This window comes from Peromyscus californicus, unplaced genomic scaffold, assembly GCF_007827085.1.
Source record: "Peromyscus californicus insignis strain IS unplaced genomic scaffold, ASM782708v3 Scaffold_4__1_contigs__length_199733344, whole genome shotgun sequence".
In the NCBI taxonomy this organism is placed as follows: domain Eukaryota; kingdom Metazoa; phylum Chordata; class Mammalia; order Rodentia; family Cricetidae; genus Peromyscus; species Peromyscus californicus.
The window spans coordinates 190,940,799-191,012,887 of record NW_026294562.1 but is presented as its reverse complement, the minus strand read 5'-3'; the positions used below and the strand labels follow the sequence as shown (position 1 = coordinate 191,012,887).

Sequence of the window (72,089 nt, the reverse complement as noted above, 5' to 3'; positions counted from 1 at the left end):
GTTTGGTTTCATTCCACATAAACATAATAAAGGAGTATTGTGAAATGGAAATATTGCTATGCAGCAATATACTTCAATTACATCCTCAGCAACAAATGCAGATATTGCAATATTTCTTCAACATAGCTAATTGACCCGTCCTCCCAGTAAAAATGCTAAAGCTGCACTAATCATACTTTACTTTCTCCATCACATGTGAATAAATATGTGTGGTGTCCAGAAGACCAGTATGCCAAAAGAGAGCAGAGCCAGTGCATTCATAAAGCTGTGATCTTTCTAAACTATGAAGGCCTGTAGCTTGAGTTTTCCTGCCTGGCCCACAGTCAGGACAAATCTCTTTCACCTGCCAGTCCCACAGCCACTGAGACCCAACCAAGTAAACACAGAGACTTATATTGGTTACAAACTGTATGGTCGTGGCAGGCTTCTTGCTAACTGTTCTTACAGCTTAATTTAATTAATTAAATCCATTTCTTGCCACATGACTCGTGGCTTACCGGCATCTTCACATGCTGTTTGTCATCTTGGTGGCTGGCAGTGTCTCTCTGACTCAGCCTTCTACTTCCCAGCTTTATTCTCCTCCTTGTCCCGCCTATGCTTCCTGCCTAGCCAATGGCCAATCAGTGACTTATTTATTGACCAATCAGCAACACACTTGACATACAGACCATCCCTCAGCACTTCCCCTTTTCTTTTTTTTTTCCAAAAAGGATGGTTTTAACCTTAACAAAGTAAAATTACATATAATTTGGGAATTTGGGTGTAGCTTCTCTTATATACTCTATACTTCCTGCTGGAGGGGGGTGCTGTATCTTATGGGGACACAAAGAACATTTTAGGATTACGGAATAGTCCATGAGGCTGTATTGTCTGAGCCAGTTGCCTTCAAACCATTCTGGATGTTGGATCATCTGGGCCATGGTGTCATTGGAGATCTTTCAGGGGGTCTTGGCTGGTCAAACCTGATGTATCTTAATCTGGAACAAATCCATAGCCTCTGGCTTTCTGTGGGAACAAAAGCAGTCTCCTTTCCAAAACAACACATCCTTACATCCAAATTTTGAAGTCAAGGTATCTTTAAAATATGCATATTGGTTTATCTCAACATCTTTTATGATCAAATGTTTTTTTGCAGTTAAAAATCCCAAAGACAATACAATCCAGATTCTCTGTGTAATATTCATCTTCACATGGCTTATTTTTGATATTAATTTTACTGTCTCTTTAAAGACTTTATTTTTTAAAACTATGTATTTGTTTCTATAACTGTATATATCACCTTTTTTGGTCTCTTTCAAGCCTACGTATATTTTACACACATTGTAAACTATTATATCTGAATCTGTCTTATTGTGAATCTATTGCTTTAAACTGCAGCAGTTGTGGCTACTGTTTGCCCACCTCAGCTTCCTAACATGGTAGTGGTACATTTTCCACCAGCTCTGGGAGCTATTGAGGGTCTCTATGCTTTTATCCAAGCAGCGTGTAGCCCAGAAAACTCTTTTTTTTGTTTTGTACTAGCAAAGGCTAAATTCACCATGCAGCTTAATGTGCCACTTGCAGAGTCCTCATTCCCGCCATACTGCAGATCGAGCATGCACAATAGGAACCCACCAGTAGCTCAAACCAGCAGCTGCCACTCATTTGAGAGAGACAATTAGGAAGCTGTTTTTAGCTCTGTTTTAGAATCTTTTCTCAGGTTTTAGGTGGAAACTCTTGCCAACACCTTGGGCGCCATTTGTAGATGGAGTTTTCCTGCCTGGCCCACAGTCAGGACAAATCTCTATCACCTGCCAGTCCCACAGACGCTCAGACCCAACCAAGTAAACACAGAGACTTATATTGGTTACAAACTGTATGGTCGTGGCAGGCTTCTTGCTAACTGTCCTTACAGCTTAAATTAATCCATTCCTATAAATCTATACCTTGCCATGTGGCTCATGGATTGCCGGCATCTTCACATGCTGTTTGTCATCTTGGTGGCTGGCAGTGTCTCTCTGACTCAGCCTTCCACTTCCCAGTTTTATTCTCCTCCTTGTCCCACCTACATTTCCTGCCTAGCCACTGGCCAATCAGTGATTTATTTATTGACTAATCAGCAACACACTTGACATACAGACCATCCTACAGCAAAGGCCCCTTGGGGATGGCTCTTGTCTTAATGGCCTTGTGGTTTTCTGCATTCATACCTGTGGTTCTAGGGATCTTTGTGAAGAATTATGACACTGTCATTGTAAAGGCCAACAACCAGAATCTCAATTAAATCTTGCTTATCTCATTCGTCTTTTGTTTCCTTAGTCCCTTACTCAGCTGCCTGCATCCTGCATCAAATCACATTTGGAGTTGTATTCACTGTGGCTGTTTCCACTGTGCTTGCCAAAACAATAATTGTACTTCTGGATTTCGCAATCACAGCCCTTGAAAGAAGGGTAAGGTACTTTTTGGTTTCAGGGGTACCCAACTACATCATTATCATATGTACCCTCATCCAAATTATTCTATGCGCAATCTAACTAGAAGTTTCTCCTCCATCTATTGACATTGACACATATGATGAGCATAGTCATATCATGATCTTTTCCATCAAAGCTCAGTTACTGCATTCTACTGTGTCTTGGGATACCATGGCTCCCTTGCCTTAGGGAGTTTCATTGTGGCTTTCTTGGCCAGGAACCTCCCTGACACATTCAATGAAGCCAAGTTGCTGATCTTCAGCATGTTGTTGTTCTGCAGAGTGTGGGTCACCTTTCTCCCTGTCTACCATAGCACCAGGGCAAGGTCATGGTGTCTCTGGAGATCTTGGCCAGTGCAGGTCTGCTGGGATACATCTTTTTTTCCCCCAAGTGCTACATAATTTTGTTAATACCAGAGAGAAATTCTTTTCAAATGTTAAAGAAAAAATGTCTTCCTGGACTAACATTTCATAAATTGTAACTGAAAACTCTAATGTTGTTAAAGATCCACCTATTAAGATACAATGCAAGATGGATGCATTAGCTAATGACTCTAATGTTTTTTTTTCTAATAATTATGTCAAGTTGTGTCATATATACTTATTTTCTGTACATTTTCTCCTAAAATCTTCTACTCAGCCACTTATTTTAAAAGACCTATCTATTAGACATTTTCTAGAGTGGAAGATCTCTTCTATTTGCAATGTATAATAAGATGTGAAATAAACTCAAAGTCCTCCCATTGATGTCTGAGTGAATGTGTGACTTTGACAGCAGTTGAGTGTTGAGACTAAATAAAGTGTTTTCATACCCACACCCCTTACCTATCCTCTCTTCCAGATCCATTTTGCCTCCATTTTCCTTCAAAAAGATCAGGACTCCAAGAGACACCAAACAAAGAAGACAGAACAATATGCAGTAATACAAGACAAAAGAACATTTCTTTTAAGTATTTCTCAGCAATTTGACTTTCCATTTTAGATAATTCTTTGTTTGGATCTGCATTCCATCTTTAAATTGAATTATTTGATACCTAGCTCCTTGAGTTCTTTTTATATTTTAGATATTAGTCTTCTATTAGGTATGGAGTTGGTAAAAACCTTTTCCTGTTCCATAGGCTGTTCATTTGTCTTAATGACAGTATCCTTTGCCTTAGAGGAGTTTTTCAGTATCATGAGGCCACATTTACTAACTGTTGGTCTTAGTGTGTGCATTAATGGTATACTTTTTAGAAATGAGTTGAAGGTTATTTTTCACTTCCTTTTCTACCAGTGTATCTGGTTTTATGTTGAAGTGTTTAGTACATTTGAATTTAAGTTTTGTGCACAGTGATCAGTATGGATCTACTTGGTTTTGTAGCTTAAGTTTTCCTGCCTGGCCCACAGTCAGGACAAATCTCTTTCACCTGCCAGTCCCACAGCCGCTCAAACCTGACCAAGTAAACACAGAGACTTATGTTGGTTACAAACTGTATGGCCGTGGCAGGCTTCTTGCTAACTGTTTTTACAGCTTAAATTAATCCATTTTCATTAATCTATACCTTGCCACATGGCTCGTGGCTTACCGGCATCTTCACATGCTGTTTGTCATTGTGGCGGCTGGCAGTGTCTCTCTGACTCAGCCTTCCACTTCCCAGCTTTATTCTCCTCCTTGTCCCTCCTACACTTCCTGCCTAGCCAATGGCCAATCAGCGTTTTATTTATTGACTAATTAGCAACACATTTGCCATACAGAACATCCCACAGCTTAAACTTTGTTAAGATATAAATGGTCATATAGAGTACTAACTAATTCTAAAAAGTCGCATATATAGTCTCTGTGTTCGAGTCTCTTATCAGTTTTTTGCAGGAAATCACGGTCAGGCCTAACATCAACTGAAGTCTCCAGGAAGAAGTTGGGGCCCCACAACAACAACAATTCCACGTGGACAATAATAACATCACTAAGCTGACAAACATCATCTACAGATCAGCTTTGAACTACAAAGTGCTCAGAGCAATTTTGAGAGAGCTAGCTGAGATGATCCACTCTCAAAGACTACTTGAATAAGGATTTGAGATAAACCCTGAATTTTGGCATTATACACAGACTGGATAATGAAGGATATATTTACCTTTCCTAGAATTTGACAATTAACCTAAAATTTTTCTTTCAGGATAAAGATACCTTCGCCATACCCAGCAGGAAGCAATTTCAAGAATACGACACCCACATTCCCAAAGAGGTGGTGTGGGGCGGTTGGTTTTTTTGGTCTTTTAATGGGTTTTGGGTCTGGGATAATTTTCATTGATTAGGGGTTTGGTTACAAGTTGTTGTCAAGGGTTAGGAAAAAGGCTAAGCAAAGGAGATTAGATTTAAGGTTCTCATTAAAAAAAAAGAAAGAAAAGAAAAATGTAAATACTTTACATTGGATTGGATTGTTTTATATTGTATACAAATTATATATATTGAAATTGATATTGTTAGAAAATGTTATATGTATATTTCTAATTGTACCATTCATCTAACAATGTAATGCAATTTTCTGATCCTTGAATGTTATTACCAACTATTAGGATATAAAGAAATGAAAGTTAGTAGTTAGACATTATAATAGAACTTGTAGTTATATTAGGTATGTTTTCAAGATTGAGTAGATATATTTTAGATAGACAGGTTATCTTCAAACCCTTCAGAGATCTACAGAATATGGCATTTAAAATGTTTTAATAACTTAGAAAATTTTTCTTTTTTGTTATGACTATGAGACATGTCGGCTCCTGGCAGTACCAATCTACTTCAGAGAAAATATGGGCATTGAAGAAACTGCATATGGTGTTAACTTTCATTGTGGCAAAAGTTAGCCACTGGACAACAAAGTATCCTCGAATCAACAGGACAAAATGGGCAGACAGGACATAAAACAAAGGACTACTGATTCTTGCCAAAACAAGTGTGGTTATGGCTTTATCAAAAGGCATCTTCAGAGGCCAGGACAATATGGCACCATCCCTGAAGTGGCCTTCGCAATTCGAAAAAGGTACAGTGCCCTTTTCTTTGAAGGCAGCTGAACAGGCAGTGGGCCGATGGCCTCTGATGTGCAATGGAACAGCAGCTGAAACAGTTATTCTTGAAGAGTAACTAAGCTCACGCCTCTCAATAGTAGACTGGCATTTGATAGAGGGATGTGGAGAAGAATGGGATGCTGAGATGAAGCCATATATACACATCCAAGAAGAATGGACAGCTGAATTAAAAAACCATCAACAATTTCCAGAATTTAAAATCCTGAATCATGACATGACACTAGTGGAATTCAGGTGTTTCTGGTACATGGACTACTCTCACTCAATGTGAGGTTGAACTGTTGACCTTGTGTACATCCTACTTCACAAATGCGTCTGTCAGATATGCTAAGCCTATAGATTGAAGATGATGCCCCAGCACTGCGGAGAAATCTCAGGTGACTGTCCAGACAGCTGGCTGTTTCTGTCAACTCACAAAATTTTTGGAAGTTGCTTGCATGCACTTCCTGTTTTTATTTTTGTTAGCTAATATTATTTCCTTCTTGGGTCTCTGAGAGAGTTGAAGATTAGTTAATTATAGCTGAAGATTAGTTAGTTATAGTTGAAGGTTTGTTAGTTATAGTTGAAGATTAATTAAGATACATTTTGGACTTACCAAAATAGGATAGATAATGAAATTATTTTCTCTGAATTTGTCAAATACAAATGGACTAGACATTGTTTAGGTATTTATTACTTGTATATATTGTATACAGTTATTGTACTTTTATATATAGTTTTTCTTATATTAGTTATAAGCTTTTTCTTTTTTTCCCTTTTTATTAAAATAGAAAAGGGGAAATATGGTGATATTTTATTTGTATTAAAATGTTATTTGTATGTTAATAAATAAAGTTGCCCGGGGGTCAGAGCTATTAGCAAGCCATAGGAAAGCAGGGCAGTGGTGGTGTACGCTTGTAATTCCAGCACTTGGTAGGCAGAGCTGGGTAAGTCTCTGTGTGTTCAGGGATACAGCCATTATTGGATACACATGCCTTTAATCTTAATACCAATCATGGAAAACCTGGAGGCCTATACAGACAGGCCATGAGGAGGCGGTCATGTGGTTGTGTTTACAACCAATGAGAAGGCAGGACAGGAACTCTATATAAAGACTTTAACACAGGGGTAGCTCTGGTTTGGAGAGGTAGGACCACCGCAGTAGGAAGGGTAAAGCTTTAGCTCTTAGCTCTGACCTCTTGGCTTTCTTCTTTGCATTGGTTCTGTGTTTCTTATTTAATAAGAAGGTTGGATACATCTACATGATTTCTTCTATATGCCAACACCCAGGTAAGCCAGCACCATTTGTTGAAGATGCCCTAATTTTTCTACTATGTATTTCTCTCTTCTTTATCAAAATCAGGTGTCTATAAGTATGTGAAGTTACATCTGTCCCTCGTAATCCCACCCATACCCACACCTAGACCATCCACAAAATCTCTTCTATCTGCCCTTTCCAAGACAAATCATATACCCCCTTGAGCCCTCCTTGTTAGCTAGTATCTCTTGGTCTGTTGATTATAGGATGGTTATCCATTACTTTTGAGATAATATTCATGTTTTATTTAGTACATATAGAAGGTGATAGAAGGAAAATGCCAATCAAAGGAGGTGCATTACATCCATGAAATCAGAGGGGATTAAATGATCTCAGAATACCAAATGAAATATGGGAAGCACACACACACACACACACACACACACACACACACACACACACACACACACACAGACAGACACTCATACACACACATAGAAAGAGAGAGAACCAACACCACCTAAATGACAGAAATCAACTATCATTCATCATTGACATCTCTCAATAGCTGTGTACTCAATTCCCCAATTAAAAAAATGCAGATAATCAGAATGAATTTCAAAATAAGACCTGTCATTCTGCTGCATCCTAAAACACACCTAAATTTTAAGGCAGATGTGGAGGTCCACAAGTGTTTCCTGGTGTGATCTGAGCTTGCTTTACCCAGCAGTCCTGCATTAGAAGATTATTTGACCACGTGTGTGGTTACAAGGTGATTGGAAAGAGTCTGTACTTGGCTGTGCTGGGGGGGATGTAATTTGCTCCACCACTTGGCATTCCTATAAATAGCACTTTATAAGAGACAGAAAGAGCTGTTGGGTAAGGATCCAGGCCCCCACCTCAAGGCTATCCTGTGTTTCTATCTCTCTTCCTTCTATATTTCTATCTAAATCTCTTATTCCTCATTCCTCAACAGTACCCTGTGGTAAAATGTGGGAGCTGGTCTCCCAGCTGGCCTCCCACAAATGGTGCCCAAACAGGGACCAAGGGACTTGGCCAAAGAGGTGTCATGGGTCATCACTGGTATAGGGCATGCTGATAAGTAGTTGAAAAATGTGACTGTATTTTATTCTCCAGAATGAAAGTTAGGTGGTAGAAGGCCAATTTGAAAAGTGAGGCTGCAGTGTAGATTTCTTTATATCTAGGTCTCTCTCTCTCTCTCTCTCTCTCTCTCTCTCTCTCTCTCAATTTCTATCTGTAAAAATTAAAAAAAATATAAGGTAGAATATAGAAATATAGGGTTAGTAATATAGCTTAAAAATTTAGGATAAGTTAAGCAACAAGACGGATAAGCTATGCCCTTGATTTCCAACTATGGGTTTATGAATACAAACTCTTGGGGATGAATCAGAAAAATCTATCAAAGATGAGAAAAATGGTCAGAAAAAGTTTCCCGTGGAAGCTTTTGGTCTGTAGACAGTGTAATTCTAAGTTCTGAGTGGCAGAGGAAAGAATTTTCCTTGAGGTGGATGCGGAAGAAAGAAAACTTTCAGCTCTATCAGCAGACACCATTACAACACTGAACCATCAAGATTACTTTCCATTTGACCATGAAGCCAAAGGTTAGAGAACAAAAGTCTTGGGGGAAAGTTAGCAATATCTCTGTAAAGAAATGGAATGCTTTTCAGACCTTTCCTTCGCAGATTTTTTTTTTCTCTTTCTGCAAGGCAAAAATTTAACTTACAATGAAAACAACTTCTATTAATATGGGAAAATTGCCTGTAATTGCTCTAAGAAAAACAAAAAAACCTCTTGGAATATGACAAATCCTTTTTGCTAGTCTTATCTCTCCTTCAAGCCAGTAAAAACAGCAGGCAGAATTCCCTGTATTCAGAGCCTACACCCAACTGCAGACCATGCAGAACTGAAGCAGAGGTGGTGTGGGACCTGGTAGCTACTGGCACGAGAAAAGCAGTAAAAATGAGCCTTTGCTAAGCCATTAGGGACTCTACATCTTGGGGGCGGAGACAAGTGGGGACAATCAGAGTCTCTATTCAGGGAAAAAATTCTTACTGAAAAAGTTATTTCAACAACTTTTATCTTTGCTCACTGATCCAGTAAGCAGGGGAGAAAGACCCGAGGGATTTTCACTTCTGGCAATAAGCAACTGTCTGAGTACATGTGGATAGGCATGATCCAATCTGGGGACAGTGTTAGGTGAAAAATCTAATGAGAGAGGTACACCTGTCAAACAGTAGTGCAGGCATCCTAATGCCTGTTCAGGGAGAAGAGAAACCTCCCATGGCAAAAACGCTTACTTGATCTTGATTTTCAGTATGAAAACAAACCATGTAAATGGAAGCCCTGAAAGGCAACCTGTGAAATGTAGTTACACAGAAAGGCAGCATGAGAACCGTAGTCCATAAAGTAAGAGAGTGATGCTATAGAGAAAGGCAGCTTGGGTAAAGCTTGCTAGCTGTATAAGTTTGGTGAGGTGTGTGCAACAAAGTAATGTCAGCTCTAATAATACCATAGCTACTGACATTCCTCCAGAAAGGCTGGCATGAAATGGAACCTGGAGCCACAGTGTCCTGTTTCAATGCAGGCTCCTTTAAGAATAGCTGTGCAGGAAGTTATTTCTAAGAGCTTTACAACAGCCCAATATGGTAATCCCATTCTTGCCCTGAGGCAAGACCACTTAGGAATGATAACTGAAAGTGCAGCTGTAGTAGTGAGTAAAGTTTCAGCCAAGTTTCTTTGAATCATGGCACTGTTGTGAGTCTGGGTAAAGGAACAGCCCCTAGCTAAAAAATGTCTGCTGCTGAGTACATTTCTGCTGGTTCTGGAACAGCTGAGAGAGCCTGGTGGGAAAGGTGACTTTGGGGGAATAGCATTGTCCCGAATGTTACAGCCCACTAGCACCTAGTGTTACAGCCACTAGTAGCATATGTTACAGCCCAGTAGCACCTAGTGTTACAGCCACCAGTAGCATTACAGCCTTCTAGCAATGACATTCACTTAATTCTAGGGTCTAAAGAAGCTGGAGCCACTGAAAAATTAGGCTCTGACTTCAAACTGTCAGGAAAACTTTCAGAATGATATTAAAGTTGACCATGAACTCTGAGCTTTCAGAAATAAAGCAGTGTTGAGTTCACTTATATTTTTTACTATGGTAACTCATGATTTGCATACTCTCTATCTTGTTGAAAGCAAATGAGTTAGTTGTATTAAGAGATTCTTTTTAGATGTTTGCTATAGAATTTGCTTTTGAATGTAAGTTAGTTTTGTTAAGAGATCTCTTCTTGATATGTACTAAAAGAGTTCTATAGAGTTTCCTTTGAATTAAGCATGTAAGAATTGTAAATATTGAATGTAAAAAGTGTAAATATTGGATGTAAAAAGTGTAAATATTGAATGTAAAAAGTGTAAATATTGAATGTAAAAAGTGTAAATGTTGAATGTAAGTAAATTTGCAAAAAGTGTATAGAGAAGTTGATACTAGAATTATTTTTACTATTCCATCAGTATCTGTTTAGTCTGAACAAATTCAGTAACATTAATTTTTAAAGGATAAACCAAATCAATCACATTAGAAGCATCTTGAAGTTTTTATTACTCTTTTACTTTCAGATATATTTGAATATTTTTTTTTTGCAATAACGTGTTCTGGTTTGTCTTTTGCTTTTTTATTCACTATAAATCTCTCCCTGCATTCTTTTTTTTTAATTTTTTTATTTTTATTTTGCAATACAATTCAGTTCTACATATCAGCCACAGATTCCCTTGTTCTCCCCCCTCCTGCCCCCCTCACCTTCCCCCCAGCCCACCCCCAATTCCCACCTCTTCCAGGGCAAAGCCTCCCCCGAGGACTGAGATCAACCTGGTAGACTCAGTCCAGGTAGGTCCAGTCTCCTCCTCCCAGGCTGAGCCAAGCGATCCTGCATAGGCCCCAGGTTTCAAACAGCCAACTCATGCAATGAGCACAGGACCCGGTCCCACTGCCTGGATGCCTCCCAAACAGATCAAGCCAATCAACTGTCTCACCCATTCAGAGGGCCTGATCCAGTTGGGGACCCCTCAGCCATTGGTTCATAGTTCATGTGTTTCCATTCGTTTGGCTATTTGTACCTGTGCTTTATCCAACCTTGGTCTCAACAATTCTCGCTCATATAAACCCTCCTCATTCTCTCTAATTGGACTCCCAGAGATCCACCTGGGGCCTAGCCATGGATCTCTCCATGACATTAATTTGCACACCTATGAACATATAATTTTTGACAAAGAAGCCAAAAGTGCACAATGGAAAAAGGAAAGCATCTTCAACAAATGGTGCTGGCATAACTGGATATCAACATGTAGAAGGCTGCAAATAGATCCATATCTATCACCGTGCACAAAACTTAAGTGCAGGTGGATCAAGGACCTCAACTTAAATCCAGCTACTCTGAACCTGATAGAAGAGAAAGTAGGAAGTAGTCTTGAACACATTGGCATAGGAGATCACTTCCTAAATAGAACACCAGTAGCAAAGACACTGAGAGAAACAATCAATCAATGGGACCTCTTGAAACTGAGAAGCTTTTGTACAACAAAGGATATGGTCAACAAGGCAAAGCGACAGCTTACAGAATGGGAAAAGATCTTCACCAACCCCACATCTGACAGAAGACTGATATCCAGAATATATAAGGAACTCAAGAAATTAGACATCAAAATGCCCAACAGTCCAATTAAGAAATGGGCTATAGAACTAAACAGAGAATTCTCAACAGAGGAAACTGAAATGGCTGAAAGACATTTAAGGAATTGCTCAACATCCCTAATCATCAGGGAAATGCAAATCAGAACAACTCTGAGATACCACCTTATGCCTGTCAGAATGGCTAAGATCAAAAACATTGAAGACACCTTATGCTGGAGAGGATGTGGAGCGAGGGGAACTCTCCTCCACTGCTGGTGGGAATGCAAGCTTGTACAACCACTTTGGAAATCAATATGGCACTTTCTTAGAAAATTGGGAATCCATCTCCCCCAAGATTCAGCTATATCACTCTTGGGCATATACCCAAGGAATGCTCAACCACACCACAGGAGCACTTGCTCAGCTATGTTCATGTCAGCATTGTTTGTAATAGCCAGAACATGGAAGCAACCTAGATGCCCTTCAATTGAAGAATGGATAAACAAAATGTGGTTCATATACACAATGAATATTTTTTATGATAGCTTAAAATATAATTTTATAATTTCATTGTCGCCTAGAAAACTTAGGTGAAGGTGTCATTATTAGGGGAACTTTTCTGTCTTCTTCCTAGAAGTTTCTACTCTTTTTGTTTTTGTTTAGAAAGTGTAAGCTTCCCATAAAGGGATAAGCCTCCCACAATCGAGTTAGTTTGTACAAGTTTTTTTTCTTTTATAATTAGCTTGGGTTTATGTTTACTTGAGTGGATACTTTAAAGTGTTTTCAAATGACTTTTTTTCTTGGGAATCAAAATAATCTCTTGAAAATTTTACTGAACATCTGTTAGGAGAGAGTTTTGATCCAGAAAAAGGGCTTGGTGCAGCTAAAAATGCTGTGATCACCTAGACACATTCTAATAAGGATATTCCATCTTTATTATTCTCTACCCCTTAACTGAGAGGTGGGGACAGTTATAAGATAGCTGTGGATGTTTCCAAGCTCATAGTGAGGAACCACTTCAGAGCCAGGTTAAGCTCTGCACTCCCTCTTGTCAGAGGCTGATTGCTAAAGAAGACAGGCATAGTGTATCTGAGGGACCTGGGTGGAATTTTATACCAAGAAGGGGGAAATGTGGATGCGACAAAGTCTTCCAATAAGTTCTGAGCTTGCTTTACCCAGAATTCTTATAAATAGCCCCTTAGAAGAGGCAAAAGGGGCTGGAGGATAAGGATCTGGGCCTTCCCAATGCTGTTCTGTGTTTCTATCTGTTTCTCTCCCCACTATATTTCTATCTAAATCTCTTATCTCTCACTCCTCAAAAGTACCCTGGGGTAAAATGTGGAAGCCAGTGTCCCAGTTGGCCTCTCACAGGTGGGACACTACCTTAGAGTAAAGAACTGGAAAAAGATATTTCAAAAAAATGTACCCAAGAAGCAAGCTTGTGTGGCATTTTTAAAATGTGACACAATAGAGTTCAAACCACAACTAATCAAAATGGTTAGGAAAGGACACTACATACTCATCAACGGAAAAATCTACCAAGATAGTATTTCAATTCTTATCATCTCTGTCCCAAGACAAGGTCACCCAAGTTTGTAAAAGAAACATGAGTACTTATTAAATCATATATTGACCCCCACACATTGATATTAGGAGACATCAATACTCCACTCTCACCAATGGCCAGGTAATGCAGACAAAAACTAAAAAGATGTTGTAAATCAAATGGACGTAGCAGATATAAACTGAACATTTTTCCCCAACACCAAAGAATATGCCTTTTTCTCTGTACCTCATGGTAGTTTCTCCAAAATTGACCAGATTCTCAGAAGCAAAGCAGTTCTCAACAGGTACATGAAAACTGAAATATCTTCCTGCATTGTGTCAGGCCATTACGAATTAAAGCTAGATACAAACAACAACAACAAAATCTTACAAACTCATGGAAACTGGACAACTCTCTAGGGAATGAAAAATAGGCCAAGACAGAAATAAAGAAGAAATTAATGACATCCTAGTATTCTATGGTAACGAATAAACTGTTTTCCCAAACTTGTGGGACACAAAGAAAAGTAGCTTCAAGAGACAAGTATATATCACTAATTGCTGACCAAAAATACTGAAGAGATCTCACACTAACAACATGATAGCAATCATGCAAGCTCTAGGATGATAACAAAATGAAATAGTGTCACCCAAGAGTAGACAAAAAGACAATCAATGTGAGGGCTGAAATCAATAAAAGAGAAACCAAGTGAATAATACAAAGAATCAAAGTGCTGTTTCTTGGGGAAAATAGACAAGAAAACTAAGTCCCTGTCCACACTAACTAATAGACACAGAAACATTATCCAGATTAAATAAAATAAGAAATGAAAAGTAGCAATCAACAGACACTGAGGAATTACAGAGAACCTTAAGAACATGCTTTTGAAAACTATGCTCAACCATTTTGGAAAATCTAAAATAAAGAGGCATTTTTCTCAATAGGCATCATCTACCACAGTTAACTCAATATCATATGCACAATTTAAATAGACCTATAACTCCTAGTGAAATAGAAGCAGTCAGTAAGTCTGTCAACCAAAAAAACAGAGCCCAGGGTCATATGATTTTAGTGCAGAAATCTATAAGACTTCTGAAGAATAATTAACACCAATACTTAACCAATTATTCCACAAAAACAGACATAGAAGGCATATTGCTCAATTCACTTCATGAAGCATTTACTCTGATATGCAAATCTCCTAAGCATTCAACACAAAAGGAGAATTAAGACCAATTTCCCTTATGAAATTACATGGAAAAACCTCAGTAAAATACTTGAAAATCAAATCTGATAATGTGTCAAAAATATCCACCATGATCAAGTCAGCCTAATCCCAGAGTTGCAGGGATGGTTGAATATATGAAACTCAATTAATGTAATCTACCACATATACAAACTGAAAAAAGAAATAACACATGATCACCTAATGAAATGAAGAAAAGTCTTTGAAAGTATCCAACACCATTTAGCCACAAAGGTCCTGGAGACAATAGGGATAAATAGAACATACCTCAGCGTGATTAATGCAGTTTTAAGGTATTCCATGGCCAACATTAAAATATTAATAATGATGACTTCTTTATAAACAGGATTGGATTTTATCTTCCATTTTTTCAAAACCTGAAAGACAACATGAGTATAAAAGTACAGTCAGTTGCTTTGGCTATAAAAGTGGAAAGCCATAGTTAAGATAGGATTGCCCAATAATGGTGATAATGGATAGTTAAAATATGACCAAATAAATTAATCAGCACTTAGGAGTTGTGGGAATAAACATGAATGTTTCTAGGGTGAGTATAAGCTGAGGACTCCATTGTGATAAGTACATACAGCTACTTCTGCCAGTAAATATAAAAATATCTTATGGTCCATTCATACCCCTCAGGGAACCTTCTGAAAGTACATTAGTCAGGATAGCAAATAAATAGTTGTCTCATCATGTTTATTTCATTAACATTCAGAATATACTAGATATGAATCAATCTTCATGCCTCTCAAAAATGATGAAGTAAAATATTTCAGCTAAAATTTTATTTTTATTTTTATATGTATAAAAATTCATTATTGTAAATGCAATGCATTCTTAGAATGTTGATATTTTAATCTATAAATTACTATACTTAGATATATAAACAGTGATTTTTAACCAAGCCATATACATGGATTTTAGTGAAGTTTATGTAAATAGATTTTATGTAATTCATAAATGCTTGGAACCAAAGATAAATTAAACAAATAAGATTACTGAGTCCAGAATTGTGTTAGACATATTAACATTCAGAAGAATGACTCACAGGATTTTATTTACACACAATGGACTTTTCCTCAGCCTGGAAATATTAAATGGTGTCATTAGCAAGAACTGGGGCAGAATTAGGAGGTCTCCATGTTACCTAAGCAGACAGACTCTGGAAATTCAGTCTTTTCACAGACTCTAGATATAATTTTATGTGACAATCTGTGTGTTTGTGTGTATGTGATTGTGAGTTTATGTGTGCATGTGTGTGTTTCAGTGTATGTGCACATATATGCAAATATTTTACACAAAAATTTAGGAGAGGTAGTATTTGAGAATTGAAGGTCTTAAGGAACTAGGGATAGGGTACCACGTGAAAACAATAGAAGGAAAATATCATACTTGTTTTGTATAGAAATATAGGATAAATAGAATATTTTCTTTAATTTGCCAAAATATAAATAGACTAGATATAATAACTGTAATTCTTGCTTGATAACTGTTTGTTATATGGAATTTTACTATGTTAAAGTTAAAACCTTCCTATTTGAAAAAAAAAGAAAAGGGGAAGTTCTGTGGATATTGCTCTGCATGCTGTGAATATGTTGCTCGGATTGGTTGATAAATAAAATGCTTATTGGCCAGTAGCCAGGCAGGAAGTATAGGTGGAATAAGCAAGCAAGGAGAATTGTGGGAAGTGGAAGCCTGAGTCAGGAGATGCCAGCCCACCGTCCAGGGTGCAGCAGGTAACAGCACACAGGTAAAGCCATGGACAACATGGCAACATATAGGTTAATAAAAATGGGCTGTGTTTAATTGTAGGAGCTAGTCAGTTGCAGGCCTGAGCTAATGGCCAAGCAGTTTTAATGCTCTGTGTGTCTATTTGGGCCTGAGCGGCTGCAGGACCACAAGGATGTGGGAGCCGGGTGGGCACAGGAAAACTTTCAGGTATATTGTGTCATTAATTCAATATGCACACATACAAACATACACACATCATAAAATCAGAAGGAAACTAAAGAGCCTGAGGAAGGAAATGAGTAGTAAAATGAGCAACAGATGTGAGTGAGAGAAGGGAAAATATCAAAAAAAGGACATGCTACATGTGTCATTTGCCAGAATATAACGTATACTACTTAAAAAAAAAGAATAGTTATACCATACAAAACAAAACTGGATAAAATGCTGAAACTCTAGCATGGTCACTTTTATTTGCACTCTCCATGAAAGGTGAATTATCTCTGTCTTCCTATGAAAGACTCTTCCTGTCACATTTCTATATTTTCACATCCAAGGCCCCCAGGATGGCTCATCATAGAACCATAGGCCATTTGTTGTTTAAATATTTATTATTAAATATACAATAAGATCCACATGAAAACACTAGCCCTATGTGCCTTGTCTCAAATACTAAATAAGACACATCACTAACCCCAGTAAACAGTGGCCCTACTTTGTTCTGCTTTCTCTGCAGTACCAAACCACTGAAAGAGGTTCATTAGCCCACACTCACCAGAACACTCTCACACTGGTATTGCAGGTTCTAGAATGCAAACAAAAATAGAAAGCTAGGAAAATTATATAAGAGCAATTTACACATTAAACTGAGGATCAGTTCCCAGTTTCTATTTGCTTCTAAGATACTCAAAAAAGACTTCTATGCAGTCACTAGTAGATTGTAAAATGAACAAAAACAATGCAGGAAATCAAAGATGAAGCAGAAGAAATGGGTCACATCATGGAATTGAACTATTAGAACTGTGGCTTGGGATGAAGATAATGTTTTAGAAATCAAATATTTGCCTTATCTTCTGTTTAATAATGTTTGGATTGAAGGATCAGTGAGAGATATTATTTTGCATTTGAAATATAAGAAGAAGTTATGGAACTTATTGAATATTTTAAAAACAATTTTGCAATGCTGTAAATGTAACAAAGGCTCTATGTATAGCTGGATAGTTGTAGAACAGCAGGATTCAGGACATTTTGGAATTTGGCCTGATTATCGGTTCACAAAACATTGGAATAACAGGTGTAGCATAGGCTCCACTATGCAAGCTGTGTGGAACTCACTTGCTGTAAACATGGAACTGCTTTTCCCTCCAGGACTTTTGTGATGCAATTCCCAGTATGTACCCATGAACTCTAACTTTATTAGTTCTCCCTGAACCATTGTTATATATCTCAATGTGGATCATCTGCCAAAATCTACTGACATCATTTCTAAAGGCATTAATATAAACAGATTGCTCAGGCAGTTCTGGGACCAAATTTTCTCAAAATGACATCCTCCAAAGACCCTTAATTTTCACAAATATGAGTGATGTCATAAAACTACCTGAGGTCTCCTCATATATATTTATAAACCAAATTTAATGACATGGACATCAGCTGCAGAGCCCCAGGGAAGATACTGTCATAGATTCCTACAGAGGGGATGAATCATCTGGAAGAAAGGAATCATGAACACACAAGTAGACACTCCTACAGAAATAAAAGCAGGTTGGAATATACAGGTGCCCATATAATGTGCTGATCTTAACAGCACTTCACAATAAACACTGATCAGGCTTCAAGTTGGATAAAGATGTTCATTTTGATTTTTCTCTTCTTGCTCCTGAACATTCCACTTCTTGTGTCCAGTATCACCCATCCCAAGTGCTTTTGGAGAATGAAGCAGCATAATAACAAGGATGGAGATTTGTTGACAGGTTGTATCTTCTTCCTTTTAAGAGTGCAGTGGCCTGTGGGGAAAGATTATTTCAACCACATTCTGAATACACTGTAAGTTTCTTTCTTTCTATTTTCTATGTAAATGTAATCATGAATATTTCATGGTGGGGAAGAAGATAAGAATCAGAGATCGTTTTGAGTCTCTGTTCTGTTACCCAATCTGCAAACCAAGAAACAACCCCAGATTCTTTTAGAGATTCAATGCTCTTTTTCTACTTTTAATTTGTCCAGAGAGTGTTATTATTCACCAAGTTATCCTCCTACTTAACAGGCTGAAAGCTGAGTGAAGAAAGGGCTCTCTAATTTGTTCCATCACGTATAGCCCTCCTCTTGACAGTTTCCACAGCACAGTAGCTGGTGGTGTCTTACTGAAGGAAACCCCAATCTATTCAATGACTATCATTCTAAATGAGTGTAAGTAAATGACTGTCAAGTAGAGTCTGTGATGATCCTTTGATCACAATGTCACTCCTAATACTTGTGCTAGGACAACTAATATTTATGGTACTCCCAGCCCCAGAGAATTTTTCCATAGCTATTCAGTTAATCTGTCAGATGCTCTGCATGTGGTCACATTGTGACTTCTAAAGCTGCATCAAGAATAAAAGTAGGAGACCTGCCCACTGTGAACTTCATATGTATTCCTGTTTTCCCATTCTTCACCCATATACATGTATAACTATGGGTTGTTAATTTCAAAGTGTGGTTCTTCTGTCTCTCTTTAGAAGGAATGTGTAGACTGAAAACGACATGCTTGCATTCTTTGGAATGTAGGGTCAGTGATAGTGGTGATTACTTACTTTCTTTGTCCCTTGTCTGAGTGACAGCAGTGGCATGTGATACTTGGCCACACTTGAGAACAGTTACCTACTAGTCCATCTTTGCTATTACTTAAAAAACATGTGTCTCTTCTCCTTATGTCTAAGCTGTTTATTCTCTGACACTTATGTCACATTTAACTCATTGTTTCTCTTTCTGTAATTTTACTAGTTATAGCTGGCTGCATATTTTACCAATTTGGGCAATGTACACATTTTGATTTTGTGTACTGCGGATAGTTTTTTTAACGTAGCTCTTTAGTCCAGTAGTTTGCTCTAACAGTTCAAGTAATTGATGTTTCTTATTGTTTAGTGTGCAGGAGTTAGTGTTTGAGATTCATAAGTTACAATATCGAATTCCTGTTGAGTGTTACTGATAATTTCAATGACATTTTTCCATATAGTAATGAAGAATATAAGATGGTTTTTATTTAAAAATGCATAGATGCATATCTGTATTTGTACCTAAAGATACCACAGTGGTATGGTTTCTAAGTGAGAAACAGATTGTATTTAACTGTGAGTGAATCATTCTGAATAAAAGAGTATTTCTGAGTTTGAAGCTTATTGGTCAGATAATATGAAATGAGTTAGAAGACAAGAGTGCTATTCTTCTTCCATACCCACAAGTACAAAATGATATTGTTCTATGCTTACTAACTTTCTGACTATATTTTCAAAATTTGTAAATATTTCCCATACATTGCACACTTTATAATCTTCTAGTATACAAAAATGTAATGCTGACACAAATAAATCTCACTGCAATTTCCAGAAGTCCCTAGTTTTCAATACAATGCCTTTGTTGTGCATTTGTAAGTTAAAATGTATGTAAAATGTACTCTGTATGAGAAAATTTATGTTGGTTAGATATATCAAGTATGATTACATTGAACATACTTGTATAAACATAAAATAGGTGAACAGTACTGGAGTACATGCTCTTAATATCACCATTTGGGAAATGGAATTGGGGTATCCCTTTGCATTTGATGCCAGGCCAGTCTAAAGCCAATTGTCACTCAAAACCATGGAATACATTGCCTCTTTATGGCCTAATTGAGTAGTTGTCATATCCACACATACACAAATGCATATATTTAACAGACACACTCTGATATTTAAAATTATTATTTTAAATAAATAAATAAAACTTTAAAAAAAATTTGTGCCTGCAATAGATAAACAAGAAAGAAAAAAGAACAAGATAGGGTAGACATGAGGGAATATGTTAACTATATTACCAAATAATTATAATGAATTATAAGTACTTGAGCCAAATATTGTCCCAGAAAGACTACTGTGCATTAAACTGTCATGCTTTGAATGCCGCCCCAATTGAGGTTTTTTCATAAAAATTACCAGAAAGTTGGCTCATGCACCATATATATATTTCACACTTCAATAATTTCAAAATGAATTCACGATCAGGTTTTCCATTTTGTCAAAGACTGTGCCCTTGTATTTACCTGGTGAGCAAGCATGCAAAACCAGAGATGGATAGCCCTCTCTGTGGAAAATGCAGTCTCATCTTACTTATGTTAGATGCACTCTCATAAACTTTTAAAGATTTTTCAAGATTCCAGCTTCTCTGTCATTGCAATCTCACAACACAGTATACTTGTTTCAATCATAGTAGATGGTTGGGAATACCATGCAGTACAGAATAAACCTGACTACAAATGGTCATCTCTAGATTTCTGTCCCAAATAAACAGTGTTCCAGTTACAGAGCACCAACTGTAGACTATCAGTTGGTTCTGGCCTTGGCTAGTTCTGTTGTTGAAGTCAACAGGAACCCTGATCTTTTATAAAATATAACTCTTTTATTTCCCTACCAACAGGGGGTATAATACTGTGTCACAATTACACAATATTTTTTATGTTTTTTGAACAAAATTGTGAAACTCCCCCTAATTATGTCTCTAACAAAGACATCAGGTGTACAGTGGTGCTTACAGAACATTACTGGGCAGCATCTGTCATCATTGGAACATTCCTGGACCTCTACAAATCTCAGCAGGTGAGATTTATTTGGGGTGATTTTGCAGGAAACCCTGTATTCACTGGTAGATTTCCCAGATGCCAAGAAGAGTGTGAGGAGGAGACTGGCCTCACAGTCATGTCCAACTTTGTAGTTTAAGGGTACAATTCAGAGACTTGAGGGTGCTTCCACAGTTTCTTGTGTGAAACAGATTATGGAAAAAGTAACAAGTAAGAGGATTTTCTAGAATACTCACCAGAAGTGTGCTTGCATGTTTTTAGGAGTGCATGATACTCATGCTGCTTCCTGTGTCCTAGGTTGTTTAGCTTACCTATGGACCCTTCCATCCTATCCTGAACGATCATGATCACTTTCCCTGTCTGTATCAGATGCCTCCCAAAGACACAGTTCTAGGAAAGGCCATGATCTCTTTGATGCTTCACTTCAACTGGCCCTGGATTGGATTGTCCATCTTAGAAAATGATCAGACTACTTTATTTCTTTCACATTTGAGAACAGATATGAAAAAAATATTCTGTTTCACCTTTGTGATCATGATCCCAGGCAAGAAGTATTTTTACATGTCAAGAGCTGCTGTGTGTTGTAACCAAATCATAACATATCCATAAATGTAGTTGTCATTTATAGTGACACAAACAGTATTCAAGCTGTGAGCCTTAGAATGTTGGATCTCTAGGTATACAGAGAATATGGGCTACCACTGCACAGTGGGATGTCACTACAAGTAAGAGAAGATTCACACTTGACTCATCTCTTTTGACTCTAGCTTTAGCACACCACTATGCTGAGATTTCTGGTTTTAAAATTTAGTCAAGACATTGATCTATCTCAAATACTCAGATTATTACCTGGAAAGACTGGGTGGATTGATTTTAACTGTGAGGTCTTGGAATCTAATTGTCAGACACTGAAAAACTGCTCATCCAATGCCTTGTTGGAATGGCTAATGGTCAGGACTATTGACATGGCCTTTAGTTGTGGCAATGACACTGTATACAATGCTGTTCATGCTGTGTCCCTTGCCCTGCATGAGATGCTTCTTTAACAAGAAGATAATCAGCCAATGGACAACAGCAAAAAACCTGTTATTAACTGCATTAAGGTAGTGTTTCCTCTATTGGGTGATATTTGGTCTCATCAATGTCATTGTGCTTAAGAGTTTCTCAGATGTTCAAATCTAGTGTATTAAGAAATATTCACCAAATAGAAAGACAACTGAACATTTGTCTTTCTGAGGAAATAAATCAAAAGGGTACTCCAAGTCTCTACTGCAAAGCCAATTAAATGGAAGAAACAATTTATCCACGAAAATCAGTGATTATGTTACAAAGCACCCAAATATCATCAGCCTATCCTAATACTGAAAATATATCAGTCCTTAGTTATTAATGCTCTCCATGTTGAGAAGATGAGCCCTCATTTATTAATTCTCAAATATGTTGTCATCAGTGTAGGAGATGGTTTCCACAAGTGTCCTTAGCTGATTCTACCCCCACTCTAGGCTCTGGGGACCTCACTTAGATCTCTGAGAGTAATTATGCATGAAATTGTGCTGTGATTTAGTACAGTGCATACATGCATATTCATGTATATGAATGGATGCTTCTCACTGTATGGATGTATGTTAGTGTGTTCCTGTGTATCTGTGTATGTATCTGTATTGCTTTACATGTATGTGGGTTTGTGTCTACCTGTGTATCTGTATTTGTCAGTGTATGTGTCTGCATGTGCCTATGTGGGTATTTTGCATGTTTCTGTGTAGTGGTTGCACATACATATGTCTGTGTTGGTGTATATGGGTGTGTATGTGTGTGTCTATTGGTATGTCTTTGAATGTGGGCATAAATCTGTCTGTGTCAATGACTCTCAGTGTGGTTGTTGGTATCTGTGTATCTCCCCATGTGTGTATTTTTCTGAGAACATGCATGTTTTTGTGGGCCTGGGTATGTTTTGATTGTTTCTCTTTTTATGTGCCTATTTGGGTGTATATGTCTCTCTTTCTATATTTGACAGCACGTTTCTCTTTGTATCTTGACATGTATGGGAATGTGTGTAAATGAGTATATTACTGTATTATATATGTATCTTTGTATGGATGTGTGTAGTGTTAGCCATTCCAGATCAAGATACATATATAATACAGTAATATACTCATTTACACACATTCCCATACATGTCAAGATACAAAGAGAAACGTGCTGTCAAATATAGAAAGAGAGACATATACACCCAAATAGGCACATAGTTTGATCTGGAAGTTCCAACCCCATTGAGGCTTCTGTAACTGTCATACCTACAAGGCAGGCCGAGAGTGGACCCTGAAGACCTGAGATCTGGATGCGCCAGCTCGCTTGGTTCCTGGACCCTGGATGCTGGAGGTAGACAGAGCAGAGTTCTCCAGAGAACACCGCCGTACTGCGCTACACCTTTCCTGACCTAGTTATCTATCCCTTCACTTGTAAGTTACCCCACAAAATAAACCTCCCTTTTAACTACGTGGAGTGGCCTTAATAATTTCACCAATAGACGTGAGTATCTCTGTGTGTAGCAATGTGTGTGTGTGTGTGTGTGTGTGTGTGTGTGTGTGTGTGTGTGTATGTGTGTAGTTGTAACCTCGTGATCTAATTCAACAGAGTTACTGCTGTTACTTAATTTTCAAATATTATATTGAGTAGATATAGTGAGAATAGACGGCCTTGTCTTCTTCCTGATTTTAGTGGGGTTGCTTTGAGTTTCTTTCTGTTGACTAGGATGTTGGCTATAGGATGGTTATACATTGCCTGTATTATTTTGAGGTATGTTCCCTATATTCCTTCTTTCCCCAAGACTTTTATCATCAAAGGTTGTTGAATTTTGTCAAAGGCTATTTCAGCATCTAGTGAGATTTTCATGTGGTGTTTTTCTTTCAATTTGTTTATATGGTAGATTATACTGACTGATTTTCATATGTTGAGCCATCCCTCAAAATCTGGGATAAAGTCTATTTGGTCATGATGGATGATCTTATTGATGTGTTTTTGGATTCAGTTTACAATCATTTGATTGAGTATTTTACATCTATGTTCATAAGGCGAATTTGCAATTTTCTTTCATTGTGGGATTATTTGTGGTTTGTGTATCAGATGATTGTGGCTTCATAAAGTGAAGAGGGCAATCATTCTTCTGTTTATATTTTGTGGAATAATCTGAAGAAAACTGATGTTAGGTCTTACTGGAATATCTGGTAGAAGTCTATCCTAAAGCCATCTGGCTCTGGGATTTATTTGTTTTGGAGACTGTGAAATTTCCTTAGGGGTTGTAGGTGCATTTCAATTGTTTGATCTTGATTTAACTTGGTAAGATGTATCTATTGAGAAAATTATGCAATTCTTTTAGTTTTTCCAATTTTTTTTATTTTGCAATACAATTCAGTTCTACATATCAGCCATGGATTCCCTTGTTCCCCCCCTCCCACCCCCCTCACTTTCCCCCCAGCCCACCCCCCATACCCACCCCCTCCAGGGCAAAGCCTCCCCCGAGGACTGAGATCAACCTGGTAGACTCAGTCCAGGCAGGTCCAGTTCCCTCCTCCCAGGCCAAGCCAAGCGACCCTGCATAGGCCCCAGGTTTCAAACAGCCAACTTATGCAATGAGCTCAGGACCTGGTCCCACTGCCTGGATGCCTCCCAAACAGATCAAGCCAATCAACTGTCTCACTCATTCAGAGTGTCTGATCCAGTTGGGGACCCCTCAACCTTTGGTTCATAGTTCATGTGTTTCTATTCATTCACAGACCTGGAAAGAATAATACTCAACTTCATATGGAAAAATAAAAAACCCAGGATAGCCAAAAGAATCCTGTACAATAGCACAACCTTTGGAGGCATCACGATCCCTGACTTCTAGCTCAACTATAGAGCTATAGTAATAAAAACAGCTTGGTACTGGCATAAAAACCGACATGTGGACCAATGGAATCGAATTGAAGACATTAATCCACACACCTATGAACATATAATTTTTGACAAAGAAGCCAAAAGTGCACAATGGAAAAAAGAAAGCGTCTTCAACAAATGGTGCTCGCATAACTGGATATCAACATGTAGAAGGCAGCAAATAGATCCATATCTATCACCGTGCACAAAACTTAAGTGCAAGTGGATCAAGGACCTCAACTTAAATCCAGCTACTCTGAACCTGCTAGAAGAGAAAGTAGGAAGTAGTCTTGAACACATTGGCATAGGAGATCACTTCCAAAATATAATGCCATCCAACTAAGACTCCTCAATGTCAAGGACAGACATTACCTCAGGGTAAAAGTTTGGAAAAAGATAGTCTTAGAAAATGAACCTAAGCTGGGCGGTGGTGGCGCACGCCTTTAATCCCAGCACTCGGGAGGCAGAGCTGGGCGGATCTCTGTGAGTTCGAGGCCAGCCTGGGCTACCAAGTGAGTTTCAGGACAGGCGCAAAGCTACACAGTGAAACCCTGTCTCGAAAAACCAAAAAAAAAAAAAAAAAAAAAAAAGAAAATGAACCTAAAAAACAAGTTTATGTATTCACTTCAATATATAAAAAATAGTATTCAAGCTGGGCGGTGGTGGCACATGCCTTTAATCCCAGCACTTGGGAGGCAGAGGCAGGCGGATCTTTGTGAATTCGAGGCCAGCCTGGTTTCCAAAGCAAGTTCCAGGAAAGGCACAAAGCTACACAGAGAAACCCTGTCTTGAAAAACCAAAAAAAAAAAAATAGTATTCAAATCAGAACTAATCTGGAGATATAGAGGAGGACACTATATATTCATCAGAGTAAATACCCATGAAGATGCCATTTCAATTTTTAACATATATGCCCCCTAAACAAGTGTATTCAAGTTTGCAAAATAATTACTACTATAGTTTCACATATTGACCCTCACATACTTACAATGGGACACTTCATTACCCCACTTTCAACAGTGACCAGGTCAGCCACATGAAAAATAAAAAGAGAAATACTGGAGCTAGCAAACTTTGTAAACCAAATAGACATAACAGATATTTACAGAACATTTCACACAAACAAAAAAGAATATACATTTTGCACCTCAGAGATCTTTCTTCAAAATTGACCATATACTTAGACATATATCAAGTCATAGCATTTACAAGAAAATTAAAAGAAAACTCACTGCATACTGTCAGATCATCATGGATTAAAGCTGGATATAAAAACAATAGCACCAACAGCAGGAAGCTTTCCATATCATGGAAACTGAAAAATTCTCCAACGAGTGAAAAATGGATCAAAACAGAAATGAAGAAATTTAAGACATTCCAGCATTCAATGAAGCTGAACACACAGCATAACCGAACATATTGGACATAATGATGGACTTTGTAAGAGGCAAGTTTATGTCACTCTGTGCCGACCTAAAAAAAGATGTGTTTTCATATTAGTTATTTAACAACACACTAGAAAGCTCTAGAACAAAAGGAAATAATGACACCAAAGTGAAGTAGACAGGAAGTCATAATCAAACTGAGAGAAAATCAATAAAATATAATCAAAGGGAGTAATACAAAAAGAATCAACGACAGAAAGAGAGAAATCAATATGGTCAATAAATATTCAAAATTATGTAAAATGTGGAGAGTGTATTTTCAAATTAACAAAATCAGAAATGTAAGTAATGTAAGTAAAAATTGTAAGAGGGGGCTTAACAACAGACAATGAGAAAATCCAGATAATCATATGGACATTCTTTAAAAATCTGTACCCCACCAAAGAGAAAATTCAAAATAAGTGGATAATTTCCTCAGTCCATTCATATAAACAATTTACACAGGACTTAAAGAACTAGTGAAATAGAAGCATACATTAATATTCTCATAATGATAAAAGGGCAGAGCCAAATAACTTTAGTAGAGAATTCTTCCAAATTTTAAAATGAGTTAATGCCAATACTCCTAAATTATCCCCAAAACAGAGAAGAAGGAACATTACTCAATTTACCTTATGAGGACACCATCACAGTAATAGTCAAATCACATTAAGACATAACAACCAAAATGAATTACATTCTAATTTACCTTATGAACATTGATACAAAAATATGATACCAAGTCTAAGAACAAATAAAAATTATTTACTATTATTTTTAGTAGGCTTCTTCCCTGAGCTTCCAGGGTGTTTCAATATATGAAAATCAATAAGTGTATTCCACAAAACTAAAAAAAAAAGAACAACAGAGGACCATTGAATCAGCTGCAGGAAAGACCTGTGACAAAATTCAATACCCCTTTATGATAAAAGTCATGGAAAAATTAGGGATGCAAGAGACATACCTCTACATAGTGGTGGTAGTTTACAGCAAGCCTATAGCCTCCACTAATTTAAATGGAAAGAAACTAAAATAATTCCCACTAAAATCAGAAAGACGACCAAGTTGTCCACTCCCTACATGTTAATTCAAAATAGTATTTGAAGTCTTACCTAGAACCACTAGAAAACTGGATGAGATTGGGGGAAAAATTCAAAATGAAGAATTAAAGTAATTATTTGCTAATGTTATGAAACAATAACAAATGACCTTGGAAATTCCACTGGGGAACTCCTACATCAGACAAACACTTATAGTAAATTAGAAAGAGACATAAATTACTCACAACAATCAGTAGCCTTTGTATACACAAATGCCAAATGGTTTAAGAAAGAAATCAGGGAAACAATAACTATCACAATAGCTGAAAAAAACCCATAAAATTTCTTGGAGTAACCCTCACCAAGCAAGTGAAAGACTTGTATCATAAAAGCTTCAAGTCTTTGAAATAAGAAATTGAAGAAGGAATCAAAATTTAAAAAGTACTCACATCATCATGAATCAAAAGGTTTAACATAGGAAAAATGACAGCTTACGGAAAGCAATCAACTCATTCAATTCAATGCCCATCAATATTTTGACACAACTGTTTCCAGATCTAAAGAGGAAAATTGAGATTTTATTGAAAATACAGAAAACTCAAGATAGCTAAAATAGTTCTTTAAAACAAATCATGAAGTCAGAAATACCAACAGAAATAAAGACAGCATCCTCAACAAATAGTGCTGATCAACCTGGGTATTTGTACGTAGAAGAATGAATAGTGATTCATCTTCAACAACCTTCACAAAGTCTAAGACGAATGAATTAAAACTTCAAAATAAAACCAGATACAATAAACCTGATAGAGGAGAAAGTAGGGTATAGCCTTGAACTCACTAACACAGGAGATGAGTTTTGAAACAGAATAATGATATGACAGGCACTAAGATTAACAATTCATAAATGTAACATTAGGAAAATAAAAGCATCTCTGAGGTAAATAACTTTGTTATTCAGACAAAACAGTAGCTTACAGAATGGGGAAAAGGTTGTATCAACTCCACATCTGACAGAAGCTAGTGTCCAAAGTGTAGAAAGAAGCCTACAAAAATTCCCAGGTAACCAACAGGCCATGCCTGCCAGAAATCAAGGTAGAATACCTGCAGTCCTTATTTTTCTCCTTGTTTGCCCCAGATCCAAACCCCAAATTCTGGTCATAAGCTTTGCAACAGATCTCCTGTGGCAGACTTCACAGCCACACTGTTTTCATTTCTTGTGAATCCCACAGATCTTCCCTTTCTAACATTCCTTTTACAACTCATTGCTGTATGAGAGCACCCAAATACAGCAGGCAAATATTGGTTAACCAAAGTCCACACCTCCCCAAATATCAGCAAGGTTTCCCATAAATCTTTTTCCTCCAATATTTCCTCCATATCCAATCACCCAGTCTCAGCATAAAGGTCTCCAGTAGAACATCCCCAGGAGCCTGCTCACTGACCTTCTGCTTCTGCCAACTATTCAAGCCACAGATCTTTCACCTATAATCTCTGTAACCCCACTTGTTGCTTTTTTTTTTTATCAGACTCCACCCTCATGTGGCATCCCTGGTTAACCCAAAGGCTGCTTCTCCCAGGGCAAGTAGGCTGAAAGCAGACTCATAACTCTCCTACTGCTGCTGAGATCCAATCACCCAGGACTTGTTCCTGCAATGGAGCTGAAAACTTGCTTTGGTCTCTATTTCCTTTTGGACCTCAACCTCAACACATCACAAAGGCTTTCTCCTCCAACTTTCTTTTCATCAACTTATCCCAGTATTCTGGCCTCCAACACAAGCAGGCATTCCATGGGAACACACAGGCCTAGAATACCAGAAAAACAAGCAAGGCTCTGTCAACTTTCTCTGTAAAATCATGGGCAGAAAAAGAAACCAAGGAACAAAACACTCACCTAAGAAGACAAAATCCAGGAATTGGTACCCATATCCAAAATACATCCAACCATGATGCCCAGAAGCTAGAATAAAAAAACAGTCTATAAAGGCAAAGGAGATATATATATCCAGACAAGTTTTCCTACCACAATAGGTTCAAAATTTTACAACAAAGCTGAAGCACAGGAAAAGGCCCTTAAAACAAACCACATATAGTTGGTACAGATCTATAAGGAAGGAATGAATAAACACCACAGAGAAGCCCAGGAAAACACACAGAAGTAATTGGAGGAAATGAAGAAATCAAATAATCAAATCAAGAATATACATATAAACAGTTGAAGGAAAATAATAAAACTGTTAAAGATCTGAAAATGAAAATAGAAATAATAAAAACTGCATTGAGACAATTTTGGAAATAAAAAACTTAGGAATTTGAATGGGAAATACAGATTCATGGTTCTCCCATAGAAAGAGATAATGAAAATAGAATCTTAGGCAATGAAGACATGGTAGAAGCAATGGAAATATTGGTCAAAGAAATATTATATCTTAAAAAGACTACAGACTTAAATATTGAGTAAATCTGGGACACTATAAAAAGAAAAGTCCAAAAGCAAAACACATGATAAGAGGCCCAAAAAAGTATTTCCCACAAAATCATAGAAGTAATTTTTAACCTACAATAGGATATGACGATAAAGTACAAGAAGCATATAGAAAATAAATAGATTGAGCCAGAAGAGAGACTTCCTTAAGCATATAATAACAAAAAACAAACATACAAAACTAAGAAAGCATATTAAATGCAAGACGGAAAAGACCAAGTAAAATATAAATGCAGTGCTGACTTGAAAGTGAGACTCCAAAAGTCAGAAAGGCCTAGACTGAAATGTGGTAGAGTCTAAGAGACCAGAGTTGGCAGGTAGGCTACTATATTTGCTATACTAAATAGCAAAGAATTCAATCACTATAGATGGAGAAAATAATATATTCCATGATACAGTCAAATATACATAGTATTTATCTACAATTCCAGGGCTATAGAAGTTACTAGACGGAAACCACAAAGCAAAGGAAGTTAACTCCATCCATGAAAGCACAAGGCATAAACAATCTCAGCCTAGCCAATAAAATATGCGACACACACACACACACACACACACACATACACACAAACAGACACACACACACAGACACCAACAAAATAACAGGAATCAAAAACAATTGGCCGTTGATATCTCTCACTATCAATGGTCTCAATTCACTAATAAAAATAAACAGACTAACAGAATGGATGGGAAAACAGGATTCATCTGTTTGTTGCACACAAGAAATAAACATCAACATCAAGGATAGGCATTACCTCAGGATAAATGATTGAATAAGATATTTCAAATAAATGCACCTAAGAATCCAGGGTGTGTATACATTTTAATACTTGACAAAAAAAGTCTTCAAAATGAGTAAAAAGTGTTAGGAAGGCCATTGCATATTCATCAAAGGAAAAATCCACAGATATAATGTTTCAATTCTTAACATTTATGCCCCCAAGGTCACCCAAGTTTGTAAAAGAAAAACCAATACTGCTTAAATTATATATTGAACACACACACATTGATAGTGGGAGTATTAATTATCAATTCTTACCAATAGACACATCATCCAGACAAAAATTTAATGGAAAAATACTGGAACTAACAAATGTAAATTAAATAGTCTTAACTGATATTTACAAAACATTTCACTGAAACACAAAAGAATATGCCTTCTTCTCTGTGTATCATGGTACTTTCTCCAAAATTACATTCTCAGAAAGAAAGAAAGTCTCAATAGGTACAGGAAAATTAAAATAATTTCCTGCATCATATCAGGACCATCATAAATTAAAGCAAGATATAAACAACAACAACAACAACAACAACAGAAATCTTACAAATTCATGGAAACTGAACACATTTTAATGAATGAAAAGTAGGTTGGGACAGAAATAAAGAAAAATTAAAGACATCCTAGACTTCAGTGAAAATTAATACACTGTATACTCAAAATTGTGGGACTAAAGAAAAAGTGGTGCTAAGAGGAAAGTTCACAGTACTAAGTGCCTACATAAAATTACTGGAGAGATATCACACTAACAACTCTACAGCATACTTGAAAGTTTCTTGCAAAAAAAGGAATAATGTCACCCCTGAGGAGTAGGGATATATAATCAAATTTATGTTTGAAATCAATAAAATAGAAACAAGTGAAGTAAGGTAAAGAGCTGATTATTGGGAAAGTTAGCAAGATAAACAAATCTTTATCTGTACTAACTAAAAGAAACAGAGGGAATATCCAGAATAAAAACTAAATGAGAAATGAGAGGGGTGCAAACACAGACACCAAGGATAGCCAGAGAATCATAAGAACATACTTTTACAACATATACTCCACCAAACTGGAAAATCTAAAACAAATGGGTAATTTTCTTGATAGGTCTTCCTACCAAATTAACTCAATATCAGATATACAATTTAAATAGACCTGTTCCCCTAGTGAAATAGAAGCAGTTATATTGTAACTCTCCCAAAGGGAGGGGGAAGCCCACACTCATATGGTTTTAGTGCAGAATTTAAATAGACTTTCAAAGATGAGTTAACCCCAAATCTTTTCAAATAATTCTATAATACAGAAACAAAATGAAATTGTCTAATTCATATTATGAGATAGACTTACCCTGACAACCAAACCACAGGTGAGCCCATTAAAGAAAGAATAGTAGAACAATTTCCCTGGTGAACATCAATGCAAAAATATTCAATAAAATACTTGTAAGCCTAGTCTAATATCTCATCAAAATGATTATCCCAGAGATGCAGGAATGGTTCAATAGGTGGAAATCAATTAGGGTATCAAACATATAAACAAAATGAAAAAAAGAAAGAACAGACAGTCATTTCATTAGATGACAAAATCCAAGACTACTTCATCACAAAAGTCCTGAATAGAGTAGGGATGTAAGGGACTTAACTCAACATGATGAATTCAGTTTAGGGTAAGTAAATGGCCAAAATTAAAAATTGTCAAGCAGACTTCTTCATAACTGGTATTTTTTACTTCTGTTTTTTAATTACATAAAACAACATGAGTGTGAAAGTACATTCAAAGGTTTAAGCTGTAAAAATGTATAACTATAATTCAGACAGGAGTCCAACTTCACAGTGAGAATGAATAGCTAAAACATGACCAAATAAATTAATGAGCATGTAGGAGTTGTGGGAATTCCCATCATTGTTTTTAGTGTGAGTAGAAACTAAGGTCCCCATTGTGATAAACACATACGTTTAATTCAGTCAGTAAATGCAGCAGTACCTTAAGGTCCATCCAGAATCCCTATGGGACTTTCTGGAAGTAGATAATTCAGAATAGCACATAGACATTTTCTGCTCATGTTTATTTCAGCATTATTCAGAATTTCCAATATATGGAATCAACCTTGATGCTCCTCAACAGAAGAGGAAATGAAGAAAAGACTTCATATAAAATTTTTGTTTTTATTTCATATAAACAAAGATTCATTATTGCTATTTATTCTTCATTTTTAGAATTTCAAAAGTTTCATTTCACTAATTACCACAATTAAATATACACAGTGATTTCTTTATTTGTTTTCAGGAGAGGGTTTCTTTGTGTAACAGTCCTGCCTGTCCTTCAATGCACTCTGTAGAATAGGTTGTCCTAGATCTCACAGAGATCCACCTTCTTCTACCTCCAGAGTGCTGGGATTCAAAACATGTACCAGTACCATCTGGCCAAGTGATTTTTAGCTATACCATAAACATTGGTTTTAGAAAAGTCTAAATAAATATCTTGTATCAATTTATAAATGACTGAAACCAGTGATGAAATTAAACAAATATGATTACTGGGTACAGAATGCTCTTAGGCATATTCAAATTCAGATGAAAGCCTCACAGGATTTATATACAAATAATGGAGTCAAACCCAACCTTTAAGAAGCAAATGATGTCAATAGCAGGAATTGGGGATGGAGTAGAATGTCATATTAGCTAAAGAGACAGACTCTGGAAATTCAGATTTTTCACAGATGTTAGATTTCACTGTGTGTGTGTGTTTCTGAGTGCACATGCATATATATATGCACATGCATAAATATATATATATATGTGTATATATATATTTATATTTAAATGAAGAAAGTAGGAGAATCATTATTTGAGAAGAGAAGACCTGAAGGAATTGGGACTGGTATACCATGTGAAGTCACCATGGAGAAAACATCATCATTTCTCATAAATTGAACAAGCACACAAACATCATAAAGTGAAAATGAAGATATTTGAACTAAGAAATTAAATCAGTAGTTATATAAGTGTAATAATTGGGTGAAAGAGCATAAAATACCATCAACAGACATGTTAACTGCCATAATAAAACCACCTATACTGCATGTTAATTAAAAATAATTATTATACTAAAAACAAAGCTGGATACCATCTTGAGTCTGGATCACTGGAATTTGCATTTGCACTGTCTGAGAAACATGAATTTTTTCTATCTCATACAAAAGAATCTTCCTTTCACATTCCCCTATATCTACATCTTAGGCTCCTGCATATCTCATCACAGGACCAGAGGTCATGTACATTTTAAATGTTTCTTTTTAAATGTACCGTCAAATGTAGAGGAGAACAGTAGTCCTGTGTGCCCCATCTCAAATACTAAACAAGACATATCACCATGCATAGAAAGATTTTCCCCACATATTCCTAATTTCTCGGATGTCCATATCCACTGAAAGAGGCTCATCAGAACATTCTCGCATTGGCATATCATAACTCAAAGCAAAGACTTGCCAAATATATCCTACTTTCTCTGCTATAAAAATCATTCCATACTCATTGGAACACTCTCACACTGGCAGTACATGTTCTAGAATGAAAACCAAGTAGATGACTAGGAAAATGGTATAAGAAGGCCATATCACAGTTTCTATTTGCTTCTGTGATATTCAAAAAAAGTCTTCTTTGCAGCCACTATTGGATTGTAAATTGAGCAAAAAATGTAGGAAATGTAGATAAACCAGAAGAAATGCATCATCACAATGTATTGATCTGTGTGAATCTGAGGATCATGGAGGAAAATCATGTTTAAAAATCAAATATTCAGCTTGTCTTTTCATTAATAATGATTGGTTGGGAGGAGGAGAAGTGATATATCTTATATAGTATATGAAATGAAGAACAGTGGTCTGGTATTCTCTCGGGATCTTGTTGAATATTTAAAAATCAACATTTAGCATGTAAATGAACTGTGGTTCTATTAGGAGCTGGATTGTTTTGGAAAAGCAGAATTCAGGACATTTCTGGATGTGCCCTGATTACTGGATCTCAAGACAATGGAAGCACAGGATTTGGAAAATATTCTGTACCTGTCATTGTTGTAGCATGAGTAGAAATGTTGTAGATGAGTGGAAATAAATATACCTGAACTCTCCTCCTATATATGTATCAAGCAAATATAACCACATGGACTGCAGATATCAGATGCAGAGCCACAGAGTAGAGAGTGTCAGAGATTGCTCATGGGGTGAAGAAACACTAGCAAAACCAAAAAGAATCATGAATGCACAAGTATCTCTTCTTAGTCCACAGAAATAAAAGCAGATTGCAATACATGGCTGTCCTTTTGATGAGCTTATCTGCACGGCATGTCACAATTAATACTGCTCAGCCATATAGCTGGACAAATATATTCACTTTGACTTTCCTCTTCTTGTTTGTGAGCATTCCATTTCTTGTGTTCAGTTTCATTCTTCCCAGATGCTCCTGGAGAAGAAAGCAGAATGAAGACAAGGATGAAGACTTGGTAACAGGTTGCATCTTTTCCCTTGCAGCAGTACAGTGGCCAGAGGAAAAAGAGTATTTCAACAACATTTTGAATATACATAAGTTCCTTTGTATGTTTTATGAAATATCATGAATATTTCATGAGGGCTAGAGGAAGAGGATCAGCACAAAGCTTTGAATCTTCTCCCCCATTTTCCCAACCTGCACATCAACAAACACCCAAAATTATTTTACAGACTCAATGCTATTTTTCTAATTTTAATTTGTCCAGAGAGTGTTGTGTTTTTCTCCCAGTTACAACTTTAACTTACAAGGCTGGAACCTGAGTTAAGAAAGGACTCTACCTTGTTCCATCACATATAGCCCTCCTCTTTACAGTTTCTATAGCACAGGAGCAGGTGATGACTAATCAAATGAAACCACATTCTATATCAATTAGTGTTATCCTAAGTGGGTATAAGTAATAGTCATAGAGTAGAGTCAGCTGATGGTCCTTTCATTAGTGTGTAGGTCTTAATGCATTTGCTAGGACAAATGATATTTGTGGCATACCTAGTCTCAGAGAGTTTTCACATAGATATGCAGTTACTATTTTAGATGCTCTCCATGTGATCATGCTATGACTTCCAAAGATCCTTCAAAAGTAGAAGTAGGAGAACTGACCCTTGTGAACATCTTAAGTGTTCCTGTTTCTCCACACTTCACTTACATACATTCATAACCACTGGCCTTTAATTTCAAAGTCCAGTTCTTTACTCTCTCTTTAGTAAAGGAGGAATGTGTGGACTGTATATGACAGGTTTGCATTCTTTGAAAAGTGAGGCTGTCACTTTCCTTGTCACTTTCCTGAATGACAGCTGTGGCATGGGATACTTGGCAATAGATGAGAACAGGGTTAGAGAAGGTACCCACTAGCTCATCTTTGCCATTATTTAAGAACCCTGTGTCTTCTCTCTTTGTATCTGAGTTTTTTATTCTCTGACATTTATATCCCAATTACCTCTTATGTTTGCTTTCAGTAATTCTACTAATTATAGCTGTATATTTTGCTAAACTGTGAAAAATACATATTTCCTTTTGTGGATTGTTGATAGCTATTTTCATACAGAGTCCTTTAGTCCACTGGGCCACTCTAACCGCTTTTTTATTAGAAAAAAACCTAATAAACATTTTTCTTACATTTTTACTTCATAGTGTAAAATGTACACTCTATTTTAAAATGATGTTATACTGGCATATATCAATTTTAGTAGAATGGCAGTTCTATGTTAATGTAACTGGAAATGTAGTGAAAAGATGTTTTCTAGAAGAAAAATTATGTTGACCAGTTATACCAAGTATGAATATATAAGACACTTGTGTAAACATAAAATAGATGAACCGCAGTGGGGAGATAGTATATGCCCTTAATCTCTACCCTCTGGTCCTTGAGTATGTATATCTCTACACATTTGAGGCCATTCTACACTACAGCAAAGTATCATTCAAAACCGTGTCATCCTTTCCCTATTTATGGCCTATGTAAGCATTAATCCTGTCCATACACACAGATGAATCCTGATATATATCTTAGACAAATATAACTCTTGTAATTAAATTTATTTAGAAATAAATCTTTAAAAATATTTTATGCCTTCATTAGATAAACCAGAAAGAACAAAAAACAAGATGAAGGTGTATGTGATGGTTTATATTAACTATATTTTCTATTGATTATAAAAAAAATGTAAGGACAAGAGCCAAATGTTTCCTAGACTATTGTGTGCTCATCAGATATTATTTGACTGCCTTAGCCAATTCAGTAAATTTCGTAACAAAATGCCATAGACTCTTTGGTTCACATATCACATGGATTTTTCATATTGCTTGATAATTCCAAAATGAAGACATAATCAGCTTTGCTGTTTGGTTAAAGCTTGTTCTATTAACTTTATCTTCTGAGTAAAAACTCTAAAAATAAAAATAGATACTACTCCATGTGGAAGGTGCAAATGGCTCATTTTATTTATGGGAGGCACACTCTCATGAACTGTTAAAGCATTTGTAAGCTTCCAACTGTAGACCAATTTATAACTGGTCTTATTAAACAAAAAAACACAGAGCCAAACATAGGGATATGTCTTAGATATCTACCTCTTATATATCCTCTTTTTGTGAAAACAAAAACCTTAAATCTAATCTCCTTTCTTCAGCCCTTTTCCTGACCATTAACAACAACAAGTTGTAGCCAATGCCCCTAAACAATGACAACTATCCTAAACCTGAAACCCACTGAAAGACCAAAAATCACACTCCCTCCCCACCACCTGGGAATGTGGGTGTCATGTTCTTAAAACTGCTTCCTCCTGTTTGTGATAAAAGGTATCTTTAGGGGATGCTAAAAAGAAAAATTTTGGGTTAATTGTCAGGTTCTGGGAGATGTAGCTGTATCATTTGCTATCTAGCCAAAGTGCAGGGATTATCTGAAGTACTTGTTTGAGCAGTCTGTGAAGCTGGATCATCTCATCTAGCTATCTCAAAATCATTCTGAGCAGTTTGTAGTCCAAAGCTGATCTTTGGGTAATGTTTGTCAGCTTAGTGGTATTATTATTGTCCACATGGACCATTGTTGTGGGGCCCCATCAACTTCCTGGAGACTTCAAGTTTAATCTGTGGCTTGGACATGATTCCTGCTGAAAGCTGATAGATACTCAAACACAAAAACATTTATAGGCACCTAAATGAAGCCTTTTTACTAGAATTAATTAGTACTCTATTAGAGCATCAGTATCATAACAAAAGTTTAAAAAATATATAAATCTTATAAATTTTGATATGAAATTCATACCTTATGAAAAGATTAAAGAATCAAAATAGAACCAAAGAATTGAGATTGGTGACAATAGAATAGAACTTTAATGTTTTTGTTTTCTTTTGTACCATATCAGAAGATGGTTCTTTCTTCTGACATGATACAGAGATTTTGCATTTTCCTTTTGATAACATGCATGGGATTAGAGAAGGAGAGAGCCATTGTCCAATTCCAAATCTAGCTTTAATTTTTAATTGAACTGGAACTACAAAAAAAACCATTTGTGTTAAATGTCTTTAGAGAAGAGTAGAAACAAACATTTAGGAAGACTTATGAAATTTTATATGTGATATACCAATAAGCCAATTTACTCTTTTTCTTGGGACAATTGTTTTCTAGATGATTTGTCCTTTTTATTCAGATGTGTCATTAGTCCAGTGTTCTTCAGATTCCTTAGCCTTCATTCTCCTGAAAGACAAAAACAAAAAGCCTTCCCCAAGCCTAACTTTTGGGAGAGTTTCTTTTGGCAAGTTATAGCTAATTAAATGAAAAGCATTTGTTACTGGTATAAGTTAGTTTATATTAGATGGTCATGCTGGTTGATGAACTATCACCTCTTCTAATTAAGAGGTCTCTCTGGTTCAAATTGAACCTTTATCAATTTTGATGGAATCCACAGCTTATTTTCTCCTATAGAAACAAAAGCAAATCCTCGTCCCCAACATAACACCTATCCTGGTTTCCATTCTGAGGTCAGCACATCCTTAAAGTATATAGCCTGATTTAAATCTGCCTTTTTTTCTATTATCCTATGTCTCTCTGCAGCTGTTGTTCCTTTCTCATTAGCATTAAGAAAATTCAATGTTAACAGAGCATTATGTAATCTATTTCTGTGTTTTTTGTTACCCCTTTCTGTTTATTTAACACATCCTTTAGAGTTTGATTTGATCTTTCTATGACTGCTTGGCCTATAGGATTATGTGGTTTACCTGTAATATGCTTTACATTTTAATAAGCAAAAAACTGTTTCATTTTACCAGAGACATAAGCTGCAGAATTGTCAGTTTTAATTTGTGAAGGTATACCCTTGATGGCCATAACTATTAGCAAATGCTTGAATAACGAATCACCCTTTTCAGAACTCAGAGCAGTTGCCCATTAAAATCCTGAATAAGTATCAATGGTGTGATGTACCTTTTTCAGTTTTCCAAATTTTGCCAAGTGTAATACATCCATCTGCCAGAATTCATTCCTCTGAGTACCCTTTGGGTTACATCCTGCTGGTAGCAGAGTCTGATTGTAAAAAGAACAAGTAGGACATTTCCTTACTATTTCCTTGGCTTGTTGCCAGGTTATGGAAAAATCTTTCTTTTAAAATCTTTAATATTGATATGATTTCTTTAAATGAAATTCTGAGACCTCCAGCATATTTCCTATCAATAATTTATTAATCTTGTCATTAACTTGTGCTAGAGGGCCTGGCAGACCCATACGGCATTGGATGTGAGTTATATATAAGGGATGCTTCCTATTCCTGATTATATCTTGTAACTCAGTAAATAGTAAAGTTAATTCTGTAGTCTCAATATGTAATAACACACTTTCATCATACTGAGAGTCAGTAACTATGTTGAGAGTTTCTGAAAAATCCAATAATATCAACAGAATAGCACACAATTTCGATTTTTGTACAGAATTATAAGAACTTTGAACCACTTTACTTAAATTTTTTGATTTGTAGCCTGCCTTTTCTTGTTTGTTTGCATCTGTATAAAATGTACTAGCTCCATATATGGGTGTTTCCCATACTATATGAGGCAAAATCCAAGCAGTTGTCTTTATAAGTTGAATTTTATCACTTTTGGGATATTTAATGTTAATCTCTCCCAAAAAAATATTGCAAGCTCTTTACCAAGGTTTACATTCTGCCCATGATTTGTCAATGTTCTCAAGTTAAAGATAAGAATATTTTTGCCAGAACTATTCCTGCTAATTGATGATGTCTCAAAGGAGTTTCCCAAAGGCAGACGCAAAGGATTACCTTCTGTCCCTTATTCATCTACATTTGGTGATCCAATGTTTACACTTACCACACCTTCTGTATAATCGAGAATGGAGAGACATTCTGTTGCCACTGTTCCTTGAATAGACATTTGTTCTAGGAGTGCCCTGTTACACTCCATTTTCAAATGTCTTTGTTTACCACAACCAGAACATCTGACATTATTTTTCCTCAGTGCTTTTGAAATTACTTCTCCTATCCACATCTCATCATGGTCATGAGATTCAACATTATTTGTGTTCCTGATCCAATCAACCAAAGGTGCTGATCTTGCCTTTAATGGCCTGATTATTCTTTTGCATTCTTCATTTGCATGCTCAAAAGCCAAACATTCAATTATCTGTCTAGCTCCTGAATTTGGTATCATTCTATTTACTGCTGATGACAACCTTTGTAAAAAGTCTGTGAGGTATTCTCTGGGACCCTGTATAACTTTTGTGAATGATTTACTTTTTACTGCTTCCTCAATTCTGTCCCATGCATTCATGGCTTCCATGTGGCATAGAATTAAGGTTTGGTTATCATATAAACATTGTCTTTGTATATTAGCATATTCACCTTCTCCAAGCACCTGATCCTGGGAAATTTCCACACCTCTAGTTCTACATCGGTTTTCTATTGTTTTAGCCTCCTCCTTAAACCATGTTCTCCACTGTAATTGTGCTCCAGAGTCCAGGACAGCTGTTACCAATTCTTTCCAGTGCTGAAGAATAATCCGATTACAAGTTGAACATGAGTTTAACATTTGCTTTACAAGTGGAGAATGCATGTCATATGATACTATAGCTTCCTTAAACTCCTTAAATCTAACTTTTCTACAGGAGTCCAATTAGCTTGTACATGCACTTGAGCATGTATTTCTTATAAGGTTACCAGATAGATTAAGTTTGGTTGTTAGAGAACAGGATGTCTCTCTGTAAACATATAAGCCAATCCTGAAATGATTTCAACTTTCAATTTTCTGCCAGGGTTTGAATTTCTCTATAAGTCATTTTAACAGATTTTTCTAAAGTCAAAACTGAGTTAGTTTCACCTTTGCATTTTTCTGTCTTTGTCTGAATTTCTCTATGATTCATTTTAACAGGTTTTTTTTTTTTAAAAAAGCTTTTATCTTTGCACTTAAATTGACCAATGTTTTAATACTATAATTGGGATGATTAGACAAATAATATTCATAATTGATGTTACACATATCCCATCAACAATAATTATCGTCTCATTTAATTATTTCATTTTCAGAGTTTCTAATGTGTTATCAAAAAAGACCAATTCTCTTTCATTGTAAAAATATTTCCCATTTTTTTTAATGTGGGAAAAATTATCTTTTAACTAGTTTATCCATTTAAGACATCTGAATGACTTAGTAAGTCTTTGTAGAACAATAGAAGTCCATGGGAATTTCAAAGCAGCTACCTATCATGGTGGCTGTCCAAAATGGGAATCCAAAGAGAGAGAGAGGAAGAGAGAGAGAGAGAAAGAGAGAGAGAGAGAGAGAGAGAGAGAGAGAGAGAGAGAGAGAGAGAAAGAAAGAAAGAAAGGAAGAAAAAAGAAAGAAAGAAAGAAAGAAAGAAACAAAGGGCCTATTACCCACCAGGAGAATTAAAAAGCTAAAGACAGTCTAGTCACATGCTCTGGCTTTAGCCAAACCATTGGTCTTAATCCAGGGACGCTGTAACCCCAGAAGCAGTCTAGCCACATGCAGCTCTGTCCCCTTGCAACTCTGGCCACATGATCTGGCCAAGCTGGTGCCTGCAAGGCCTCAGCCAAGTTGTTGTTTTTTGAATTCCTGCTCCACAGTTGGTCACCAAATGTAGCTGAATTCCTAAGCAGTCTCCTAAGCAGAGCCAAATATAGTGGTGAAAACCTTAGAGATCAGGGAAATAGGAAGGGCCACAAGCTAACCTTACCTCACCACTCCACAGCTTCCAAATTGTGTGCTACTTCCTGTCTAGCTGTGTCTTTATTGCCTTTCAGTTCTGCCCTCTCATTGGCTCTTAGCCCAGCTACTTCACTTCCTGGTCACTGCCTGTTTGTTCAGACCTCCAGGTCTCTATGGCTGGTACTGGGATTAAAGGCATGTGTCACCATGCTTGGCTCTGTTCTTTAGTATTGCCTTGAACAAAGAGAGACACACTGCCAAGTGATCAGATTAAGCATGTGCTACCACTGCCTGACTTTTCTGTTTGCTTAAATGGCTTGATATTTCCTCTGATCTGCAGGCAAACTTTATTTATTAACATACAAATAAATTATTTCCACATTTCAGCACAATAAAATATCACCACATCCAGCTTATTATGTCATTCTACCTTCACAGCACAGGACAGTTGATTCAGTATTTGGTGCTGGTTGGGAATACCATCAAGTTCAGGATGCTCCTTCTATTTACTGCAAAGGATTATTTTAGATCTTTGTCCATAATAAGTATTATACCTTCTTACAGAACACCAACTGAAAACAAGTTTCCATTGGCCTTAACTTTTTCCGTGGATGAAGTCAATAGGAACCCTGATCTTTTGCCAAATATGTCATTAGTATTTCATTGGCCCGAAGGTGGTTGTACGACTGTGTCAAATTTAAGCAGTTTCATGCCTTTATCTGAAGAAAATCAATATACTCCCCCTAATTATGATTGTAATGAAGAGATTACATGTATAATGATGCTGACAGGACCAAATTGGAAAACATCTGTGATGATTGGGACATTGCTGGACCCCTACAGATCTCAACAGGTGAGATTTTTGTGGTGTAGGTTTGCAAGAAATTGTCACTCTGTTGGTACAATACCAGGATGCTAATAAGAGTGTGTGGAATTATGTGAAAGAGTGTAGTTCAAGAGTAATATTTAGAGACATGATGCAGCTTCACTTCCTTTTTTGAAGTTGAGATGAGGGAAAAAATAATAGGTAAGAAATTTTTATAGAACTCTTTGCTGAAAGTGTGTTTCCAAGTTCTTAGAAGTGCATATTACCTCATGTTGCTCCCTGTGTCCTAGATTCTTCAGCTTACCTATGGACCTTTCCACAAAATCCTGAGTGATCGTGAAAAATTTCCCTATCTATATCAGATGGCCGCCAAGGACACAGCCCTACCCCTGGCCATGGTTTCTTTGATGCTTCATTTCAAGTGGAACTGGATAGGACTGGCCGTCTCTGACAATGACCAGGGTACCCAATTTCTCTCACATTTGAGAACAGAGATGGAAAGAAATGCAGTCTGCTTTGCCTTTGTGAGCATAATCCCAGTCAATATGCATTTATACATGTCAAGAGCTGAAATGTATTATAACCAAATCATGACATCATCTGCTAATGTAGTTATCATTTATGGTGACACAGACAGTACTTTAGCTATGAGCTTTAGAATGTGGGAATCTCTAGGTATAAAGAGAATATGGGTCACCACCTCACAGTGGGATGCCACTACAAGTAAGAGAGACTCCCCAGTTGGCACATCCCATGGTACACTAGCTTTTTCGCACCATCATTCTGAGATTTCTGGTTTTAAAACTTTTGTCCAGACACTGAACCCTCTGAAATACACAGATGAATACCTTGCAAGACTGGGATGGATGAACTTTAACTGTGAAGTCTCAGCTTCTAATTGTGAGACACTGAAGAATTGTTCATTCAATGCTTCACTACAATTTCTAATGGGACAGACTTTTGACATGGCCTTTAGTGATGACAGTTATGACATATATAATGCTGTGTATACTGCAGCCCATGCTATTCATGAGATGTTTCTTCAACATGTGGATAATGGGAAAGGACACTATGGTAACTGCTTGAAGGTAGTGTTTCTTCTATTAGGTGAAATTATGTGTTATCAACACCATACCCTGTAAGAGTCTGTCAGATACCCCGATTTACTGGATTAGCAAATATTAATGAAATAGAAATATTTCTGAAAATTTTTCCTTGTAAGGACTTAAATCTAGAGTCTGATATAAATCTTAATGCAAAAGCAATGGAGTGGAGGACACAATTTATCAAGGAATATCAATGAACATGTTACAGAGCACCTGAATATCATTTCACCTCTGCTAATACTGAAAATGTAACAGTGCTCCCTCATTAATCCTTTCCACGAGTAGAAGATGAGCCCTTGTTCATCAGTTGTCAAATATATGGTAATCAGAGTATTGAGATGGTTTTCAGAAGTGTTCTCAACTGATTGTACCCTACTGTAGACTAGAGAAACCTCTTTGGCATTCTGTGAGTAATTACACAGGAAATAGTGGTGGTGCTATTTATTTCAGAACATTCATGTGTCCGTGTGTGAGTGAATAGTTCTGTGTATGGGAGCATGATTTTATTCTCTGTATATCTGTGCTTACCTCGGTTCTGTGAATATTGTGTGTCTATTTATCTACATATGTGTCTGTAGAACTGAGCATAAATTTGTGTTGTGCCAATGTCTTTGTGTATGTGTGTTTCTTTCTGTGTATATCTTCCTGTGTGTTTTTTCAGTACATGTGTCTACATGTCACTACTGTGTGTTTTGTGTATGTGCTTGTATATATGAATATCTGTGTTTCTGTGTGTGTGTGTGTGTGTCTGTCTGTCTGTCTCTCAATCTGTCTTTAATTATGAGCATAAATTTTTACATGTCAGTATTTTTCCATGTGGGTGTTTCAATATGCATATGTCTCCTGGTGTGTATTTGTCTATAAATGTGTGCATTTAGTGTGAGCCCCTGTGTTTTTCATGTTTCTGTTTCTGTGTGTCTGTTTGGTTTAGTATGACTGTCTGTTTCTGATTGTATTTTGATGTGTGTGTCTGACATATATATGTGTGTATATTATATGTATCTGTATTATGTATGTTTGTCTGTATGGATGTGAGTCTGTGTGTGTGTGTGTGTGTGTGTGTGTGTGTGTGTGTGTGTGTGTGTGTGTGTGTCTCTCTCACTCTGTATGTGTACATTTTTCTCACCAATGTTTTGTGTCTGCATATATGTCTGTGTTTCTCTTTGGTAGTTTCTTATGAAAGAACTTAAATTCTAGGAATATTATGATACTTTTATTTATCCACTTCCTTTTTTTGTACTTCTCCCCTGGACACCTTCATTAACGTTGCTTTTAAGAAGAAATCAGGATATGTTTTCTGACATCAAGAAAGGTCACATACACTCTAGAATGCTACCTCTCTTCCAGCTACACTCGTTTCTGAGGAAGACTCACTTCACAAATCCTATTGGAGAAAAAGTGAATATGAATCAGAGAGAAAACCTTCAAGCAGAGTATGACATTTTCCAGATTTGGAATTTCCCAAATGGATTTGGATTCAAGGTGAAGATAGGAGAGTTTAGTCCATATTTTCCAAATGGTCATCAGCTCCATTTATATGATGATGTGATAGAGTGGTCCACAGGAAGTAGACAGGTGGGTATGACCTAAATGTAGTAATTTCTGTCACACAGCAGTAACACTTTGAAGTGGGATCATTTGTGCTGCCTTTTAACTGGTGAAATGAAATAGACTGTCTCCATTAAGAAACATTTTCTAGCCTCCTAGTTTATGTTTCTTCTTTTCAGTTTTTGATGTGACATTTTGTTAATTCCTCAAGGGTCTCTGACATGCATACCATGCATACAGTGATTTTTTATCATTCCAGAACATGTTTCTTGTTTTTATTACAAAAAGAAAATTAATAGTTACCACTGTACTATATTATTTCTGGTAAAGTGAGCAATGTGCTCTTGATGCCATTCTGATTACTACACAGTGATTGTCCTTTTTACTGCTGAACCTTTGACATAGATGCTGAAAGGCTGAAGGTGAATGTAAGGAGGAATAAAGTAAACACAGGCAAACCATTAATAATTATTAATAATTTGTTTTAAGCCTTTTTACCAACAGGTCCTAAATTGCCAACATCTCTAACCTAATATTAAGATAACGTTTTCATGGCCCATTTGGATACCCTATGAATTATAACTTTGTTGTTTTTTCTTTCTTTCTTTTTTCTTTTAAATGTGTATGGGTGTCTTGTCTGCACGTATGTCTGTGCAACACTGGTATTTGTAGTGCATATAGATACCAAAACAATGACTTGGATATCTGGGATGTGGAAAGACAGCTTAGTGCCTCACAGTGGATGCTGATAGTCAAACTTGAACCCTGTATATATGAGCAGCTATTGCTACAGACAGCTGAACCAATTCTCCACCATTGAAGCATGTCCTGATGCATGAAGATTTTACTCAATAGAGGAACATTCCTTGGTCTGATTATTTCTTTCATAGTTCTGTCAAACAAACAAGGGTGTGACTGTTTTTATTATCTGTGGGGGAGGATGCTTCACTCATAGTAAAAGAAATGGCTTTGGAAATTTATAAATGATGTATACTACTATGAAACTAAGGTGTATTATAGGAATGAATTCTGATCTGGGTGGTTTTAAGGTATCCAATTCAAACTTTCTGAAAATAAAGTAGCTTGTAATTTAAAGGTGCTAGCTAAAGAAAAGCCTTCAAGCTTGATTTAAAGTTATACCTCAGGTAGAACAGATAGTGTACAATCTATGAAAATTATTGTTTTTCAGAATGACAAGGAGAATTGTTATCAGGGTAAAGGACATATGAGCTGAAGGTACAGCTACTGAACTACATAACCATTCAGAGAGCAGCAATACAATTTCAAGTGTGCTCTAATCAAGCCTCACTTGAGCATTATGAAAACATCCACTGGAGGAATACAGAAAATTAAGAATAATACAACCAGTACTCTGCTCCCAGATAGGAAAATTTCAATGCAGAAACAGGAACAAAATAGAAAGTCATCAAAGCAATACAACACCAAATGTTGCAGTCATAGCCTTAAATATAAGTATGTTCAATGACATACTGAAAAAGAATTCAAAGAATGATTATAACAATGTTGCAGAATGCCAAACAGGACACAAATCACGTTCAGGACAATGCAATGAGATCACAAAAACTTGCATGCAATAAGGAACTGAAGGAACATGTGACAGATGCATTCCTAAATGTACAAAATTATGAAAAAGTCAAGGTAAAATATGCAAAGGAAATAAAATAAATCCAATATATCTCAGTAAAACTTTTCTCCAAAGGAATATTTAAAGTTGAAGACAAGTTGGCAGACTTGAAGACAAGGCAGAAGAATTAGAAAACTGAAACTGTGACAAAGGTAAAAATAAGGAGAAATGAAATATATATAGGGCCAGGGATACCATTATACAGTCAGATTATTAAAAATGGGCAGAAGAGAAGAAGAAGGACTCACAAAGACATCAACAGTATATCCAGTAAAATATGATGGTAATTTTCCAAAATATAGGGAGACAGGTGGTCATCTTGAGACAGGACACTTAATATGAGAAAAAAACCTTCCTGTCACATATCTTACTTAAAATTTATATGTATATATTTATACAAATAAAGAAAACAAATTGAAGGCTGCAGAGAGAGAAACCCATTTCTTAGAAAGGTTCCTTCTAGGTAACAGCAGATTCCTCCATGAACTCTCTTAAAAGGGGATGAAATGCAATCAGTTAGAGACATAACGGTCAAACCCGGTTACTGTACTTAACATAATTATTTATAGTCAAAGCAGTCTATGAGGCTCTTCATGGGTATAAACTTGAGGACACCTGGAATTTATCAAAACCCAAAAATGGAGAGCACAGTTGAGAGATATTTTCACTTAACTTGAAGTAGGAAGATCCTTTTGTTACCCAGATCTTTGAGATAGGGAGATTCCTTATATCAGTTGATGGTGGTACATTCCTTTAATCTGAGCACCTGAGAGGCATAAGCAGAGGGATCTTTGTGTTCTAGGCCGGACTCTTCTGCAGAGCACGTGCCAGTAAAGCCAGGGCTACAACAAGAAACCATGTCTCTAAAACAAAACCACCAAAAAGAAGGAAAAGGAAGTCATGCCTTTAATTGACATCTTTTAACCTTGGAAAAGACACATCTTTTATCTGGATCTTAAGCTGGGAAGACACAACTTTGAATTACATCATTTGATTTTGAAAATCCTACTCTGTGCTGGAAGCCTATATAAGGACATTGAAAAAGGAAACGTGTTCTTTGTCTGCTTTCTCTCACCTTGTTAGCAAGTCCATTTCTTCACTGGCATTAGAACTTATGTCTATGGTACCTAAGTGTTTACTGAAGATCAACTGACACATTACACATCGTAGAATGAGAAGATTCTACATTTTTGGATTGCCATTTATACCCAGTGATTGCTAGATTAGCTAGACTGCATCCTAGAAGACATTCTAATAAATTGTGTGAATCCATATATACATATATATGAGAAAGTCAGAGAAACAGAGTGTGGGAGACAGAGACAGATTCATTCTGTAAGTTCTTTAAGGACCCTAACAAATACCCAGACAGACCAATGTTCAGTGATATATATGAGTTATAGGAATTCATAACCACTCTAACATTTCTATGGAAGACACCTGAAGAGCTCCTACAAAATGAAAAGTAAGATAAATGAGTGGTCAAGGAAGAGAAAGACAGCAAGCATTGAACACCAGATAGAAAAACAAGTGTTATATACTGTATCAAATATTGCAATAACAAAAATGGACAATAATTAGCAAATAATTATCAATAACAATTCCATGTCAATCTTCACATTCTCTAATCATAATATACAAACAGGATTGTTTTGTAAAACCAACATTCATATTTTCTTCTGAAAATAAACCTCACTTACAAATGTAGAGAGATCCCCTCTGTAAATATGGAGGGAAAGAATTTTGAGGAAGTAGAACATAATAAAGTAAATGACAGACTAAACACTTTGATGGACATGGTAGAAAAATTCTCAAATAAACACTGACTAATATAAGTCAGTAACACAACAGAAAGTCTGTCCCTGTGACAAACATAGCTTCATTCCAGGGATACAGGGATGTTTAAGCATATGCTGGTCAGTTAAGTAAATGGGGCACATAAATAGATTCAAGCATAGGACTACATGATAATCCAAATATGTGCATAAAGTGCTCTTAACACAGTCCAGCATCCATTAAGATTTTAAAGTAAAAAAAACCCCAGAAACCTAACACAATAGAAGGAACACATCTTGACTTATTAAAGCTTTCTTTTTTATTAATTAACAATTTTTCCCAGCCTGATCCCATTAAAAGTTTCTTCTATGGCAATCTTATTGACAACATTGTACTGCAGGAAAAGAAACTCAAAGAATTTCCATTAAAGTCCCAGTGAGCCCAGGTGCATGTGGTGGTACATATCTGTAACCAAACTCTTGGATCAGAGGCAGGCAAACTTTCTCAATTTATGGCCAGTGTGGTGTACATAGTGAGTCTAAGTGAGCTAGGGTTGCATATAGAGACCCTGCCTCAAAAGAAATGAGCAAAAATTGGACAGTGATGATTTTCTCTAGTTCCATCCACTTGCCTTCAAATTTCATGAAGTCATTGTTTTTTGCTGCTGAGTAATACTCAGTTATGTAAATATATCACATTTCTTTTATCCAATCTTTGGATGAAGGCCATCATCCTGAGTGAGTTAACCAAGACCCAGATACAGAAACATGGTATGTGCTCACTCATAAACTGGACATAAGATAGAAAGCAAATGATAACTAGGCTACACTCCACAGCCCCAGAGATGGTAGTTAATAAGGAGGACACTAAGAGGGACATATGGATCACCCTAGGAAGGGAAAATTGCTGGAATCTCCTGGATAGACTGAGTGATGGGGACATGAGGGATTGGTGTCTTCCAGTTGGGGGACGGATGGAGAGGGAGAGCAATGAAAGAAATACCTTGATAGAGTGGGTAATTATGTCATTATGGGGATAGGGAGAAACCTGGTACAGCAAAAATCCTAGGATTCGACAGGAATGACCCTGCTAAGATTCTTAGAGGGTGTGCCTGAACTAGCCTTCTCCAGTAATCATAAAGGTGAGTTCCCTAATTGTTTCATAGGAACTTCATCCAATAACTCTGGAAGCAGATGAATAGATGCACAGCCAAAACACTGGGACAAGCTCTGGGATTCCAGTTGAATAAAGGGAGGGAGGAGGGATTATATGAGCAAGTGGGGTCTAGATTGTGACAAGACAACCCACAGAGACAGCTGACCTTTGGGAACTCAGTCAGTATAGACCAACAGGTAGAAAGCCTGCATGGGACCTACTTAAGACCCCTGCATGTGGGTGATAAATGTGTAGTTTGGTCTGTTTGTCGCCCCTAACAGTGGGACTAAGATCTGTCACTGGCACATGAGCTGTCTTTCTGGAACCTATTCCCTATGGTGGGATTAATCACCCAGCCTTGATGCAGGAGGGAGGAGCTTGGTCCTTCCTCAACTTGGTATGCCATGCTATTTTTGACTCCCATGGAAGGCCTTACCCTTTCTGAGGAGTGGATGTGGTAGTAGAGAGGAATGGTGGAGAGGGAACTGGGTAAGAGGAGAGAGGGGAAATTGTTGTTGGTAAGTAATATAAATAATTTAATGAAACATAAAAAAGAAATTGGATGAGCAGATACATTTTCTTCACTCATCTTCAAAATAGTCCTTAATATCATAGCAAGTACAAAAAGAAATGGTAAATATAAAATACAGAAATAATGGAAGAAATGCTCCCACTGGTCACAAACACCTTTAATTCCAGCATTTTGGAGGCAAGAGAGGAGGATCTCTATGTGATCTTAGTTAACCTACTATATATATTTAGTTGAGATATACCAACAGTACATTGTGAAACCCTGTTTCAAGAAAACCACAACAAAAAGGAATATTTGTAGTTGATCACATTGTGGAGAACGTGAAATAGCCCAAGCATAGGAGACAGTGTGGTTCTGACACAGAACTCAACTGTCAACAAAGAACCTAAAGTGAGCACCTGACCATCAGCAGGTGTTAAGCAGTATATAGACCCCTATCATCAGGATTATTTTTTTTTTTTTTGGTTTTTCGAGACATGGTTTCTCTGTGTAGCTTTGTGCCTTTCCTGGAACTCACTTGGTAGCCCAGGCTGTCCTTGAACTCACAGAGATCCACCTGGCTCTGCCTCCCGAGTGCTGGGATTAAAGGCGTGCGCCACCACTGCCCGGCCAGGATTTTTATAATGTAAAATTTTTATATTTTAAACTTTAAGAAATTCTATAATCAACTTTAAACAATCTCACTTTTATTCCAGTTCCCCAAATATTTGCAGCCATTGTAAGGGACTTTCACCTCAGCAAATATTCCAACTTCCAGTTCAGTACTTATCATTTCAGCACTTTGTCACCAGAAATACACCAGGCTCTGCCTACTTAACTGTTATTCTCTTTACACTCTGTTTGTCATGCTTTGCAGTGCTATGTATTGGAGTTCATGTTTGCTGTCAGAGGTTTGAAGATATATTTCCCATGATTCCGATATCCATTTATCCTAGCTTGCTGCACTGTTGCTGTGATTAAACACTGACCATAAGTAAACTGAGGAGGGAGGTTGGTTAGGCTCACAGGTTACAGTAAAGGGAAGACAAGGCAGGAATCTGGATCCTTCAACTAAAGTATAGACCCTGAAGGAACATTGTCTACTGCTTTGCTCTGCTTGATGTCTTCTACAGCCCTGCCTAGGGACAGCACTACCCACAGTGGACTCGGCAATCCTACATCAATTATGCTTTAATAAATGCATAAATAATATGACAGCAGGCTAGTTCGATGAAGAGAAATATTTTAGTAAGGTTCTCTCTAACTTTTTAATGTACTTTCTGTCAAGGTGATGAAATTTAACTAGAAAAATCAGTTTGCAATATCTATGTTTTTTTTTTTAATTTGCACCTTTAAGGTTTTATTTTATTTTTTTCTTTAAACTTTATTTTATAATTTAATTTAATTTTGCATATCAGTCATGGATTCCCTTGTTTTCCCCCGTCCCACATGTCCCACCACTCGTCTCACCCCCAGCTCACCCCCCATTCCCATCTCCTCCATGGCAAAGACTCCCCTGAGGATTGAGTTCAACTTGGTAGATTCAGTTCAGGCAGGTCCAGTCCCCTCCTCCCAGTATGAGCAAAGAGTCCCTGTTTAAGCCCCAGGTTCCAAACAGCCAGCACATGCACTGAGGACAAGTCCCGGTCCCACTGCCTGGGTGCCTCCCAAACAGATCAAGCTAATCAACTGTCTCACTTATCCAGAGGGTCTGATCCAGTTGGGGGCTCCTCAGCTATTGGTTCATAGTTCATCTGTTTCCAATTGTTTGACTATTTGTTTCTGTGCTTTTTCCAAGGTTGGTCTCAACAATTCTCACTCATACAAACCCTCCTCTTTCTTACCAAGTGGACTCCTGGAGCTCCATCTGGAGCCTGGCCGTGGATCTCTGCATACGGTTCCCTTAGTCATTGGATGCGGTTTCTAGCATGACAATTAGAGTGTCTGGCCATCCTATCACCAGAGTAGGTCAGTTTGGGCTGTATCTCAACCATTGCCATTAGTCTATTGTGGAGGTATCTTTGTGGAATTCTGTGGACCTCTCCAGTACTCTGCTTCTTCCTATTCTCATGTGGTCTTCATCCATCATAGTCTTTTATTCCTTGTTCTCCGTCTCTGTTCTTGATCCAGCTGGGATCTCCCATTCCTCTAAGCTCTCTTTCCCTCGATCCTTGACCTTCATTACCCCCAGTCACATTCAGGTTGTTCATGTAGATCTAATCCATTTCTCTGTCATTGGGTGAACACTGTGTCTTTCTTGGGGTCCTGTTTTCTAGGTAGCCTCCCTGGAGTTGTGAGTAACAGTCTAATCATCTTTGTTTTACATCTAGTATTCTCCTATGAGTGAGTCCATGCCATGTTTGTCTTTCTGAGTCTGGGTTACCTCACTCAGGATGATTTTTTCTAGATCCATCCATTTGCCTGCAAACCTCATGATGTCATTGCTTTTCTCTGCTGAGTAGTATTCCATTCTGTATATGTACCACATTTTATTTATCCATTCTTCAGTTGAGGGCTTCTAGGTTGTTTCCATGTTCTGGCTATTACAAACAATGCTGATATGAACATAGCTGAGCAAGTGCTCTTGTGGTATGATTGAGCATTCCTTGGGTATATACCCAAGAGTGGTATAGTTGGACCTTGGAGGAGATTGATTCCCCATTTTCTAAGAAAGCGCCATATTGATTTCCAAAGTGGTTGTACAAGCTTGCATTCCCACCAGCAGTGGAGGAGAGTTCCCCTAGCTCCACATCCTTTCCAGCACAAGCTGTCTTCAGTGTTTTTGATCTTAGCCATTCTGACAGGTGTAAGGTGTTATTTCAGAGTCGTTTTGATTTGCATTTCCCTGATGATTATGGACATTGAGTAATTCCTTCAATGTCTTTCAGCCACTTGAGTTTCCTCTGCTGAGAATTCTCTTTTTAGTTCTATAGCCCATTTCTTAATTGGACTGTTGGGCATTTTGATGTCTAATTTCTTGAGTTCCTTATATATTCTGGATATCAGTCCTCTGTCAGATGTGGGGTTGGTGAAGACCTTTTCCCATTCGGCAGGCTGTCACTTTGCCTTGTTGACCATATCCTTTGCTCTACAAAAGCTTCTCAGTTTCAAGAGGTCCCATTGATTGATTGTCTCTCTCAGTGTCTGTGCTACTGGTATTATATTTAGGAAGTGATCTCCTATGCCAATGCATTCAAGACTACTTTCTACTTTCTCTTCTATCAGGTTCAGCGTAGCTGGATTTACGTTGAGGTCTTTGATCCATTGGACTTAAGTTTTGTGCACAGTGACAGATATGGATCTATGTGCAGCCTTCTACACGATGATATCCAGTTATGCGAGCACCATTTGTTGAAGATGCTTTCTTTTATCCATTGTATAGTTTTGGCTTCTTTGTCAAAAACTATATGTTCATAGGTATGTGGATTAATGTCAGCGTCTTCAATTTGATTCCATTGGTCAACATGTCGGTTTTTATGCCAGTACCAAGCTGGTTTGATTACTGTAGCTCTATAGTAGAGCTTGAAGTCAGGGATCATGATGCCTCCAGAGGTTGTTTTATTGTACAGGATACTTTTGGCTATCCTGGGTGTTTTGTTTTTTCCATATGAAGTTGAGTATTATTCTTTCCAGGTCTGTGAAGAATTGTGTTGGTATTTTGATGGGGATTGCATTGAATCTGTAGATTGCTTTTGGTAAGATTGCCAATTTTACTACGTTAATCCTGCCTATCCATGAGCATGGGAGATCTTTCCATTTTCTGACATCTTCTTTAATTTCTTTTTTCAGGGACTTAAAGTTCTTGTCATATAGGTCCTTCACTTCTTGGTTAGTGTTACACCAAGGTATTTTATGTCATTTGTGGCTATAGTAAAGGGTGAGGTATCTCTGATTTCCTTCTCCGCTTCTTTGTCCATTGTATATAGGAGGGCTACTGATTTTTTTGAGTTGATCTTGTATCCTGCTATGATGCTGAAGGTGTTTATAAGCTGTATCAGCTCCTTGGTTGAATCTTTGTGGTCACTCAAGTATACTATCATGTCATCGGCAAATAGGGAAAGCTTGACTTCTTCCTTTCCAATTTGCATCCCTTTAATCTCCTTATGTTTTCTTATTGCTCTGGCTAGAACTTCAAGTACTATATTGAGTAAGTATGGGGAGAGCAGACAGTCTTGCCTCATTCCTGACTTTAGTAGAATCGCTTGGACTTTCTCTCCATTTAAAATGATGTTGGCTGTTGGCTTGCTGTAAATTGCCTTTATTATGTTTAGGTATGTTCCCTGTATTCCTGATCACTCCAAGACCTTTTTCATGAAAGGGTGTTGGATTTTGTCAAATGCCTTTTCTGCATCTAGTGAGATGATCATATGGTTTTTTTCTTTGAGTTTGTTTATATGGTGTATTACATTGATGGACTTTCGTATATTGAACCACCCTTGCATCCCTGGGATGAAGCCTACTTGATCATAATGGATAATTGTTTTGATGTTTCTTGGAGTCTGTTTGCCAGTATTTTATTGAGTATTTTTGCATCAATGTTCATGAGGGAGATCGGTCTGTAGATCTCTTTCTTTGTTGTATCCTTGTTTGGTTTATGAATCAGGGCAATTGTAGCCTCATAGAAGGAGTTTGGTAATGTTCCTTCTGTTTCTATTGTGTGGAACAATTTAAAGAGTATTGGTATTAACTATTCTTTGAAGATCTGGTAGAATTCTGCACTGAAACCATCAGGTCCTGGGCTTTTTTTGGTTGGGAGAATTTTAATGATTGATTATATTTCCTTAGGGGTTATTGGACTATTCAAATAGTTTATCTGGTCTTGATTTAACTTAGGTATGTGGTACCTATCCAGAAAATTACCCATTTCTTTTAGATTTTCCAGTTTTGTGGAGTAGCGGTTTTTGAAGTATGACCTGATGAGTCTCTGGATTTCCTCATTGTCTGTTGTTATGTCTCTCTTATCATTTCTGATTTTGTTAATTTTCATGCTCTCTCTCTGTCTTTTGGTTAGTTTGGATAAGGGCTTGTCTATTTTGTTGATATTCTCAAAGAATCAATTCTTTGTTTCTTTTTGTATTGTTCACTTTGTTTCTATTTTACTGATTTCAGCTGTCACTTTGATAATTTCCTGGTGTCTTTTCTTCCTGGGAGACTTTGCTTCTTCTTGTTTTAGAGCTTTCAGGTGTGCTGTGAAGTCACTAGTGTGAGATTTTTCCAACTTCTTTATGTGGGCATTTAGTGCTATGAATTTCCCTCTTAGCACTGCTTTCACGGTGTCCCATAAGTTTTTTTGTATGTGGTGTCTTTATTTTCATTGATCTCTAGGATGTCTTTAATTTCTTTCTTTATTTCTTCCTTAACCCATTAGTGATTCAGTGGACCATTATTCAGTTTCCATGAGAATGTAGGTTTTCTGTAATTTTTGTTGTTGTTGAAATCTAACTTTAAACCAGGGTGGTCTGATAGAACACAGGAGGTTAATCCAATTGTTTTGCATCTGTTGAGATTTGCTTTGTGGTCAAGTATGTGGTCGATTTTAGAGAAGGATCCATGGGGTGTTGAGAATGTATATTCTTTTTTGTTAGGATGGAATGTTCTGTAGATATCGATTAAGTCCATTTGAATCATTTCTCTGTTAAATTTTGATTTTGCAGATCTGTCCAGTGGTTTAAGTGGGGTGTCGAAGTCTCCCACTATTAATGTGTGGAGTTTTATGTGTTATTACTGCTTCAGTAATGTTTCCTTTACATATTTGGGTGCCCTTGTGTTTGGGCCATAATTGTTCAGAATTGAAACTTCATCTTGGTAGATCTTTCCTGTGATGAGTATGTAATGCCCTTCTTGATCTCTTTTGATTGATTTTAGTTTGAAGTCTATTTTGCTGGATATTAGGATGGCTACACCTGCTTGCTTCGTAAGACCATTTGTTTGGAAAGTCTTTCCCCAGCCTTTTATTCTTAGGTAGTGTCTATCTTTGAATTTGAGGTGTGTTTCTTGTATGCAGGAGAATGATGGGTCCTGCTTTCGTATCCATTCTCTAAGCCTGTTTCTTTTTATAAGTGAATTAAGTCCATTAATATTGAGGGATATTAATGACCAGTGATTGTTCATTCCTTTTATTTTTTGGTGGTAGTGTGTGTTTACTTTTCTTCTTTGGGGTTTACTGCTGTGGCGTTATCTATTGCCTGTGTTTTCGAGGGTGTATTTGACTTTCTTAGGTTGGAATTTTCCTTCTAGTGCTTTCTGTAGGGTTGGGTTTGTGGATAAGTATTGTTTAAATCTGGCTTTGTCTTGGAATGCCTTGTTCACTTTGTCTATGATGATTGAAAGGTTTGCCGATATATTAGTCTAGGCTGGCATCCATGGTCTCTTAGTGTCTGCATTACATCTGTCCAGGTCCTTCTGGCTTTCAAGTCTCCATTGAGAAATCGGGTATTATTCTGATGTGTTTGCCTTTATAAGTCACTTGACCTTTTTCCTTTGCCATTCTTTTTTTTTTTCGAGACAGGGTTTCTCTGTGTAGCTTTGCACCTTTCCTGGGACTCACTTGGTAGCCCAGGCTGGCCTCGAACTCACAGAGATCCGCCTGGCTCTGCCTCCCGAGTACTGGGATTAAAGGCGTGCGCCACCACTGCCCGGCTCTTTGCCACTCTTAATATTCTTTTTTTATTCTGTACGTTTAGTTGTTTAATTATTATGTGATGACGGGACTTTTTTTGGGGTTGAGTCTGTTTGGTGTTCTATAGGCTTCTTGTATCTTCATAGGCATTTCCTTCTTTAAGTTGTGAAAATTTTCTTCTATGATCTTGTTGAATATATTTTCTGTGCCTTTAACTTGATATTCTTCTCCTTCCTCTATCCCTATTATTCATAGGTTTGGTCTTTTCATGGTGTCCCAAATATCTTGGTCACTTTGCGTCATGACTTTGTTGGCTTAATGTTTTCTTTGACTGATGAATCTTTTTCTTCTACTGTATCTTCAATGCCAGAGATCCTCTCTTCCATCTCTTGCACTCTGTTGGTTATACTTGCATCTGAAGTTCCCGTTAGCTTACTCAGATTATTTTTTTCCAGCATTCCCTCTGCTTGTGTCTTCTTCATTTTTTTCTATTTCTCTTTTCAGGTCTTGGACTGTTTCCTTCATCTGTTTCATTGCATTTTCATGATTTTCTTTCAGTTATTTATTGTTTTCTTCTGCTTTATTTGTCCTTTCCTCTAGTTTTTTATAGCGTTCTTCCCATTTTTTGTTTTTCTTTCCTCAGTTTCTTTTGTGATTTTTTCTATATAACCCTCTACCCTCTTCATGATGTTATTCATAAGGTTGCTTTCTTCTGCTTCTTCCATTTTGTGATGTTCAGGTCTAGCTGTTGGAGGAGGGCTAGGTTCTGGTGATGCTGTATTACTCTTCATTTGTTGTATGTACTTCTGCCTTGATGTCTGCCCCTCTCCTTGTAGATTTGTTTTTGGTCTTATCAGTGCTCTTGGTCCAGACAGAATTGACAGATTCAGGAAGCCTCTCTCTCTTGTCCAGATGGGAGCTCTGGGGCAGGATGGGAGCCTAGGGCTGGTCTCTAACTCTCAAGAAGTGGCTGGGTTCTTGGGCAGATGGGCGTAGTGGCAGGGCTTGGAGATTGCAGGGTCTGTCGGGTATCTTGGTGAGGGGGAACCTTGCCGGTGGGGGTGGGGGGATACTGCCCGATGGCCAGAACCTGGGGCCAAGTTGGGCAGGTCTTCCTAGGAATGGCTGGTGCCCAGGGGTGGGATCTAGGGGCAGGCCTCTCTGGTTATGAGCCCAGGCACTCACCTCTTGTACTTATGGGAGGTCAAGGGCAGGATGGGAGCTGGAGGCTCGTCTCTATGTCTCAAGAAGTGGCTGGGGTCTCGGGTGGATGGACGTGGGTACAGGGCGTGGAGATTGCAGGGTCTGCTGGGGGTCTTGGAGAAGGGGAGCCTTTCCAGTGGGGGTGTAGGGGATCCTGCCCGATGGCCAGAACCTGGGGCCAAGTTGGGCAGGTCTTCCCCGGAATGGCTGGTGCCCAAGGATGGGATCTAGGGGCAGATGTCTCTGGGTCTGAGCCCAGGCACTTGCTCTATGGTGTTTGCCTACAGCAAACAACCCATTTTTCTAAATTATCCTAAATTTCTAAGATTGGGAAGCTACTCAGATTACATCAGATTGTTTTCATACATTTGCTTGTTTGGCATTATAAAACATACTAAGTTTAATGTGGTCGCTCATTTGGTATATATAAAATAAGCTTATTGATATTTCAACATGCTAACATAATTTTGTTATGGAAGAAGTAGGTAAAACTCCCGATATCAGTGTATGTCCTATTTTCCTCAGATGCCACCCTCTGTGTGCAGTGCTGATTGTGGTCCTGGACTGAGGAAATTCTTGCAGGAGGGCATTGCAGCCTGCTGTTTTGATTGCATCCCCTGCCCAGAAAATGAAGTTTCTAATGAGACAAGTGAGTGTTTGCTGCTGAGATAAATCCTTCACATAGATCATCTTCTCCCAAACACATTGGGATAATCAAAGGTTCTAAAGAGCCACTGCACAAATAAATCATATCACTTTCCCAAGTTAGTTTTGATAGGACTATGATCATTAATAATTTCACTTTAAGTAACGTGTTATGCCATGACATACATCTTTGACTCATTGAAAATCCATGGTAGGTGGCCTTTATTCAAAGAAAACTTTGATAAGCAATCTCCAATGTGAGGGAATTCCATAAAAGATCTTTACTAGTGACTAATCTCCTCTGAAACTACATGTAGATTAGATTCCAATCATGATTCTTTAATAATATTTATTTTTTATATTTACATATTTCTGTGTGTCACTACATAATTTTATAGGCACTATGTATTTGCAAGGAATCAATGGAGACCAGAGTAGAGCTTCTGATCCATTTAACTCTGTTATGTGGGTTCTAGAAACCAAATATAAATCTCTGTTTCTGTAAGATTAATGAACAGTGGAAATAAATCCTTGGTAAATTATAAGAAACTGTTCAGTATGATACAAAGGATTTTAAGCTATATCCAGAAACTCCCCCTTTCAAAGTATCATTGTGATTTGAAATCTAGAGAAGTGTGGAGAAGTGTTGCCACATAAAGTAGAAAATATGGAGTACTATAATCAATTGTTTTGTATATAGCACAGTTAATAATGTCAGAAAGCAGAAGATACAACTGTTTTGCATGATATCACCTAGCTACAGTTATCCAAATGGTGTTGTCACCTGCACAGCCGATGTTAGTCAAATGATCATTTATTTAGAGTTGGTTACATAAAAATGACAGATACACGGATTTTTCTCTCATGGTGCCTGTCATCCTATATAATGAAAGTACTTAAAGGATGTTTATGGCCAGTAAGGTGATTCAGAAATTAAACCCTATTCTACTAATGCTGATGATGTGTTCTTCCCTAGGACCATTGTAATAGGAAGGTGTTGTCAACTCTTAGAGGAGGTTGTGTTCTGATCTCTATGTACTTGTACATACTACTTACTGCAATTTACTTAAATAAACTGTAATAAAATTGTTTTAAATATGAAACATAAGAACAAAGGGTATTTACAATAATAAATAAAACAAAAGTTAAAGAAAAATATTTTTATTATTTAATTATGTGCATATATGTGAAATGGGTGGTTTGTGTACACAATTGAATATGCATGTGAGAGGCATCCAAGGCCCTTTAGTTAGAGCTACAGACAGTTATGAGAAACCTGACATTGGTCCTTAGAACTGAACTCAGTTCTTCTGCAAGTGTGGCATATTCTCTTCACAATGGAGACAACTTTCCATTCCTCTAAACAAATTAACTAGTTACATGTGTCCATAAATGCATTATTTTAGATAAAAAGACTTGAAATCTAGAAGCACATCATGTTTCTATGCAATTCCAATGATTCAGAGCAATTATACTCAAGTTTCTTAAACTTTCCATGGTGGAGACTGCAACTTATGGATGGGATATTATTCCTCCAAACAAATGTTCTCTGCTATCACTCTTGCTTGAGTGTTCTTCTTTTATTGTGATCATGGTGTTATATCAATATCTACTTCACACTTGAGTACACTCACATAGTCTGAGACTCACATAGATGGAAATTAGTGAAAGAGGAAGAAAGGTGGTTGTCTGTTCCCAAAGGTGATAGAATCAAGAAGAAGGGCTTTTTGGTGGTAAGTATGTACAGAGGTTCTGCCTTTAGGAGGGGGTTACTGTTTGTTATGAACCAGACTCTGGGACAAATCATTCCTATTGCCAGATAAGGACACAACTGGGGATTTTTTAATTAATTATTTTTTTGCATTTATAAACATACAATTATATTTATGTAATATTATTCTTTCGTTCTCACCCTTCTACTTTCATCACACAAACCCAACTACTCTCATATTAGAGTTCTGTTGTTACTTTTGCATGTACATACATACATACATACACACACACACACACACACACACACACATACATACACATACAACTTACTCATTATGAAGGAACTTTAGTCAGAATGAGCATGGAAATATGGCTCTAGCAAGTCGGGCCCTTGTTCCCCATTCCCTTTGCCTTGCTAAAACCATGACATTGCAGTGATTGTTTGACCAAAATTGTCCCTTTTAGAGGGTGTGGTCTAGTTGGGGAAGGTGTGGTGTTATTGGAGGATTTGTGGCACTGAGGATTCAGACTTTTAGGCCTCTTATATGCTTAAGCCATACCAAGTGAAACAGTTTTCTTCCTGTTGCCTATGGATCAAAGATGTCAAATATTCAGCTTCTTCTCCAGCACTATGTCTGCATGCAAAGCACCATGTCCCACCATGATGATAATGGACTGAGCCTATGAACTATAAGCCACTCAATCAAATGTTTTCATTTATAAGAGCTACTGGTATCATGGTTTTCTTTACAGCAATAGAAATGCTAACAAAGGTTATTACATCCCTAAAGCTAGCCACCAATGTCTGTTCCCTTATTTGGCCACTTCCCCTCCTGAGGCTGACTATCAAGGTCCAGCTATTAAAGTGTTGAAGTCCAGCTTCCAAAAACTTTATTGTGTCTGTCCTACTTAAACTGTTCAATCAAAATTAAACACTTTGTCCTAACCTAGGGTTTCCCTTTCATCTTTATAAGCTGCCATTTCCTAAAAGGCCACATCTGTATCCTCTCTACCCAGAGCAGTCTTAGTCCTCCTTGTTCAGAAACCTCTTCCTCTCTCTCTTGTTGCTTTCATCTTCTTCATTCTCTATCTCCTGTTTTTTGTCTCCTATTTCCTGTTGATTGTTCTCTGGGTCAAATCAATCTACTTTGTTTTGAGAACTTGGTCTTGGCATGTCATGTGTGAATTCTAAGTGTCCCTACAGATTATGTTCAGTACTTCTTCTATGTCACTGAGTTTGGGCTAAAATTCAAACTAGAAAACATATCACTGAAAGTGTCCCAATAGAAGACACAGTCCCTAACTATTACAAGGACAGTATTCATAAAACAGACAGAAAAATATTAGGAAGCACTACAACCATGGATCAGAGACTTTAAAATACACTCAGTGCAAAATAATGGTTAATGATTTTACCCTCTGTCAATTCACCAGTTTAAGTCATGTACTGAAAATATCGGTACTTTCTGATAACATAACAAATGGCATCATCAACACATAGGAAATCAGATAACATACTGATTGTTTAGTTTCAGTTCCCATAAAGATAATGAATATTATGAATATCTTTCAACTCCATCCTCAGAAACAAATGCAGATAATGCAATGCTTCTTCAATACATTAAATTGAAATATTCAGTCAATAAATGGCTAAAGCTGCATTCATCATACTTTTCTTTCTCCACCAGATGTGGAAAAATGTGTGAGGTGTCCAGAGGACCAGTATGCCAACAGAGAGCAGAACCAGTGCATTCACAAATCTGTGATCTTTCTGAACTACAAAGATCCCTTGGGAATGACTCTTGCCTCAATGGCCTTGTGCTTCACTGCATTCACAGTTCTTGTTCTTGGGGTCTTTGTTAAGCACCATGACACTCCCATTGTGAAGGCCAATAACCGGAATCTTAGTTATATATTGCTCATTTCACTCATGTTTTGTTTCTTGTGCTCCTTTCTCTTTATTGGCCAACCCAACGCAGCTACCTGTGTTCTGCAACAAATCACATTTGGAGTTGTATTCACTGTGGCTGTTTCCACTGTGTTGGCCAAAACAGTGACTGTGCTTTTGGCTTTTACAGTCATAGCCCCTGGAAGAAGGATGAGGTTCTTCATGATTTCAAGGGCACCGAACTACATAATTGCCATATGTACTCTCATCCAAATTATTCTTTGTGCAATCTGGCTGCTAGTTTCTACTCCCTTTATTGACACTGATGCACACTCTGAGCATGGCCAAATCATCATTGTGTGCAACAAGGGCTCAGTTACTGCATTCTACTGTGTCTTGGGATACCATGGTTCCCTTGCCTTAGGGAGTTTCATTGTGGCGTTTTTGGCCAGGAATCTCCCTGACAAATTCAATGAAGCCAAGTTGCTGACCTTCAGCATGCTGTTGTTCTGCAGTGTGTGGGTCACTTTTCTTCCTGTCTACCATAGCACCAAGGGCAAGGTCATGGTGGTAGTGGAGGTCTTCTCCATTTTGTCCTCAAGTGCAGGTCTGCTGGGATGCATCTTTATCCCCAAATGCTACATAATTTTGTTCCGACCAGAGAGAAATTCTCTTCAAAATTTAAGGGAGAAATCATCTAACTCAATACTCATTTCATAAATTGTTACTGAAAACGGTTGTGATGGTACCTGTTGTGATATAAAGTAAGATGTATGCATTAGCCAGTGATTCTCATTGTTTCTTCTAATGATAATGCCCCGAAATGTCATGTATACTACTTTACTGTATATTGTGTTCTATAATCTTCCACTCAGACACATATTTTATAAGACCTGGTTCTTGGATATTAGTGCATAACCGGTGTGTTCTTATATTTTTCCAATGCAAAGTAGTATTTAAAATAAACTCCAAGGCATTCTTTTAATAACTGAATTTCTCAGTGCCTTTTAATATATGAAAAACAGAGAAAGCTTGTTTTAGAGGGAATGAATGTTTTCAGATGATGAGACTAATTACCCCTTGTGGAAGTGACAAGAGAAGCCTGTTGCATCCTGGGAGTTAGAGGAGTAAAATTTAGGAGAAAGAATGATATTTTGTTAAATAGATAGAAAAAATATTGTGAAAGATGGAGAGATGTATCAGCATTTAAAATCTTTTATGGCTTTTTCAGAGGAGATGAGTTCACTATCAAATCCACATATCTTACAATTCATAGGCACCTTTAACAATAGTGCCAATGGATCAGATGCCTTTTCTGTCTTCCAAGAACACTTACACACAGGTGTGCACTAAGAGCACACTCAAAAAGCACACATACACATAATAGAATTAAATGAAAATTTTAAATTGAAGTTTACATAGCACTACAGTGGAACACTGGTTTTCTTTCTCCTTTTCACCCCCATTCACTGAAATAGATTTTCTTTCACATAATATCCCCTGATTATGGTTTCTCCTCCAAGCCTCTCCAAGTTCCTCCAAGATCCTCCCCACATCACTTCTATCTGAATCCACCTCATTTCTAGCTCTCATTGGAAAATAGTCAGGTTTCTAGGGGATAAAAATAAAAAATATGCTATGATAAAGAAAATCTGACACATTGGAATTGGTCAAAGTAGGCAAACATAAGGAAAAGAGCCCAAGAGAAATCATGAGAATTAAACACATGTGTTTGTACATTCAGGAATCCCCCCTAAAATCTTACTTTGAACCCATACCATTTATGCAAGCAATGTGTAGGTTAAAAGTGAGTAGAAATATCTCTATCTCTATCTCTATCTATACATCTCATGACAAACCTGTAAAAGTGGGGACAAAGGGGGAACTCTGACACAATGCTATGAGACAAAGACCTCCAATAATGAAGTTAACTGAATTTTCTGTTCCCATCTATTTCTGGGCATGCAGTCCACCCTTAAAAGTAGTTTGATTCCCTATTGAGACTCCTTTGACGAAAAGTAAATTCTCATTAGCTGGTGGTTATCAATTGGAGATTGTTTCTGTTTAGGGATAAGGCTTGTGATCACTTCTACTTTCAGGTCTGGGATTTTGTGCAACCATTTCCCCAGCTTTCTTTCAGGCAGGATATTATTGTAGGTCAAAGGGTTTTTGGATATGTTGGCATTTTCACTTCTCATTTGGTAATGTCCAGAGTACATTTCAGTACCAAAGACACTAGAATACTGGGTAAAATCTCAATTAAGGCACCATTTCAACATCTGCATGTTCAATCTGTTGTGAAAGTGAAGTTGTGAAGGTCTTATTAACGGGTCCTTGTCATCAGTCTGTGGAGGACAACCTACAATCCTGGCCACAGCCTGGGTTGCCTGGTGACTCCCATGGGATCTTTTTAGGCAACAACTTGATTAGATGTTAACCAAACTTCATTTGGTGATGAAGTGGCCAGTTGGGGCTCTGTCTCCCTTATTACTTAGTGAATTTATTCAGATCTTCTTTAGGCATGTATATAATTTATGAAGCTCCTATTGTATTAGATTTACACAGTGCTCATCAAGTGGCCCTTAATTTTAGCCATCTCTCCACACATTTCTCACTCCTCCTTCCTCCCAGTCCCCTCCCTACTTGATCTTGTTTTAATTTGCACTTCCTTGGTGGCTAAAGATGTTGAACATTCTTAAGTGTTGCTCAGCCATGTGTTTCATCTTTTTGGAACTCTTAGTTTGTACTTTTTCAAAATTGAGCCAACTTTTGTTGTTGAGATTCTCCATTCTTTTACATTATAGATATGCTAGTCCTTTATTCCCAAGGTGCCAAAAGTATTTGGTTAGCTACTGTGTCTTTTCCTTTGGTATGTTTTAAACTTATGTCAAAGATAAGTTGGGTATAGCTATGCAACCTAATTATGGGTTTTCTTATCCATTGAAATAGTGTAGTATCAGTATATTATGGTCTCCTGTAACTATAGCACTAGAGTGTAGTGGAACATAATTATTACAATAACTCCAGCTTTGTTGTTTTTATTCTCCATTGCTTGATCCATTCAGAGTCTGTATTTCTATTTGAATTTTATGATGTTTTTCATAGTTCTTATTTTTTTTTATATTATGATGGAATTTTGATGGATATTGTACAGAATATTAGCATATTGTTCATGGTATAAGCACGTATTTTTCAAACATTATTAATTATATCAATCCAGAACATGAAGGATAGTTTCCATCTTGCATTGTCTGTCAGTTTCTTTCCTCAGTGTTATAAAATGTCTACCATGAAGTATCGGTAAAATTATTAAGGCTACTCCATGTAGTTAAAAGGGAGTTTTATTTAGTGGCATAACCTACAAATGAAGGGATAGGTAGGTTGCAGGGTCTGTGAAAGATGTAGCATAGTCTGGCGGTGTTCTCTTGAGAATTCTGCTCGGTCTACCTCCAGTGTCTAGTGTAGCTAGAGTTTTCCTGCCTGGCCCACAGTCAGGACAAATCTCTCTCACCTGCCAGTCCCACAGATGCTCAGACCCGACCAAGTAAACACAGAGACTTATATTGGTTACAAGCTGTATGGCCATGGCAGGCTTCTTGCTAACTGTTCTTACAGCTTAAATTAATCCATTTCCATTAATCTATACTTTGCCACATGGCTCGTGGCTTACCGGCATCTTCACATGCTGTTTCTCATCATGGTGGCTGGCAGTGTCTCTCTTGGCCTTCCACTTCCCAGCCTTATTCTCCTCCTTGTCCCGCCTATACTTCCTGCCTGGCCACTGGTCAATCAGGGATTTATTTATTGACCAATCAGCAACACACTTGACATACAGACTATCCCACAGCACTTTCCCCTTTTTTTTTCAAAAAGGAAGGTTTTAACCTTAACATAGTAAAATTACATATAATTTGGGAATTTGGGCGTAGTTTCTCTTACTAATTCCTGCTGGAGGGGGGTGCTGTATCTTATGGGGACACAAAGAAAATTTTAGGATTATGGAATAGTCCATGAGCCTGTATTGTCTGAGCCAGTTGCCTTCAAACCATTCTGGATGTTGGATCATCTGGGCCATGGTGTCATGGGAGACCTTTCAGGGGGTCTTGGCTTGTCAAACCTGATGTATCTTAATCTGGAACAAAATCCATAGCCTCTGGCTTTCTGTGGGAACAAAAGCAGAGACTCTTTTCCAAAGCAACATATCCTTATATCCAAATTTTGAAGTCAAGTTATCTTTAAAATATACATTTTGGCATAACTCAACAGCTTTTACAAATAAATATTTTTCTGCAGTTAAAAATCCCAAAGACAACACAATCTAGATACTCTGTGTAATATTCATCTTTATGTGGCTTATTTTTTATATTAATTTTACTGTCTCTTTAAAGACTTTATTTTTAAAACTATGTATTTGATTCTATAACTGTATATATCACCTTTTTTTGTCTCTTTCAAGCCTATGTATATTTTACACACATTGTAAACTATTACATCTGAATCTGTCATATTGTGAATCTATTGCTTTAAATTGCAGCAGCTATGGCTGCTGGCTCTGCCCACCTCAGCTTCCCAATATGGCGGTGTGACGTTTACCTCCAGCTCTGGGAGCTATCGTGGGTCTATGCTTTTATCCAAGCAATGTGTAGCCCAAAATACTCTTTTTTTGTTTTGTACTAGCAAAGGCTAAATCTACCATGCAGCTTAATGTGCCACTTGCAGAGACTTCATTCTCGCCAAACTGTAGGTCGAGAGAACAAGCTAGGAACCCATCAGTATCTCAAACTGGCAGCTGTCGCTCATTTGAGAGACACAATTAGGAAGCTGTTTTTAGCTCCGTTTTAGAACCTTTCTCAGTTTTTAGGTGGAAACTCTTCCCACCACGTTGGACGCCATTTGTGGCTAGAGTTTTCCTGCCTGGCCCACAGTCAGGACAAATCTCTCTTTTTAGATCAACAAGGGACAGACAGGGTAATCCTTTGCCTCAGTCTTCGGGAAACTCCCAGAGGGGCCTCATGCAGGCCCCAATAGCAAATCCAGTTCAAACCTTTCCTGCAGTCGTAGAGGAAAACCCTACTCAGAGCAATTAAATAACCAAATGCCTATTGGAGTAAATCATGCTGGTCAGGATGATGAAACAAAGAGAATAGAAAATTCGGGAGAAAACATAAAGAAAATTTTTTGGAAAACTTCTATTAATGAAAAAAGACCAAAATTATCGATAAAAATAAATGGTGTTTTGTTGTCTGGTCTGGTAGACACAGGTGCAGACGTTACGATAATTGCACCAGAATTTTGGCATCCAACTTGTCCTCTTCAGGAGGTAAATGTTCAACTGTTAGCAATTGGGACATTATCTCAGGTGAAACAGAGTGCAAGATGGCTCGAATATATAGGTCTAGAAGGACAGAGAGGAAAATTAAAACCATATGTGGCTAACATATCTATGAACCTGTGGGGTTGAGACTTGTTGCAACAATGGAATACTCAGATTAACATCCCTCCAATCTCAGAAACAAATCATAAACTAGCACATGTTTCTGAGAGAAATATTAGAAGGCATTATTCTGAGTGGTCACCAGCCATCCATATTATACAAGAACAGGGCACAACAACTGATGATCTTCCAAAAACACTAACAGCTCTACCTTTAAAATGGTTAACAGACAAACCTGTATGGGTGCAGCAATGGCCTTTAACAACAGAGAAACTCCAGGCTTTAGAAGAGCTGGTAGAAGAACAGTTAAATGCTCAGCATATTGAGGAATCAACCGGCCCTTGGAATTCTCCTGTATTTGTTATTAAAAAGAAATCTGGTAAATGGAGAATGGTAACAGACCTTAGAGCAATTAACAAAGTAATTCAGCCAATGGGCTCTCTACAATCTGGAATTCCTTTGCCTACTCTGTTACCAAAAGGATGGCCTCTCATAGTTATTGATTTAAAAGACTGTTTCTTTTCAATACCCTTACAAGTAAAGACAGAGAAAGATTTGCTTTCACAGTGCCTACTTATAATAATTCTCAACCAGTTAAAAGATTTCAATGGAGGGTCCTCCCACAGGGAATGTTGAATAGCCCAACTCTGTGCCCATATTTTGTTTTTTTTTTTTTTTTTTTTTTTTTTTTTTTTTTTTGGTTTTTCGAGACAGGGTTTCTCTGTGTTGCTTTGCGCCTTTCCTGGAACTCACTTGGTAGTCCAGGCTGGCCTCGAACTCACAGAGATCCGCCTGGCTCTGCCTCCCGAGTGCTGGGATTAAAGGCGTGCGCCACCACCGCCCGGCGATATTTTGTACAACAGCCATTGGAAGTGATACGTAAAAAATTACCTAAATCTATAATTTATCATTATATGGATGATATTTTACTAGCCGACTCAAATGCAGATACTTTAGAAAGAATGTTTGAAGAAGTAAAGAAAATTTTGCCCTGCTGGGGATTACAAATTGCTCCTGAAAAGATACAAAGGGGAGATTCTGTTAATTATTTAGGATATAAAATAGAGCTACAAAAAATTAGACCCCAAAAGGTGCAAATTAGGAGAGATAAACTACAGATTCTTAATGACTTTCAAAGATTATTTGGAGATATTTCTCATCTACAAACTATTGTTGGGGTAAAAAATGATGAACTGCATAATTTGTTCAAAACCTTAGAAGGTGACAAGAACTTAAATAGTCCAAGAGAATTAGCACCTGAAGCTGAGAAAGAATTGGCCTTGGTAGAAAAGAAAGTCCATGAAGGACACGTGGATCATATTGATCCAAAGCTGGATTGCATTTTGGTTATTTTACCTTCTAGGCATTCTCCTACAGGAATATTAATGCAGAGGGAAGATATTATATTGGAATGAATATTTTTACCAAATAAACCAAATAAAAAATTAAAAACTTATGTGGAAAAAATCTCTGAATTGATTGGAAAGGAAAATTGAGACTTCGTCAATTAGCAGGAATAGACCCAGCAGAAATTGTCGTACCTTTAACTAAGGAGGACATTGAAAAATTATGGACAGAAAGTGAACCTTGACAAAGAGCTTGAAGTAAATTTTTTGGGAGAAATTAACAGCAAATATTCCAAAAGCGATAGAATTGATCTTATAAAGAGAGCTGATTGGATCTTGCCTCGAATTATATGGGAAAAGCCCATATCTGGAGTTCGTACATTTTATACAGATGCCAACAAACAAGGAAAGGCAGGTTACAAATCAGAAAATTTAAGTAAAGTGGTTCAAAGTCCTTATAATTCAGTTCAAAAATCACAATTGTATGCTATTCTGTTGGTATTAATGGATTTTTCAGAACCTCTCAACATAGTTACTGACTCTCAGTATGCTGAAAGAGTAGTATTACATATTGAGACTGCAGAATTTGTCCCTGATGCTTCAGAATTAACTTCACTATTTATTTAATTACAAGATACAATCAGGAAAAGGAGTCATCCTTTATATATAACTCACATCCGATCCTATACTGGTCTGCCAGGCCCTCTACAACAAGGAAATGATGAGATTGATAAATTATTGATAGGAAATGTGCTGGAGGCCTCAGAATTTCATAAAAAAACATCATGTCAATAGTAAAGGTTTAAAAAAGGATTTTTCCATAACCTGACAACAAGCCAAAGAAATAGTAAAGAAATGTCCTACTTGTTCCTTCTACAATCAAGCACCATTACCAGCAGGATGTAACCCAAAGGGTACTCAAAGGAATGAAATCTGGCAGATGGACATGCTTCACTTTGTAGAATTTGGAAAACTGAAATATGTACACCATACCATCGATACTTATTCAGGATTTCAGTGGGCAACTGCTTTGAGTTCTGAAAAAGCTGATTCTGTAATCACTCATTTGCTCGAAGTTATGGCCATCATAGGTATACCTGCACAAATTAAAACTGACAATGCTCCATCATATGTCTCTGTTAAAATGAAACAGTTTTTTGCTTATTAAAATATGAAGCATATTATAGGCATACCACATAATCCTACAGGTCAAGCAGTTATAGAAAGATCAAACAGAACTCTAAAGGATATGCTAAATAAACAGAAAGGGGTAACACAAACCCCCAGAAATAGACTGCATAATGCTCTATTAACTTTGAATTTTCTTAATGCCAATGAGAAAGGAACAACAGCTGCAGAGAGACATTGGATAATAGAAAAAACTACAGAATTAAATCAGCCTATATACTTTAAGGATGTGCTAACCTCAGAATGGAAACCAGGGTATGTGTTACGTTGGGGACGAGGTTTTGCTTTTGTTTCTACAAGAGAAGATAAGCTGTGGGTACCATCAAAATTGATAAAGGTTAGATTTGAACAAGAGAAAGCTCTTAATTAGAGGAGGTGATAGTTCATCAACCAACATGAACATCCAATTTAAACTAACTTATACCAGTAACACATGTCTTTTCATTCAATCAGATAATAACTGGCCAAAAAGGAACATCCCCAAAATTAGTCTTGGGGAAAGGTTTTTGTTTTTGTCTTTTAGGAGAATGAAGGTTAAGGAATCTGATGAACACTGGACAAATGAGACAACTGAAGAAAAGGGACAAATCATCTATCCCAGGAAGCAGAGTGAACCAGCGTATGGGTATATATTATCTAAAAAATTTTTATGTCTTCCTAAATGTTTGTTTCTGCTTTTCTCTAAAGATTTAAACTATTGGTCTTCCAATAGTCCCAGTTTAATTAAAATTTAAAGCTGACTTTGGAGTTGGAAAATGGCTCTCTCCTTCTTTAAACTGTCCAGGGTCCAGGAACCAAGCAAGGCAGCGCATCTGGATCTCGGGTGTTCAGGGTCCTCTCTTAGCCCTGCCTTGTAGGTCTGACAGTTACTGAAGCCTAAATGGGGGTTGGAACTTCCAGACCAAAGGTGGAATGTCTACCCACTACATCTCTCCCTTTTGTCTAAATAAGAAGGCTCTAACCTAATACAAGACTATATACAAAGGAATGGTTATCAAATATTGTCCAGGAATAATGAGGGATAATGACCTAGATAAGATGGAACTACAAAAAATGTGAACAATATCAGGCAAGAAACACATACTAAAATCCAGAGAAGTCTAGAGTGTAGGTAAATGATATTACAAAGATCATTCCAAAAGGTGTCCTATCATAAAGAACCTGAATCTAATACTTAATATGTTCTATCGATATAGTGTGTGTGTATATATATATATATATATATGTGTGTGTGTGTGTGTATATATGTTTATATATATATAAGTATATATATATATATATATATATATATATATATATATATATATATATATATATATATATATATATATATATATATATACTAAGTTGTAACTATAGACAGCTGGCAGCCTGGGCAGTAACCTAATGTTTCTCAGCATTGTTGGTGCATTCAAATTGACTTCAAATTGACTACAGGCCTAGAGTATCTGACAGACCATTTTCAGAAGCAGGAATTCTGAAAGACCATCTTACCCTGTCTTGGCAGAGTTCAGAAGTCACTTTCCTTGTGTCGCCCTTGTCCAGAAGGACAGCACTCATATATCAGCAGTTGAGGTAAGGGCAGTTCTTTGCTCAATAGGCCATTTTGTGCCAAGAAGACAAACTTCCAAATGGAAATGTCTTAGAAGCTCAGTGTTCTCTCGGGATCAAATTGGTGCTGTCAGGAGCAATTGTGTCTCACGTCAACAGAATTCTAAGTTATTTAAATGCCATATCCTCTAGGTCTATGAAGTGTTTGAAGATTACCTGCCCATCTGACCTATGTATCTATAAATCTGGATAACCTAACTAACGTAACTATAGAGATGACAAGCATAGTTGACTATAAATCTGTAAGTCTTATCTACTGAAAT

The 72,089-nt window shown here is 37.2% G+C and overlaps 1 protein-coding gene across 1 annotated transcript; it reads left to right on the top strand.

The window, feature by feature from the left end:
• The first annotated feature begins 17,808 nt into the window (after positions 1–17,808).
• LOC128125408 (vomeronasal type-2 receptor 116-like) lies at positions 17,809–62,967 on the top strand. Its single transcript, XM_052762804.1, has 6 exons — positions 17,809–18,005; positions 42,177–42,465; positions 42,729–43,526; positions 44,892–45,119; positions 58,527–58,650; positions 62,048–62,967. Exons 1-6 carry the CDS (start codon positions 17,809–17,811, stop codon positions 62,965–62,967), a joined length of 2,556 nt encoding a protein of 851 aa, XP_052618764.1.
• Positions 62,968–72,089: the final 9,122 nt, after the last annotated feature.

What these genes read in the sequence shown, in the direction of transcription:
- LOC128125408 (XM_052762804.1), top strand. Translation starts at nt 17,809, where the DNA reads ATGTTCATTTTGATTTTTCTCTTCTTGCTCCTGAACATTCCACTTCTT. An exon ending in AACCACATTCTGAATACACT is followed by an intron (nt 18,006 to 42,176) that starts GTAAGTTTCTTT and finishes ACCTTCTTACAG; the next exon opens with AACACCAACTGAAAACAAGT. An exon ending in ACCCCTACAGATCTCAACAG is followed by an intron (nt 42,466 to 42,728) that starts GTGAGATTTTTG and finishes CCTGTGTCCTAG; the next exon opens with ATTCTTCAGCTTACCTATGG.